The 72,089-nt window shown below is 40.4% G+C and overlaps 2 protein-coding genes and 1 long non-coding RNA gene across 4 annotated transcripts; 2 read left to right on the top strand and 1 right to left on the bottom strand.

The window, feature by feature from the left end:
- Positions 1-12,433: 12,433 nt before the first annotated feature.
- LOC139460901 (serine/threonine-protein phosphatase 6 regulatory ankyrin repeat subunit B-like) lies at positions 12,434-44,300 on the bottom strand. 2 transcript variants are annotated; one of them, XM_071242374.1, is made up of 9 exons: positions 44,200-44,300; positions 26,635-26,696; positions 24,449-24,724; positions 22,478-22,628; positions 21,849-21,899; positions 21,575-21,588; positions 20,246-20,284; positions 19,741-19,800; positions 12,434-18,776 (listed from the first exon to the last, which is right to left on the bottom strand). In XM_071242374.1, exons 2-9 carry the CDS (start codon positions 26,684-26,686, stop codon positions 14,281-14,283), a joined length of 5,139 nt encoding a protein of 1,712 aa, XP_071098475.1. In that variant the 5' UTR covers positions 26,687-26,696; positions 44,200-44,300; the 3' UTR covers positions 12,434-14,280. The 2 variants fall into 2 exon arrangements, with proteins under 2 accessions (XP_071098475.1, XP_071098476.1); XM_071242375.1 differs by having other exon boundaries at positions 22,478-22,625.
- On the top strand, positions 36,346-41,905 carry LOC139460968 (uncharacterized). The gene is made up of 3 exons (XR_011652854.1): positions 36,346-36,587; positions 36,842-36,923; positions 41,486-41,905. It is a non-coding gene; the product is annotated as an uncharacterized lncRNA (long non-coding RNA).
- A 9,764-nt stretch (positions 44,301-54,064) lies between the features above and the next one.
- LOC139460932 (scavenger receptor class F member 1-like) lies at positions 54,065-70,074 on the top strand. Its single transcript, XM_071242408.1, has 5 exons — positions 54,065-54,126; positions 55,733-56,053; positions 66,797-67,141; positions 68,557-68,665; positions 69,819-70,074. The coding sequence occupies exons 1-5, from the start codon at positions 54,075-54,077 to the stop codon at positions 70,072-70,074; spliced, it is 1,083 nt and encodes a 360-aa protein (XP_071098509.1). The 5' UTR covers positions 54,065-54,074.
- The last annotated feature ends 2,015 nt before the right edge of the window (positions 70,075-72,089 follow it).

Below are 72,089 nucleotides of genomic sequence, written 5' to 3'. Positions count from 1 at the left end.
TGCTACTGCTTCTACTAATTTATTACTACTACTTCTACAACTGCTACTGCTACTACTACTATTACTTCTACTAATACTTCTACTGCTACTGCTGCTAATACAAATTTTATTACTACTACTACTACTGCTACTACTACTACTACTACTACTACGACTATTGATACTACTTCTACTACACCTTCTACTACTACTACTACTACTACTACGACTACTGATACTACTTCTACTACACCTTCTGCTACTACTACTGCTACTACTACTACTTATATTACTATGTCTACTTCTTCTACTGCCACTGCTGCTACTGTGTCTACCTCTATATTACTACTACTACTACTACAACTGCTACTGCTACTACTACTATCACTTCTACTAATACTTCTGCTAATACAGATTATATTACTACTACTACTGCTACTACTACTACTACTACTACTACTTATATTACTACGTCTACTTCTTCTACCGCCACTGCTGCTACTGCTTCTACTACTATATTACTACTACTACTACAACTGCTACTGCTACTACTACTATCACTTCTACTAGTACTTCTACTGCTACTGCTGCTAATACAAATTATATTACTACTACTACTACTACTACTACTACTACTACTACTACTTTTAGTACTACTGCTCTGGCTACTGATACTGCTACTGTCACTGGTTCTACTACTACTACCTCTTCTATTACTACTACTACTACTACTACTACTACTACTTTATTTTTTTACTTCTACTACTAGTATTCCTGAAATATTGTTTGTTTCAGAAACAATATGCTCTACTTAATTGCTGAAATTGAAGGGTCATCTTTGAGTTTTATCTGCGTCAGTCCGCGAGAGAGGGTAGAAAAGAAAATGATGGTAGTGGGCATTGCCCCATTGGCTTTGAATTATCATTAAAGCCAGAGACATTACTGCATCAACGAGTGACCATGCAAACTTGGAATATATGAAAAATACAATTTTATTAACTTTGCATTGATTGGTCTTCATATTAACTTCAATTAAACTTGGTGTCAGTGTATACTAAGTAGGACAATAGAATATCTTTAGTATTTTGGTTTGTTGGTAATCGGAGTCAGTTTAATGTGGTCAAGCCACTTTGCTTTACATTTTTCTACAACTGGTTATTTATATTTTAGTTCGGGATAAAGATACCTGAAAAGATCACGGGTAAATGCAGGTCGACGTTGTGTCTCGACTATGTTGCTTTTGACCACTGGATAACTATTAAGACGATCGGGTCAGTAGAGACTATATAGTGACGGTGAACCGCGAGTTGGCGAAGGCGGCGTCAATGAACAAATTAGATTCTGGCCCAATAATAGTTGCGGGCGTTGCCCCATTGCTTTGAAAGGTGTTTTTGTAGCACTGACTGGACAAGCATTTTGTCATTAACTCACCTGGTTAGTTATGAATAACCTACACCTGTGTCAGCGCCTTGATAGTGAGTGAACGTTCTTGAACATGGCCTTAGTGGGCGGTATCAAGTACACAGAAAATGATTGATCAGTACAATTGCATTAGTTCTGTCTGTCCTGGTGTATTGCAAATGACTTACCTTGAATAAGTAGTGTTTCCAAAATTCACGTCAATTGATATGCTGATCGTTCAACAATCTATCTACCACAGTCTCTTTAAGCACTGTATGCTTCGTGGTTGTGTTCTATTAATGACTTTACCAACAACGCGGGTAATGGGGTGGTATGGTAGCGGGTATGGAGCACATATACAAGCACATTGCAGCACACATCCACATTGTTTTAAGACAGTCAATGTCAGCTAAAACTACGCTTCACAGTCACAAGTCATACAGAAGTGCACCAGAAAAAGGAAATGATTTATATGACCATGAAAGCGGTCAATTTCGCTCGTAGGCCGCTCACAGAGGAGATAAACCTGCACGTAGCTCACTGAGATATCAATCGGAACACATGAGTGAGTGAGTGAGTTAATATTTAACGTCACATCGGCAGTATTTCAGCCATATCGTGACGAGAACTGACATGAAATACAAATATATGAATTGAAGAAATATCTGTCATCGAAGGACAGTAAAAAGAACTAGAGTATCACAGTTTTGATTTTAAAACTAGTTTAGAACATTAAAAAGAATACATTTTCAATCAACAATAAAATATAAAAATGGGCTAAAGATCACCAGCAACCAAAGTTAGGCCACCTTACTGGGGACCGTGGGGACTTACAATACTTTTGCTACCTGCACGACTCCCCAGCAGGATTTACACCATCCCTTCAGCCACTGGTGATTATATGCAATTTAGCCAACACTTAAAATAAACAAATATTCTACGTCTAAAACTGTGGCAAGAATAAATGTACTTTAAATGATGTGGTCTTACATATCCTCTCAGGGGGACAATAATTTTACGTTACTTCAACCCCCTTCAAGGATACAGCCACTAACAATCTCAGTCATCAAATTTATTTTACCAATTATAAAAACTATATTATATACAAAACATATCAATCAAAATTTATGTAACAATTCAATTTCTTTTCAAAAGGCAATAATTAAACGAGCATTGATACTAAAAAGATCCTTTAAGGATGAAACTTTGAAATATGCATCCCTTGTGATGGAAAAATCAACATGATCAAGCAGGACATGCTTGACGGTGATTCTCTCATCACAAGGGATGCAAAATGGAGGATCGTCACCATTTAAAATATATTCGTGGGTATACCTACTATGGCCAATACGTCATCGTCGCATAATGACCTCCTCAAATCTGGACTGACAACCCAAGTAGGTGTAACCGATGTTTGGTGTAATTTCATGTAATTTATTGATACCTACTTGGGTGTCCCACTTCTTTTGCATTAGATCTCGGATGTACGATCTAATCAAGGGTTTAAGATCACTGTAGGGGGTTAGAAGTGGTGTCACAGATTTGTTGAGTGCTGCTTTTGCAGCAGCATCAGCCATTGTGTTACCAACGATTCCAACATGGCTGGGTAACCAACAGAAAGCGATGTCGTATTGGCCAGTAGCGAGAACATTATACAATTCGACAATTTCGGGTAAAAGTGGATGTGCACTGGACATGTTGTGAATAGCCTGAAGACACGAAAGAGAGTCTGAAAATATTATGAACTGCTTAAGCTTAGGTTGATTTTGAATGTATTTAAGAGCTGTTAAGATGGCGTGTGATTCTGCCGTGAAAACTGAACTGTCATGTGGCAACCTGAACGATATTATTCTGGATCCAATGATAGTAGCGCTAGCAACTGCGTCACCATCCTTGGATCCATCTGTAAAAATAGATTTGTATGTATCATATTTAGTTCTCAGTTGATGGTATTCTTGTTGATAAATTAGTGGATTAGTTTGAGATTTCTTTAGTTGTGTGAGTGTCAGGTCTACGTCTGGCTTTATCAGTTGCCAAGGAGGTGAAGACAGAAGGCGGTAAGGAGAAATATTTTCAAGGTGTAAATTCGCATCAGAAATTGCAGTTTTCAACCTTATTCCAAGAGGGGGAATAAGAGAAGATTCCATTTGGTAGAGGTCCTCATATAGGGGGCGAAAAACGCAATCATATGCAGGGTTTGACTGATGTGAAGATAATTTGGTAATATACTGTAAAGATAATTTTAGACGTCTGAGTTTTAGTGATGGTTCATCAGCCTCTACATATAAACTGTTAATGGGAGAAGTTCTGAAGGATCCAAGGCAGAGCCGTAGTCCTTGGTGATGTATAGAATCCAGAATTTTTAGATTGCTTTTGCATGCACCCCCATAAACGATGGAGCCATAATCCAGTTTTGAACGTATGAGAGATCTATATAGTTGGAGGAGGGTCTTCTGATCACCTCCCCACTTTGAATTGGAAACGACTTTTAACAAATTGAGTGCCTTCAGGCATTTAGCTTTAAGGTATTTGATATGGGGTTTAAATGTCAAATGGCTATCAAAAATAAGTCCTAGGAATTTGGCTTCCTTTACAATTTTGATAGGTGTGCCATCCAAATACAGTACAGGGTCATGATGTGGTTTATATTTGCGACAAAAATGTATACAATTTGTCTTAGCTTAAGAAAATTTAAAGCCATTTTCCAGTGACCATCTTTGAATTTTATTAAGACATAATTGCAATTGCCTCTCAATTGAATGCATATTTTTACCAGGACAAGATATGTTAAAATCATCAACGAAAAGCGACCCATTTATGGAATCATTTAAAACCTTAGACAGGCTATTTATCTTAATACTAAATAGTGTAACAGACAAGATACTGCCTTGTGGGACACCCTGATCCTGATTATAATGATCAGACAGGGTTGAGCCCACACAGACTTGAAATTGTCTGTCAGTTAAAAATTTGGATATAAATTGAGGCAAACGGCCTCTCAATCCAAAATCGTGTAAGTCCTTTAAAATACCATGTTTCCATGTAGTGTCGTAAGCTTTTTCTAGATCGAAAAAGATAGACACTGCATGTTGATTGTTTATAATTGCATTTTTAACAAATGACTCTAATCTAACTAAATGGTCAACAGTACTCCGGTTCTTACGAAAACCACATTGAATATTTGTGATTAAATTATTTGATTCCAAGTACCATGTTAATCTATTGTTGACCATGCGTTCCATGGTTTTGCAAACGCAACTGGTCAATGAAATTGGTCTATAATTTGAGGGATCACTGTGATCCCGTCCAGGTTTCGGTATGGGTATTACTATGGCATCACGCCAGGAAGAAGGAAACTTACCTGATGTCCATATATCATCAAAAATCAACAAAAGGGTTTCTAAACACGGTTCTGGTAAGTGCTTCAGGAGTTGATAGTGTACATTATCAGCTCCTGTAGCAGTATCATGAGCTTGACCAAGAGCTGTATGAAGTTCATGGATCGAAAAAAATTCATTATAATCTTCCCCATTATCTGATTTAAAATTTAAAGGTTTCTTTTCCTGCTGGTTTTTGAAATTTTTGGAATTGAGGGACATAATTTGAGGAAGAAGAATGTTTAGCTAACGTTTCACCTAGTTTATTTGCAATATCCGATTTATTAGTTAATAGTTCATCCCCATTCTTAAGATGGTGGACGCTACATTTAGAACCCTTACCTTTAATTTTTTGTATCATGTTCCATACCTTGGACATGGGCGTTCGTGAGTTTATCTTGGAAACATAATGTTGCCAAGATTGCCGTTTATTTAGTTTAAACGTACGCCTGGCTTTAGCATTTAAGATTTTATACTTATTCAAATTATGGACCATGGGATGGCGACGGAAATAGTGTTCAGCCGTTTTCCGTGCCTTCCTAGCTTGTTTGCAGTCAGTATTGAACCATGGTTTACGGATATGTGGATTTGTAGAGGACTTAGGAATACATTCATCAGCTATTTTGTTTAATTTATCTGAAAATAATTGTACAGGATCAGTCGCATCAATAAATAGATTAGGTTTTAATTTATTGGAGTTGGCCTTAGTGAAGTTCCATCTTGTTGAAGGAGGAACATCTGAAGGTAAGACTTTTAAAATAGTTGGGAAATGATCACTGCCACAGAGGTCTTCGTGGACGGACCATTCAAATTCGTGTAATAAATCAGAGTGAGTGAGTGATAAATCCAGAGCAGAGTAGGTACCTGTACCAGGATGTAGATATGTGTTTGAGCCATAGTTATAGATACATAAGTCATTGTTAGCAATAAAATCTTCCAAAAGTTTCCCCTTATTATTTGTCCGAACACTTCCCCAAATCGGATTGTGCCCATTTAGATCACCCATAATGATACAGGGTTTTGGGAGTTGATCATAGAGAGCTTGAAGTTCAGACTGTCGGAGAGAATAAGATGGTGGGATATATAGCGAGCACAATGTAAAAACAATGTGCAAAGTCACACGGATTGCAACAGCCTGAAGGGGAGTAGTAAGTTGAACGGGGCTATGGATGACGCCGTGTTTCATTAGAATTGAAGAACCTCCAGTGGCTTTAGCACCTGGAGGTGAAAAGACATTGTAGGAGGTATAACCTCTAATATCAAAATTGTCAGTATCCTTAGAATATGTTTCCTGTAAACATATGGCAGATGGCTTAAAATCCTGAATTAAGAGTAGTAACTCATTATAATTATTCCTAAGTCCTCTACAGTTCCATTGAATTAAATGTTGATGTTGAAATAACCTGCTTTAATTGAGTTTGGAACCGATGGCCGAGCAAAAGTGAACAAATATGTGTTCGTGAGGACAGTATTTGATTTGTCATCCTTTCGGGTGAAACGTTTGACGGCTTGTACTCCTTGATGTTTGAGTTCAGAAACAATTTCATCTTCCGTCATATCAGAAAGGGAACGTGTCCTGTCACGAACAATGCCACGACAAGAGTTCAACGTCCTATGCTTAGAAACAGTAACCTCAATATTAGCAAAGTGTTTGATAGATAATAAATTGAGAGACTGCTGTTTCCTCGAACATTCAACCAGAAGAGATCCACTACGCAATGGTGTGACATTTTTTACTTCACCACAATATCCATGAATGGCTTTGGATATAGCATAGGGATTCAGCTTTAGGGGTTCATGATCTGTGGCTTCGATCACAAGGAATCGAGCCCAGGAATCAGGAGGAAGAGTATCAGCTTCTTCAGAAGAATTTGAGTCTAAATGACGTCTTTTTGAACCAGAGTGTGAGTTAGCCATGATTATGTTGAAGTGATTCAGCAACCCTGCTCCCCACCCACCATGGAGTATCATAATAGACAGTGTTGTAATGCACCGGATCTCCAAGATGCAACACCAGGGCTACAGGGTTGTTATACTCCAGAAAATATGACACAAACAGCAATATCTGTATACCAAAATAAGTGCCAGGCTGGTTCTGCCCATGACAATAAATTGGATACATATTGAGTTTGGAGGTCAACATTACCAGATTGGCCCATGAGCCACCGCCTTCTGGCATTGGACTCTAGGCAAATTTGTACATATAAGTTTTAATGAGAACATTCATTTACAGCATTTAAAAAAACAGAACATACTCAACATGAATGTTTACCATACACAGGGCATGGCATGACCAGCCGATTGATAGAACCGGGCCCATTCTACCACCCGTCTAGGTGAAGTAAGGGTCGAAGTAGTGTATTGGGCAAAGGAACACTGTTCCTGGATCCAGTGCCCTCAACCACCAGAATCCCGTCCTCCACCGACACAGGGGCGCAACCCACGGCAAACAGGTTGCCCAATTTTGTCGCCTCATACGACAAGCAATGGGGTGCTGTGGAAATATTCTACCCTGGTTCCACACGGGGGAAGAGCTATTAGCGTTACCCAGCACTCACCACGAGGAGGTTGCTCTTCACGAGTGCCTCGGAACACATGAGGTAACTTGGTTACCTCACAAAATATGGTTGAGTTTCTGAAATGAGCCGGTGTTTATCCAAGTGTATTGCGTAACGAGTGGAAAATCTTTATGCTGTTTTCTAATCAATACATGTGCTGCGAGTTTTGCTGAATCAGGACAGATATGAATGAATGTCGTTGAGAAACAAATAATCGTCAGCCAATCACTCTGGGCATATGGCATGTGAGCTCATGCATATAGAATCGGCTCCATGATACACACATATCCCTTGAGATTAGTTACAAACGTAAAACATTTTAGAAAGAAGCCACTCTCAAACTGATTACATCAGATAAAGGAGGCGCTGTCAGTTCGGCATGTTAAGCTACGAAACGCATCGAGTATCATAACAAAGAAACCATACAAAACTTCATGTAGTTTAGTGGGCATAATGCTGCATAGATATTCTGCCTGATCTGGTAAATGGTTACCTATACCTAGACACCAGGGCCGAAGGTGTGATTGAGTGGGTTTGGTTTAACGCTGGTTTGAACAAGTCTCACACACTTACCAGTTTGAAATCCAAAAGCACCGGTATGGAGCTGACAAACCCTGAAACGTAATCGGGGCGAACAGGGATTCGAACCTACAACCATTGGTTTCTGGCGTGTCCACGGGATGCAACACTGCACAGGTAATTCCGGCGCCTTGGTTGACCACCCTGGCCCACCCTGACACAAAACACAGTGTGGACCCCGTCTTCAAGACGGCAGTTGTTGTTTTAATCGTTACAGGGACTTAAGTTTAGTTGGCTCATACTCACGCTATTTCACTGATGAAGTTGATTTATTGCATGACTTGATTGTATTTGTACTGACAGAGCATCTCAGTTGTCTAGCGGACAGAGTGTCCATGTCAAACTTCATGATGGAGAATCGATACAACATATATATATATATCAATCACACTTTCACACACACCATATGTATTACCTTGCGTTTTGGTTGCTCTGCTGTGAGTTCGCACGAAAAAATACTTAGACCAAATATGTATAAATCACACAGTGATCGGGGTCAGGTCTCAATCTTTCCGATTATCGGATAAATAGCTTTGCGCTGTACACTCTACTGTAGCCGATCCCACAGCACAGTCTCTGTGTTCACGTCTCACTTTACCCAACGCTGTGACGCGGAACAATGGTGCAGTGGAGGTGCTCTCAAAGAAACTGTCGAACAGGAACGGTGACCTTTGTACATCCGGATGGGAATGGGAATTGGAGTTTTATTTTGAGCAATTCTCCTTGATCAATCTAGAATCGACAAACGTGTGTAGATCGGTAACAATGACACAACGAATATCTGATTAGCGGACAGCTTCGACATTGAAAATTTCCGCGTAACCTTCTGAGTCATTCTTTGCTTCTCTTTTCCTTTTCTTGTTTAGACTAAGTTCCTAACCATCTATTCTTTGTAACTAAATAAACGGCTATTTGGTATATCTTGCTTGCAACTAAGATTGTCCAAAACCCATATAATGGTCTGTAATCTCAGCAAGGGATATTCTTTTTTTCTATGTGACCAGATGATGACGTCCTTAATGACAATGCAAAGATAAAGTATGTGACTTGATGTTGTATTATGGTGCCAATAGTACAGTCATATCCGACAACCAGGCAGATCGAACGGCGTTAAAACATGGTAGCCATCAGCAAGTATATGATACGGCGATCTTCTCTGTCCTTGAATGCCCACATACAGAAAACAATCTTATAAGATTATCTCTTCTGTCCTTGAATCCCTTCAGACATTACGTCCAGTGATAAGGGAATATCTGCTGTCCTTGAATCCCTTCAGACATTACGTCCAGTGATAAGGGTATATCTGCTGTCCTTGAATCCCTTCAGACATTACGTCCAGTGATAAGGGTATATCTGCTGTCCTTGAATCCCTTCAGACATAACGTCCAGTGATAAGGGAATATCTGCTGTCCTTGAATCCCTGAAAACAGAAACTCATGTGATAAGAGGATCTCTTCTGTCCTTGGATCCCTACAGACAGAAAATCATGTTATGAGGGAATCTCTTCTCTCCCTGAATTTCTACAGACAGAAAATAATGTGATAAGGGGATATCTGCGGTCCTTGAATCCCAACAAACAGAACATCATGTGTTAACAGGATCTCTTCTGTCCTTGAATCCTCACAGACAGAAAATCGTGTGATACGGGGATATCTGCTGTCATTGAATCCCTACAGACAGAAAACCATGTGAGATGAGGATCTCGTCTGTCCTTGAATCTCTGCAGTCAGACAGGCATGTGATACGGAGATCACTTCTGTCCTTGAATCCCTATAGACAGAAAACCATGTGATCAGGGAATCCCTTCTGTCATGGAATCCCTACAGACAGAAAATCATGTGATACGGCAATCTCTTCTGTCCTTGAATCCCTACAGACAGAAAATCATGTCATATGGCGATCTCGTCTGTCCTTGAATCCCTACAATCCCCTGCGACTGTGGTCACCAGTACAATGGAGAAACCCCAGACCCAAAGAACATCGGACCTGGGTTAACAAACTCGACCTGGCATCCGCTATTTCCGAACGCATCCTGAAGAACCCAAACCATACTTATGGTCACGATGTCTGGATTGTCGGGTCCAGACTAGATGAATAACAGACCGACGTCACATAGATGGATTATTGCTCTGTGTGTCGATAAAAAACAATCAAACAAACAAACCAGCCTATGAGATATTTTTGGAAAACTGCCCTACCAACAACACTGTGCACAGGGTCACGTGGCCGCCCCACAGACGTGAATATTAGTCAAGTATACTGATCCACTGAAACGTTGTGACAATATATACAGTTACATATCTATCTTCAGAGGCCCAGGTCAGTTTGTCAAAAATGAAAGCAAATGCCATCCAACGTTTACTGAGAAAACAACAAGTCGAATGCTGAACTTCCCAATTGTTAACATAAATGTATAAGTGAGGGGTACAACATCCCGATGTGCACCTTCTTGTGGACCTTCTAAAGCGATTGCTACTTGTCGTTTTGAACGTGGTTTGTTTGTCCTTTTGTTTACCATGTTTAACCTGTCATTTTAGAAAACAAAGAATATATTGTAGCTCTGAATCCCCTTTCGGCTTATACAAGTTGGTCAGTAATTCGTTATGTGTCGATTCTCAAATTGAAACAATATGTTAATCTAGAAATCTGTAGGGAAAATAACTTGGTGTGCAAGCAACAAACAACCAACAGGTGGCACACAATCAACAAATGTATTACATAATTCATTAAATTCACAAATCAATACATTTGATGTACAGCAATTACAATGGCAGTAAACAATAGAGTGGTGGTTTTGCATTCAATTGCAATATATAATATGATGGCAGTGGTCAGTGTCAAATACAAAAATAAAGTGGTGAAAGCAAAAGTTTCAGAGATGGGCTAGGCAGGGAATCAGGGATGATGAGCGATCCTCACATGAAAACTGGTCTAAAATGATGAACAAGCGCGAAACCAAATGTGTGAGAGACCAAATGGGTATCAGACACGCAAACACGCAACTGTCTTCATACATAGAGTCCAACTCACTTCCAGGAGACCACAGACAAGTCCATACCAGTCCACGGTATGCCGTAAGTTTACACACCACACAAGTATCTACATGTAAATATAGTAACTTCCTGACGACAGCTAAGGTTAAATAGTACCACATTCCTGACGACCAATCACTGTCCCAAACCATACAACGAGCGTTCCCTGAATGTCAGCAGAAACAACAAAACACATCTATAATCATTACTAAACAATAAAGTATACAGTGCCATATAACAATATGAAATGGAATTTCTGATCGGAATTACAATTCCCTCCCACTGGTTTATACACCTGAACGAGAAATAAGTGAGACCGCCTCATCTGTTTCATATTCAGACCTATGCATACAGATTCAGAGTGAACGACAAACAACACTCTCCACAAGACTGTATGACAAGAGGGATGTTTTCAACTTTCCAATAGTCAACCTTCCCTTTATGTCGAGAAATAGTCCAGCAGTACCATTCTTTGGTATCCACATTTCACTTTTTTTCAGTTTTTTTCTACCAAAGAACGTCATACCTCTCTTGCTCAATAGTTGCTGCACCATGTAAAGCTGCTAAAAGATGTTAGGCCGGACATGTGGAGGACATGGTGAATAATTGACTTGCCTTTGCATGTGTTCTGTGACGGGTCATGGTGAAATAATACGTGGATAATACTGCATGCTCACGACAGCCACAAGAAGATGGCCGTACGCGTACAACGGAAATTAAGTATGTAATGATGAGTTAACACTTTCTTTCTATTTTGTCACTATTCTCAGGTTCTTCTTCATAGAAATACGACATTTGCAGAATCAGGGCTTAAAAACACGCCATGCTTCCTGTGCAACTATGTGTTTATCTTTTTATATAGAAACACATAATGTAAACTTGCATATGTTGTCCGGCTTCTATATGTCATATTGTGTATGAATATTACAATTCTCTAATGCTACATGGAAATATGCATATGCAAAAGCACAATAGTTATTTTATTTGATGATACAGCAATCAAGTCAAAGCTAATGATATATTGGAGGAGGGGTGATCACGTGTGGATATTGTAGAATATTTGTCAGCTTGCATACGTATATTGTCTATTGAACAACATTGTTTCATCTTTTCCTCCTTCTGTTTTCATGTGTGTTACACTAACCGTCGAAAGGTCACTTTTAGAAAGCAGCAAATGTTTGTTAGATATCACTAAAATTTACATGTTTTTGGGAAATGTCTTTTAAAGTACGTGAGGTTCTTGTAGCCACAACAATGATCTACTGCATAAAATAATCATTGATAAATATTCAGCAATAAACTACATTTAATCAGTGATTGTTTATCTTGAAGAAGCACATCCTTGTCAATGTTGATTTAAAAGTAATTTCTGTCTTGTGTCGGTTGTATAACACTACTGGAAGTCTACAAACTTTGTCATTGTGGCTTTCCAGAGGAGCTGCTGTTTACAGAAACATCGGTTCTGCAGAAACAAATAACCGCCTAAAGCAGAAGTGAGCTACGATTTTATTACGAAATAGAACAACATTACTGCCAAATTGTTTTAACAACAGGTAAGGGTTTAGGTAAATAGCATGATTCTACATTTTTGTAACCATGTAGGGTCTCTCCACAATCTCTTGTAGTAGTAATATATGTGTTCAAAGTTGGTAAAATTGCCACAAGAATATCACATCTTTCTACATGTAGCACAGGTTGTGAGCAGTACCCTTGATCTTACTGGTGCTGTATCTTGGTAGTAAAAGCACGGTTTGTTAAAGATTATTACCATTGGCTGGTGCCAAGATCAGCAAGACCCGCCTACTAGCTTGAGAAATATCAAACTTACGACAGTGTTCAAGAGTAATAATGTAAATAAACACCAAAAACCAATATAAATGTTTATAACTTAATTAAAAGATTACAATTTAACTGTCAAACATTAAAACAACTGGACACAGAACGCATTTTGCTAAGTTCGGAAAATTAATAACTGACCTTTCTAATGTGCCTTTGAAAATTCCAAAGTTTACACTTGATTTAACAATGAGATTAAAAGTTAAACGTTTAAAGTTAACAGTCATATTATACTTAACTAAATTTTACACAAGCTCGCGCTATTTTGGAATGACCGTCGCAACCCGTGCTACAAGTCACTTACAACACACCCACCTACTCGTTGTTTAGGCAGTAAGAGCACGGTTTGGCTTGGCATTTGATTGACTTACTGCCCAAACAACTCGCCTTGGTGTGTTGTAACTATGACATAAATAGAAATGACGCAGCATCATCCACATGAAATCTCCTCTTGCATGTATGTGTTTTTAGATGGTAATACTAAAGACAATAGTAGACCAAAATACTGTTTGTCAATCACACATATTTCCAATCTGATTATTACATCATTTGGCTGCTAAATCTAAAAACAATTGAAGTTGTGAAGAACTAAATATCTGTAGGGAGATATAAAATAACTATTGGCTGCAATAGCCCAGGCAAGTCCTTCCACATTGTAACCGTGAAGATCATGCTTAGAATAGGTCTTCATCAACCCATGCTTGCTGTAAATGGCGACTATGCGTAAAAGGCGAGTAACGGAATCGGATCGTCAAGCTCGCTGACTTGGTTGATGCATGTCATCAATCCCAATTGCGTGGATTGATGCTCATAATGTCAATCACTGGATTGTCTGGTCCATACTCGATTATTTACCGACCGCCGCCATATAGCTGAAATATTGCTAAGTGCGGCGTTAAGCAACAAACCAACCAATCCACCTTCCATTTTGCTTATGGACGGTAACCTGTTGAATGTTGATGTATAGATAAGTTTGTCAGTCAATACTAATACAGCATTTATAGTTTTCAGTGTAAAGTGTGTCCTTTTATACACACAATGCGACTTTTTTTCATTCTTACGAAGGGCGTCAAAAGTTCATTCCATGTAGTCAGTGTCTTTTCTTGTTTGCTTTCTAGTTGCTTTTTGATTTGTCTGCTTCCGAACTTAACCACGTGAGAAAAGGAATCGTCTCCCGCGTTGTCAACTTAAGTCAGATATGTGCCTTTATTGTATTTGAGTACTGCAGCTTGCTGGTGTAGTGCTGCCGTCATTGCAGGAGTCACACCAACATTGTCCTTTGAGTTGATATCAAAATAATCAATAACAATATCATCATTACAAGTTGTCTTGATGACGAGCAAGATGTAGACGATTATGTCAGTATTTGTCGACCAGAGTACGGTCAGCACTGAAGGACACCAAGTTCTGCACACGGCAATGTGACCTCAACGGACTGCTCTCGTCAGAGGTGTCTCGCCATTCCTTCCTCTCGCGTTGATGTCAAAGTTGTCAATAACATACTCTACAATGGTATCACTAGAGCGTAAGGGAAACTTGCCGGTCTTTATTCAGATGATACACATCTGATCTCATTCCTGATATCACAAGGGCATTCCATGGTGTGACGTTCCTCTCTGACTCTCTACCTGATGACAGTTTTTCTATGATTTGTTTGCAGTCTACTTTAAGGGCAAGATATAAGGCGTCATCCCCTGTGTTGTCAACTAGTGACAAATCTGCACCTCTACTTTGCAGGTACTCGAATACTGCAACTTTACCATACAGTACTGATGTCATGATGCATGTTAAACCAGCCTTGTTTTTAGTGTTTATATCAAACCTGTCTGAGATGTGCTTCACAACATTGAGGTGACCATATTTGCAAGCCAGATGTAGAAGGGTGAGCCCATCATTGTCCACCAGAGTATGGTCAGCTGAACGAGACATCAGGAACTTCAGCACACTAATGTGGCCTCCAATAACAGCCCTCATCAGAGGTGTGGAACCATTCCTTCCCCTGGTGTTGATGTCAAAGATGTCAATGACCTTACTTACTATGGCCTTGTTACCACCTTGACAAGCTGCATGAAGAACATTATCATTTTGTGGAGTAGTCAGGGATGGAATGCCCCCGTTTGATGCAAGCATATCATAAGCATCCATCTTTCCACTGAGAGCTGCCATCATGATTGGCGTCCACCCGTCTTCTCCAGGACCATTAACGTCAAACAGTGGCAAGAGATACTTTATGATGAAATGGTTTCCCCCCTGACAGGCAAGATGCAGTAAATTGTTCCTGGTGCGATCAAGCAGATTCAACTCAGCTTGTTGTGATACAAGCAGATTGAACACATTCTTCTGACCAGCCCTAGCTGCATGCATTACTGGTGTCAAGCCATTCTGTCCCTTCTCATTAATGTCCAATATCTCCCGAAGATATTCTACAATGGCTGTGTTTCCTCCTTGACATGCAAAATGTAGAACATTATCATTGTAGTCATCAATCAGATTCAGGTCAGCTTCCTTCGACACAAGAAGGTCAAATACATTTCTTTTGTCTGCCAAAGCTGCTTCCATTAGTGCAGATCTCTTGTTGAATCCCAGATAATTGATATCACTCTGTTGCAGGAGATATTCTACAATAGAATTATTTCCACCAAGACAAGCTAAATGAAATACAGAGTTGTTGTAATCATCTTTCAGTGACATATCAGCCTTATTTGAGACAAGCAGGTCAAACACACTCCTCAGTCCACTGACAGCTGCATACATCACAGCCGTCCTGCCATCCTGTCCGCGACTATTGATGTCAAACAGTGGAAGCAGATGCTCTATGATGAACCTGTTGCCTCCCTGACATGCAAGGTGAAGCAAGTTGTTACCGTGGTCGTCAGTCATAGTGAGATCCACTTCCTTTGAAACAAGCAAGTTAAAAAGATGTCTGTTTCCAAACCGAGCTGCAATCATAACTGGTGTGCAACCATTCCTTCCCCGGGTATTGATGTCAAGCCTTTGAATAATGCACTGAATAATAGCCTTGTCCCCGCCCTTACATGCGAAATGTAGCACATTGTCTCTATAGTTATCTATCACTTTCAGATCGGAGTTCTTTGAGACCAGAAAATTAAAAACACCCTTGTTTCGAGCATAAACTGCCTTCATGATTGCTGTTCTCCCATTGTCACCCACGCTGTTGATGTCAACATTTGGAAATAGTTCTTCCACAATTGAACTATTTCCACCCAGACAAGCTAAATGAAATACAGAGTTGTTGTTGTCATCCTTTAGTGAAACATCAGCCTTATTTGAGACAAGCAGGTCAAATACACTTCTCAGTCCATTGACAGCTGCATACATCACAGCCGTCCTTCCATCCTGTCCCCGACTGTTAATGTCAAACTGTGGAAGCAGATGCTCTATGATCAACCTGTTTCCACCCTGACATGCAAGGTGAAGAATGTTGTTACCTTGGTCGTCAGTCAATCTGAGATCTACCTGTTTTGAAACAAGCAAGTTGAAAGGATCTAATTTTCCAAAGCGAGCTGCGACCATGACCGGGGTCCAGCCATTCCTTCCTCGAGTATTGAGGTCAGCTCTTGTCAGGAGATGTTCCACAATGGCTGCGTCCCCTCCCTCGCAGGCAAAATGAAGCACCGTGTCATTGTTGTCGTCAGTCAGTTTAAGATCAACGTCCTGTGACACAAGAAATTTGAAAATATGACTTTGGCCTGACCAGGCAGCATTCATTATTGCAGTTCTCCCGTGCTCACCCCGACTGTTGATTTCATACTTTGGAAGTAAATATGCCACGATGGACATATTTCCACCTGCACATGCTAAATGACATACTGAATTGTTGTAGTCATCCTTCAGGGTTAAATCAGCCCCATTTGACACAAGCAGGTCAAACACGTTCTTCTCTCCATTGGCAGCAGCGTACATTTCTGGCGTCCATCCATTATTTCCAGGAGCATTGATTCCATACATTGATAGTAGATATTTCACAATTGAGTCATGTCCACCATGGCATGCGAGATGAAGGATATTGTTGCTGTTGTCATCTTTCGGGTAAAGATCAGCTTTTGCTTCCACAAGCAGGTCAAATGCATGCGCTGCTCCATTGACAGCTGCCTTCATTACAGGTGTCCAACCATGACTTCCTGGAACATCAATGTCAAAGTCTGTAAGTAGAATTTGGGGTATATCATCAAGGAGGCAGGCCAAGTGAAGGAGGATGTTGTTGTCATCATCAGTCAAAGAGATGTCTGCATTGTGTGACATGAGAAGGTTGAATATGTCCATCCTCCCAGACAATAGTGCACACATTAAAGGTGTCATGCCATTTTCCCCTTGACAATCTCTATATGTTAATGGCAGCAACGAATTGACAATGGACTCATTTGCACACATACATGCCAGATGAAGAACTGTGTTGTTGTTCCTATCTCGTAATGTTAAATCAGTTGTCTTCTTCTTTACAAGATAGTCCAGAAGATCATTCCTTCCAGAGATAACTGCACACATAATTGGTGTCATGTCCTGCATCCCTCGGCAATTGATATGCCAAGCACTACCTTTTGTCATCACTCTTTCCACATACTCCAACATTGATATATCCCCATATTGACAAGCCAAATGGAATAGGTTGTTGTTTGAGGAATCACATAATGCGATATCAGCTTGATGCTTTACGAGAAGTTTCAAGGTGTTCTTCTGTCCACCAATAACAGCGAACATAGCTGGCGTCCAGCCATTCACAGCACGTCTATTGATGTCACAGTGAGGGAGAAATCTTTCAATGATGTCATTGTTCCCAGAGAAACAGGCATAATGGAGAACGCTGTGCTTAGAATCAGGAGACATAGTGCCTACATCTTTAAGCATTTGGTACACTTTATCTTCTATGTCTTTCCTTTTCCACATGGGATGCATGGTGTACTTACTGAACGTGCCAGCAACAACAGCTTCAGCCAGCCTGGCAGCAATGGTGTCACTGTAGGCATCTGAGAAATGAATGGCATTCTGTTCTACATGAGCAGTGTTGTGTTGCTGGTTAGGTGCATGCTCACAGATAAACTTTATACTGCAGTTATGAAGGGCAAGCTCTGGCTTAGTATTCAATAACGCAGACATGCATGTATCATGTATAAGAGGATGGAATAATGAGACAAGAGTCAAAACACGTTTCAGGTGTGCATCAGATTCAGTCTCCAGTTGCCTGATTTTCACTTCACCATCACGCATTGACTTCAGCAGCAATTCCAGGGACTGTTCATCAAGTTGACTTGTGTCCTTATGCAGATCACGTTGAAGATAAAACAGAGACCTTTCAAAAAACGTTTCCTTGAGCTCTTGAAAAGGTACGTGTGTTGAGAAAAGTTTGCATGCCAGAGGGAAACCAACAGTTTCCTCGTATGAAATAATTGTAGTCACATCAACGTCAGTTTCACATTTGTAGTGACTTTTGTGTTTCAACCATATGGCCTTCTTCTCTTCCATTTTCTTTGATTTGGTCAAGTCTACCACTGAAGAGTTTTGGAAAAAGATATGGCCTTCAAGTTTTGACATTGCACATTCAAGGTTGTTGCTATCTGTGGTGAATATAACGTACAGGTTTGGTTGGTCGGTCCTCCTCTGTTCCGCTCCTCGTGTTTGCTGGAGACTGTGGTACCTTGTTTCCAGCTTGGTTTTCCACTGTTCAAGATGTCCATGGAGCTCATAGAGAACTTGTCTCAGGCGATGTACATCCATAGATCCACCCTTCTGAAATATGTCATCGAATATGACACACACGTCCTTGCCCTGACCTAGGCAATTGGACAACTGAACAGTACCAACATCCTCAACCAGTACCAGCTCATACCCCTGCCTCCTGTATTCAGCTCCCAGCATCAGGGCCATGGATGTTTTACCTTCTCCTGGAGCACCGCTTATTGTCACATGGCCAAACCTATTCAGCTTCTCTTTCACCTCTTTGAAACTCTCAGTTTCAATGAATAGGTCTTTGATATCCTCTATCTGGCATGGCCGATCTGTTTAGGTAAAACAAACAAATAGTGAAATTATATATTCTTGTTGAATGGTGAATCTTGAGAGAAACATATTTCCTAAAGGACATTGTCTGTGCTTGTCTAATAGTATAATGGTGAATGTACGACGAGTATGTACACATGTGTCTATGCTACAGTAAATGTCTTCCATCCAGCAATTTGTTCATTGACTTCAAAATGACAGGTAATACGTATATCAGCTGATTCAAACAAAATGAGACTGGATTTAAGACAGATTGACTGAATTAGACTCCTTAATTTATTTTTCTCAATTTAATTTGGATATATTTTCAGCTGTTGAAGATCAAAGTAACTTTAATATACATAATGCCTGATTCTGCATACTGACTGTATCATATACACCTACTGCTACATTGACTGTATCATATACACATACTACTACATTGACTGTATCATATACACATACTACTACATTGACTGTATCATATACACATACTGCTACATTGACTGTATCATATACACATACTGCTACATTGACTGTATCATATACACATACTGCTACATTGACTGTATCATATACACATATTGCTACATTGACTGTAGCATATACACATAGTGCTACATTGACTGTAACATATACACATTCTGCTACATTGACTGTGTCATATACACATGGTGCTACATTGACTGTATCATATACACATACTGCTACATTGACTGTATCACATACACATAGTGCTACATTGACTGTATCATATACACGTACTACTACATTGACTGTATGATATACACATACTGCTACATTGACTGTATCATATACACATACTGCTACATTGACTGTATCTTATACACATACTGCTACATTGACTGTATCATATACACACACTGCTACATTGACTGTATCATATACCCATACTGCTACATTGACTGTATCATATACACATACTGCTACAACAAGCCTTATATGGAGGAACCCAGTTCATACCTCTTGGTAGCTTCTCTCCGTCTGAATGGCTGCAGAGAGTATTCTCATCTCTTGGCGATGCTGTCAGAACAATAAATTCAATGGATTCACTGTGCATATCTGAAGCTTGTGGGTTGCAGCATTACTCATTTGTTCAGAAGTCAAGAATATGACATCTGTTTTGAAGATTACCTTCTTTATGTTCCATAAAGCTAAGAATTTGAATAGACTGAAACAATTGCGTCTATTGTATAAAAACGTATACAATTGAGTGAGTGAGTATGGTTTTACGCCACCTTAGCAATATTCCAGCAATATCACGGCGGGGAACACCTGAAATTGGCTTCACACATTGTACCCATGTCGGTAATCGAACCTGGGTCTTCGGCGTTCGTTCGAACACTCTTACCACTAGGCTACCCGCCCACCCCACACAACGTATACAAGAGAGCAACAATGTAACTTTAAATTACTCCACATTCATTAATTTACCGCTACAATAATGAAACGATCAGAGTGTACTCACTGCACTGACCTGCTTCAGGCTGCTGCTCCAACAAGCGCACTGGAACATAGTTTACGTTTTATATTTTGTTACTATCAAATGAAACATTTTAAACAAATAAGCCAAAGGTTTTGACAACATGATGATTATTTGGTAATGGAACAGGAGCAGTTTTCTGGTGCACATTTACATCCTGATATCATATAAGTTTTATTTTTGCTCTTTCCACTTGATTTGACTTTAATTTCAGACACTATAGAAGATGAATTGTAGTTTTTTGTCAGAAAGGTGGACGGCTGTATAATAGGGTAATTTGTTTGTGAATCGACAACTTATGGAAGTCACAAACGGGTATAAATATTTAGGTTTGTTTTGTTTAGCAGCTGGGTGTCATGGACACAAGCTTTATGCAATATCGCTGTTCAAGCTAGAGTGGTATTAATCAATAAAAAAAACATCATTCTCAAAATATTATTTCCAGATTATTTGACGCTAGGATATCACCTTTGGTATAAAAAGGGCATTCCATAAAATGAAAGAATTTGAGAAAGTTTATTTATATGTGTGCAAGTGGTTATAGAACGCTTTAACCACTAGGCTACCCGACCGCCCCCCGTCCCAGCGAATGACACCCCCATTTCCTCCCGGTACAAAGAGTGGGTAGGGAGCTTGTATACATATGTCGTTACACCCGGAAGTGACTACTCGGAGCGAATCGTTTCTGGAAGGTCAGGTGTACCTGTATAAGGACAATTCGAGGGCGATTCAATGTCTCCTCCTACTTCACTTGCGATGTATATCAGAAACAATGACTTTATTCTGCCTGCTTCCAACTCTGTTTACTGTTTACATACCCATTGTATTGCCTTTTCACGACTGTAAACCTAACCCTGTGTGGTTAAATTTAAATTGTTGATTGTTCATTGATCTTGTGTGGTTATTTACTGATTTCACACAAAAATAAATGTTTGGTATGTACCGTTTTCTGTGTTAACCTTCACGTTTCAATCATTTAGGATTCAATACCTACCTATTTTCAGATAACCCGGACTGATTAGTCTCTAAAGCTGGCGTTCCATATTATGTCCAATGGTCGCTACATACGTTTACGTAAAACATGTTTTCGATAAATATACTTTTTATATTCATCTGTGTATTGTTTCTTTGGAATATGATTCAAGACTGATTGTGATCTGGTGTTGATGTTAATGATCTTCAGTACCTTAGGGAAATAAATGATACAGGAATAGTGTTCACTACAGATAGCAGTGAGGGCCTGATATATTCTTGGTGGACATGTGGATACCCGGCCAGCTATATCTTCATTACTTTTGAATGAGGTATACTTACCATCTTCAGCAGGACTGCAAAGGAAAGAATACATTTGTCTTACAAAGTATATCATAGTCGGTACACATCATTCGAGACAGATATACTTACAGCATCGATCATAACATCACTTAGCTACGAGATTGTGATTTATTAATTCTGTACCTTTCATTTCTTCAAGGGAGAAACGGGTACAACAATGTATTTATTCGTGATTCATTTACTGTTCACTGCTGGTTTGTCTTTTATGGCCAGTGGAATATGTTTCAGCGGATAATCAAAACTTTATATTTACCTGTTATCTGGACGCCCCCCTTTCCGTTTTCTTCTCGACTCGTTCCTCCTTCTGCAAAACATCAGAAGCAAAAACCAAGTATTGAAAGTAATAGTTTGTATTATTTCACATTACATTTTGCACTTGTAATAGTGACATGGTCTGACCCTTCATGAAGTAAGTCCGTTATGAGGGAAATATGACATTTTGACATCTTATTCTTTCAAAACTACAGGTTTTTAGGATCATCTAAATACAATTTACAAGTCAAGCAACAATTGTTGTTATAATTTAGATATAGTGACTGATTATTCGAATTCTGAAATATTTTGAAATAATGTTTTTATTACATCACTAACGAACAAGAGCAAAATAACATATGTCTGTAGTCATGAGACTTGGCGTACGGAAGTAAGTTGACGTGAAACGTCTTTCTTCATGACGTCACAGCACAATTATATCCTTCCTTACCTTTTCTCCTGGCGGGTCACATGTATATTCAAAATTATTTCCCAATGAATGCAACATGCACGACGCCTTTCACCCTACTATTGATACTGCGGAAAATGTCAGGAAGGATGAGTATTGTTTCATTTCATTCAACAGTAACATTCTGAATCTTACCCGTTTTGAGTAAAACATACACTTACCGTCTGAGCAACACCACAGCAAGGATGATAGCGACGATGATGACGATAAACACAGGGACAAGAGTCGCAGCAAGATTCGTGGGTTGTGTTGTGGTGGTGTTGATAGAACCGTTCGTGGTTGAGTCAATAGGACCTTTCGCAGATGCGTCTACTAACATATGTTTTCAAAAACAAGAATAATAATAATACAAATCTACAATGTAACGAACAATAGTTTAGATTTATATCAAAGTGTGTTTTCAAAATCACAACGTTTCTTTGCAAAGACACGTGAAGATCCAGGTAGTGTGCAGGTCTTCAGCAACCCATGCTTGTCGTACCAGGCGACTATGCTTGTCGTGAGCGGCGACTTACAGGATTGACTGGTCAGGCTCGCTGACTTGGTTGCTGCATGTCATCGTATCCCAATTGGGTGGATTGATGCTCATGATGTCAATAACCATATTGTCTGGTCCAGACTAGATTATTTAATAACCGGAGTTAAACAACAAACAACAAACAAACTTTGTAAAGGCAACCATGACTATTTTAAGGGCAAATACATATGCAACATGCTCTATACCTAAACGTTCATATATATATATATTCATACATACATACATACATACATACATACATACATACATACATACATACATACATACATACATACATACATACATACATACATACATACATACATACATACATACATACATACGTTAGTGTGTTTTCAAAATCACAACGTTTCTTTGCAAAGACACGTGAAGATCCAGGTAGTGTGCAGGTCTTCAGCAACCCATGCTGTCGTACCAGGCGACTGTGCTTGTCGTATCAGGCGACTTACGTGATTGGGTGGACAGGATCGCTGACTTGGTTGCTGCATGTCATCGTATCCCAATTGGGTGGATTGATGCTCATGATGTCCATAACCATATTGTCTGGTCCAGACTAGATTATTACATACAAACATACATACATACATACAGATTTGTATATACTTTCCTTATATCATTTTGCAACTCTGAGTTTCACGCACCCATGGTATTGCGTACGATCATCAGGCATGGGTGCGTGAAACTCAGAGTTGCAAAACGATATATATATGTGTGTGTGTGTGTGTGTGTGTGTGTGTGTACATAAGTATGATCCAATTGCAGAAGTGAGTGCTCAATACAAAGTAGAGCATAAATACAGATTTAAATACACTTTCCTTATATATATATATACACACACACACACACACACACACACACACACACACACACACACACACACACACACAAACACACACACACAAACACACACAGACATGAATGAAAGATCACATTTCCACTTTCCATTAGTTTAAAACTACAGTATCTTCACGTTAAAAAAATCACAAGCTTCAATTCATATTTATGACAGAGAAACATGACATCCAACAATTTAACTCAGTTTCCGATTTATAACTGTTTATGAAATAAGTGCAGTTTTAAGACATACTGTCTGGTGAATTGAAAGTAGATATGTATGCTGACATGTTTTGAAATATTGTTTTCTATTACATTACAAACTATGGAGAGAAAAGTGAGATATTTTGGTACAGTCCAATCTCACTCAAGAACGTAAACATCAAACGTCTTTATGACGTCAAAGCACAGTTGTACCAAAGCTCCTATAACGTCTCTTCTCCTGGCTGATTGCATATCATGCATATATCAGAAAACATACTGAGGCAAAAACGAAAGGCAATAAACAACTCCAGAATTTATAGTTGAAACACGCCATGTGCCAGCAACTAGGCATCCTTTTATCTTTATGTCCAGTATAATTTGATCTGGATCAGAATTTCAGGCCACTGTGCAGGGTAAATACGATTGATTAAATACACTACTTCAACATGCTGAATGAAGTATTTTGCTTATTTGATAAGAACAATATTACGACGCAAATAAAGTCAATCAAGATCATCATCAATCATAACGGAACTGAATCATTTGAAAATCAAACCTTGTCCAATGTTACAATAGTCGCCTCTATAGTCTCCACTACAGCCAAACGAGCAGATTCCATTTTGCCGATTACAGATGTTTCTCAAGCAGTTCTTGCTGCAGGCGTGATCACAGAGATCCTCAAACCACCCCGGCACACATCCCTCCGAGCACTTCCCTGTCTCCTTGTGGCAGTGCCTGATGTTTCTCCCTGGATTGGCGATACAGTTGGAAGGGCAGTCTTTGCTGCAGTTGTCTCCATATTTTCCCCAAGTGCAGCTGTCTTGTCCGTATGCTGTAAGTAGTGAAAAGATGAAAAATATAAATAAAAGGGTCAGACGACCACATTGACAATCACGTTATAGTTATGTAGTGTATACAATAGAACAGTGGTGTCAGTGGTCAACATTGGGAAAAGGTCTACCGGAGGTATATCACGATGTATTTGTGATCAACGGAAAGCTTGGAATATCTAATCAGGCACTAACATGTCTTTAGGAGGTCTGTCCATTATTTAGAGTGAGTGAGTTGGGTTTAATGCCACTTTTAACAGTATTCCAGTAATACTGCAGCTTGTCAGCTTAAAGTGGAAGGAAAGACCGAAGTGATGTAGGTCACAGACGTTAACCACTTCGGTGAAACCCATGAGCACGGGTATGGTCCTGACAAATCTTGAAGCATACTTGGGGCGAACCCATCATAGGTTTCTGGCGTGCTCAAAGGACGCAACTCGCGGTGCCTTAGACGACTGCCCACCCCCCATCCACCCTAACTTATTTAGAAGGAGCACAACTACATATACATGGATAATTCTTTACCATGAATATGTATTTTGTTTAAAACGTAAATGTTTGTGATGCTTCTAGTACTGGTCTTTCAATCAAATAAGTATAAATTGCCAAAGAAGGGTTATGGGCAGGTCAAAACGTATTGAAAGCATAACATTAGTTTGCCTTCATTTAGTTATATGTTTATTGTTATGTAAACGTTATGATTTGCTATTGGAGAAAATAGTGCACAATTGAAAGCAATGACTGCTCCCTTTCCACAATGGCTGACAATAGCAGACGACAGAAGTTCATCTGGCAGACTGTCCCAAGGTAAGTATCGGTCTCACATGACAGCCAACTGATAGAAATAATAGTTAAGGTATGTTTTGTATTCACTTTTTGTCAAGAAAATGATATATTATTTTTCAAAAGCATGTAATTCACCACCATCAGTAAAGGACTCTTCGACGGACCCGTTATTATTTGGTGGTCTTCATAGACAGGGGTGTGTTGTATTTTTATGGACAGAGCTGTAAGATTGTGGTACATGTTGTAACTCTGCCTGGTGCTTAGCATTAAGATGATACCACAAGGTCTGCTGTGTTGTATTTATATGGACAGAGGTGTTAGTCTGTGGTTCATGTTGTTACTCTGCCTGGGGCTTAGCATTAATATGATAAAACAAGGTCTGCTGTGTTGTATTTATATGGACAGAGGTGTAAGTCTGTGGTTCATGTTGTTACTCTGCATAGGGCTTAGGATTAAGATGATAAAACAAGGTCTGGTCGACTCAGTGTCTGATTGATGTGTCCATGTTAAATTGTTATATGGCATCTATGACACCGGCATTAGTTCCGACTAGTGCAATGATCGATACACATATACACGCACATACGTGTGTACGTGTGTGTGTGTGTGTGTGTGTGTGTGCGTGCGTGCGTGCGTGCGCGTGCTTGCGTGTGTGTGTGTGTGTGTGTGTGTGTGTGTGTGTGTGTGTGTGTGTGTGTGTGTGTGTGTGTGTGTGTGTGTGTGTGTGTGTGTGTGTGTGTGTGTGTGTGTGTGTTTGTACTGGTCCGGACTAATTTAATGCCGATTTACATTGCTAGCTCACTGAGATTCCATGCCGCAATTTAACATTAATACCGTTCTCCGAGCCGACCAGTCCTTGTTTTAGCACCTTTATGCCGAGCGCCAGACAGGGTAACAACAAGTACCATATTTTAACGTATTTTGGTATGACGCGGCCGGGGATCGGACCCCGGAAGTTCTGCTCTCCGGGCGGACGCTCTACCTCAAGACCACGGAGGCGGTCAGGTGGCGACGAAGTACGTGGCATGGTGGTGTCAACATATAAGAGCGCTAGGTTATGAAGAAGGTCACCACATCGTATAGAACCCTAAATGCTCAAACAGACTTGTTTCATTTCAGTACTCACTGACTATCAGCAGAGTTTGGTAGAGGACAAGCACGGCTCGAGGGGCAACCATGTTGTAGCGCCTGCAAATAAAAATATATAGTTATCATATTTAGCTGGGATTATTTTGCATAATTTATTCCTCCCAAGTCGAACCAAAATGTATGATTCAACATGTCAAAGAATAATTTATTATGTTCACACTTGTTAATGACATAGATTTACGTGTAATATTAATCTAACATTTTTCATCAGCTTGCTTACGACCAATTTGAATATGTATGTTAAAATTGTTTTTCTTTTGGCGATTATTCCCTTATAGCTTAATAATGCAATCAGCTGTATATATGGTCTGTGTAAACAGTATTAGCTCCTACAAGGGAGGTAACTCTATGTGCCTGCAGCAAACACTCAATTGTTGCAAGGAGGAAATGTTGAATGGCTTCGATAGCATTGAGAGAAGAATGGAATCTGACAGAGCATGCCGTTTGGTGTTCCTTGCTATTCCAGGCACCTGTCTGTGAGAGAGATCCAGACCGACGGGGGCAAACTGGTTGCAAAAACAAATTTAGCATTCACTCATTCATTGCATGCTTCATCATCACATTCGAGATTTAACGCCTTCCGGCCTTTAGCGTATGTTGCACACGGGGCTGCGCTTATACTATTGGGGAAAAAGGGTAAAGAATAATAAAGAAGTGCAACCCCCACAAATATAAAAGTGTTCGGCCTAATCTAATAAAAAGCTAGGGGGGAGGGGTTTGGCTGGGTAGGGGTGGGGGATTAAAAGAATATACCATAATATGGAAAAGTAGGGCTTGGGTTGGAGGGGTGGGTGTCAAGCGGTTGAAGGCACGGCGTCGTCTGGCGAGCGTGTGTGGCATTCTTTGTAAAATAAAACCCATGACTCATTACCATTGTACAACAATTACGAAGCACCATACAATTTGACCAGGTTACATGTTGAGGCAATATATTTGTCAGGCTGGATGCGCAGAAACTGACATACTCTGTTCATGGATTTGCAAGCGTGAAACGCTTGGGTGTGTTTTATTCTGTGGGCCTCAGTGATTTTATTCACAACACATGCCGGATGTACTTTTCTACGTTTGTAAGGAAATACTTGGTTCACAAGTCTCGAGAGTCCTGAAATTTATTTCCCGTTTTGAAATGAAGATAGAAAAGGTCAATATTCGCAGCCACACACATCGTATAACGACATGTTTGTATAGAAAAAAGTTAAACTGATATAAATAAGGATGTAATTTATAAAATAAAACAAAAATGTATGTGTTTTTGCTTTTGGAATGGTTTACAGATATATGTAACTGTGAAAACAATGTGTTGACATCTGATTGATCGCGTCGATAGATCTACCTCCCTGATGTTAAGACTCTTTTGACTAACCACGGGCTCATATTTATATGCACGATCGCTGTCTGGTCACTGAGCGAAACTTAACATTTTCACCGATGTCTGGAGAACACAACAGAGAAGCAGTCTGCAAGGGAGCTCTCCATTCTGACGTTAGGTCACGTGATGACAACTCTCGTGGTCGCTGTTCGTGACCAACTGGTGTTATTCCGGGACAAGCCGAATAGCGACTCGCCCGTGGCTATTTGTGCGACCTGGTTCCCTATAAGAGCAAACGGGCTAAAGAATTGTCAACTCGCTGCGTGATGAGTCACGTACATTTCCAAATATATTATATATATTTTAGATGCAATTTAAAACACACCAGGACATGCAGTATTACACAGTATGATTGAACACATTTAACAGTATCTTGGGTATAGGTTTCGAAGCAAGACATGCGTAAAATTTAATATTATTCCTTTACGGAAAGGGGCGAGTGGTGATGAACCATCGCAATTGGTATAATACAATTATTTTGAGATATTTAAGCCACTCATTTTGATATATAAAAAATAGCCTTACTACAGACTATGGTGTAGTGTATTACAGCGTGTTGGGAAATGATCGAACTGATTGGTATAATATATTTTGTTTTATTTACACCATAGTTACTCCACAGACACGTCACACTACACATTGTTATATAAAGAAACATCCTTGTGTATATCTAAAATAATTTAGACGGAAAGCGAACGTTGTTCTGGAAAAGGGACAACTGCAGAATGTTCATATTGCTTTGTGTATATATAAAGCACAGTAAAGTTCCAACTCTCAGGCACAAAAGAGAAATAATTAAATAAGTGGACATGAAGTAGTACCATATAGCTACGTGAGTCACGTAACTATATCTTAATACTTTATGTCCTCTATTCAGTTATTGCCTGATGAGACTCGTACGTGGTCCGCGCTAGCCAATTAAAACTGTGTTCAGTCTTACTCCACTTATTTCATTATTACTATATCTAATTTGATATAAATAAAAGGTATTTGGAAATCCTCATCGTCACCCAACAGTTGGTGTAACAATTTATTTTTTGTATTTGTATTTTATTTAATCTACAGGCATGACACTCTTATGCATTATTATGAAAAAAAAGAACCTTGCGCATTTTTCATATAATTTTACACAGGGAGCGAACATTGATCTGGGAAAGGGACAACTGCTGACAGTTCTCATTTCCTTGTATATATACGGTGTTCGTAAATCATTGCCGCTACCCCTATATTTAGAATAATATCATTATTATTTTTAGTATGAACATCCTTGGGTATTTTCAATATCAATTTAACGGGAGGCGAACGATTGCATTGGACAACTCCAAACCGTTCAGATTGCCTTTTATCGGGTGTGGGAAAATCATCGCCCCTAACCCTACTATTGGAATTATAAAATAATCATTTTGAAATTATTCGCCTCTAACTGGCCACCCTGCACATTATCAAGTGACGGAAACATCCTTTTGTACAAACTACTTATAATGCCTTGTATATAGCGTGTTGAAAAATCACCCCCCACAATAAGTTTAATACAATGAGGTTAAACTGTTTATGCTTTTGACAAGTCACTCTTAGACATTATCAATTTAATAAATGGAAAACTATAAAATGAAGCCAACAATGCTCAATGTCACAGTCGAAGTAAAAACAATATTTTCATTAAAGCTTATTTCACATTACTGTAAGTTTTCTTCTATAGTTGGTGAAACATGCATATTCACAGATACCGTCTTCCATGTTTGTTTGATGCTACTAACATAACTACATACGACAGTGTTTATATGTAAGGGAAATAGGGTGGGAAAAACAAAGCAAGGCACAAAGTGAGCAGGACTCACTAATACCCCCGACCTCCACTCCAACATCTGCTGGGGAATATTCTACATATTGGAGATATATTGATGCCTTAACGTGGCAGCTGATTTTTCTTACAAAGCACAATGATATAACATAGCAATGGCATGATTCAAAGATGCAGTGGTGCATCAGCGGCAAGCTTTGCCGGATACAGTACACTTGACATGGGTTTGTCACCGGATTTCCTTTCAGGTCGGAAGTATACAAATAAGTTCAAAACATGAAAAGGCAATTAATCGAAATCAGTACAAATATTCCAAATAAGGATTAAAAATTGTTGTATTTTTTCAGAAACCCAAATATTGAAAAGAAACTTTGCAATGTACCTCTCCTTTTGATAAAGAAAGAGTTGGCCAAGTGTGAGAGTGAGTGAGTATGGTTTTACGCCGCTTTTAGCAATATTCCAGCAATATCACGGCGGGGGACACCATAAATGGGCTTCAAACATTGTACCCAAGTCGGGAATCGAATTTGTGTCTTCGGCGTGACGAGCGAACGCTTCAACCACTAGGTTACCCGACCGCACCGCCAAGTGTGAGAAGAATCTATGCAGTAGTTCGGAAATTATAGATTCCACAAGAAAATGTTGTCGGAAGGGCGGACTGAATTCTCATGGTATGGGTCTTAGAACACAGGGCCTTTCAACACGTTTTTGTCTGAAATTGTGCATGATACACAAGAAATAAAAACGGGTTGTTTAATATAATTTAACAGGGTTTGAGCATGATATGGTGCGTTATTTGGAGCCACATCAGACTGTATACGCAACAATTGTCGACCCTTTATTCATGCAAGGTTCCAAGGGTTATGGAAAGTGTAGGGAAAGTGTTGGTGGTAACCTACCCTAACTCTGACACAACTAAACCCGTGAAGATCTGGTTAAGTGATGCAGGTCTCAGACGTTAACCACTTCGGTTTAACCCACGAGGACGGGTATGGTCCTGACAAAACAAGAAACATAATCGGGGCGAAACGGGTTTTGAACCCACAATCCTAAGTTCCTGGCGTCCCCAAGGGACGCAACTCTTCACAGTGGTTAGAATGGGTCTTCTGCAAGCCATGAATGTTGTAATAGGCGACTAACGGGATGAGGTGGTCAGGCTCGTTGACTTGATTGATACATGCCATCGTATTCCATTTGCGTAGATCGATGCTCTTATCCAGACCGCTGGAATACCGATGAGTGCTTTGTTAAAAAACAAACGAATCTGACAAAACTAACCCCAAGGATCGAAAAGGCACGCGTAAATATAATAATATGCATTTTCCGATACTATAAAAGAAATGCCTTGAGTCAAATCGATTTTCATTATACTACTGGGTGGTGAACATATTCTGCATTCGCACGGCTGACACTACCACAATAAAAGTGACCATAACCCACCTGAGTGACTTCCTGACAGTAAATGCGTAAACAGATCCACCATGAGGGTCCACTACACTAAATCAGAACCCGTTGTGACAGTGCGGTTTTAGCCTTCAGTGTAGATCGAGAGATATCTGTAGGCTGTGAATGGATGATATTGTGTAAGATTTGATGTTTCTTAAATGTACATCCATCCAGTTATTGAAACTGGCCATGTTTATTCTATATTTAGTTCTGTCTTTTTCAACATGATGACTTACACAGCAAAAAAAGTGTAGGTTTCCGTCTGCCGGAAACCTTCCGGAAACCTTCCGGATACCTTCCCATTTTGGATCCGGCCCGGATACCTTCCGGAAACCTTCCGGAAACCTTCCAAAAAAAATGTCAAAATTTGGGGGGTGCATTTTGTTCACTTAAGTGTGAAACACATAAAAAAATTAACTTGAAAATACCAAGCAATTTGAAGGTTGTTGAAGGCATCTGGAAGGTTTCCGGAAGGTTTCCGGAAGGTATCCGGATGCAAATTTTCTTCATGACTTGCTTCTGGTAAATAATGTTAGCCTGTGCATTACAGATACCTGTTGTAATATTCTGTGTTATTTTAATGGTAAATATCCTCCTAAAACATTTTTGGAGAAGAAAATTGTTCAATTTCATATTTTGTCCTTTTTGGATGTTAATGGTATTTAATGAACAAACATCAGTTCTTGTATAATGATATCCTTAAATTTCATGTCCAGACTTCCAGTTTGTACTGAGAAAAAGAAAAAGTCATTGACAATGTGCTCACTTGGGCCTTTGGTCCTAGTGAGATGATAATAAGACTATTTGTAACGGTACATGTACTTGTTATATCCAAAATACTAACTTCATTGACATCTGCCTCACCCTAGTTTTATGGTACTACAGTAAGCTCTTCCTCAGTTACTGTGAATTATTTTATTAAAAGGGATTGACAGTTAATTTGACACTGGAGTTGTAACCACTGCACATATATGTGTATTCAAATAATATAACAACGATGTGCTTAATACTTCACAAATATCTCCAGAAATAGGCATTTTAGTTATAATTGCAGAAATACTTTATGAATGACCCCTTCACTGTTGCCTTGATCTTACACTTCAACTGAGTTATCACTTTTGAGTGTGAATTTGACCTTCAATATCAGTGATAAATATTTCAAAAACATTTCAAAGAGCTATCCGGCACATAAACCAAATATGCAGTCCTTTGGTAGAATTCAACATATCATTGACCAAAATATGGAAGTAATGTAACCAGTATATGTATAAGAGTTACTAAGACTTCTGTAGAAAAGGCAATTTAAGGGAAAATGTAGTATATATAGATCACACACGACCTTTTTCCAACTTCGACCCCTGCCCAAAGGAAGAGTTAGACCACAAACAATCTTTTTGTCTGGTTGTGACTTTAACCTTTGACATAACAGATCAATATGTCATCAGACGTTTTCAGAGCAAAGGAAACATGTGTTATTTATCTTGAGATGCCCAAGCAATGCATGGTTTCATAAGATAAGTGTGGCTATTAAACTGAGGCAAAATCATGAAACATCCCCAATTACACAGCTGGTAAATGAAACATAAGCAACAATCAAATTATCAATTTCTTTTATTCATATGCCTATAGTATATCGCACATTGAACAGTGTTCACATGATGGTTCCTGATGCAGTATGCAATTTCATCCTATTCTTCAATACTCATAACAGAGTGTGATAACTGTTCGCTTGACAGTACCTACGGATTATGTTCACCAGTTCAGTTAACTTACTTTCCCTCAATCCTCCTTTTCTTTCTATATTGCCATGGATGAACAGGAACCAGGATGAGGGGATAACAGTTAGACCCTATCTCTGCTGCATTGTGTTAGTAGAATTGTGAACTTTCCATTTGGTGTTTGGGTCCACATTTAAAGACAATAAGTCCCATTTATCATTCCTTTCAAGTGTTTACAAGAATTTCCTGAATGTCCTGGAAGAATTACACTCCAGCTTGGCATTGGTTGGTCTTCTCACATTAGCCAGACCAGCCTTTGTGTGTCCCAGTACCATTTGGCATACAATTTCTCAGTCGGCCTCCATTGAAATAACAGGACCCTCATCATCGCTGTCTGCAAATCACCTCTGATATCTGAAGGGGTGCAGCCTCTGTTTAGGACTCCCTTGTCTGGTCCTTCCAGACTGTCCACCTGGAGTACTCATCCAGGGATCTCAAGCAGGACTTCAGTTTCTGCAGCATTATGTAAAAAGATTTTAGCAATCAAAAAGAATTGTTGCCACATGTACTTACAGACAGAAGGCAGCAAAATCACTTAAGTTGTCATATGTGAGTCTTGTTATATGCTAAACATTTAAGATAATCACATCTCAAATCTCAACCAGACAAACCAGTGACTAATGTTATGAACTCGGTCCAGACAAACCGATGATAACTATTATGGACAATATCCCACATCACTGTGGTATGATTACATGTGATCAATGAGCCTACTCAATCACAACCTTATCTATTAATGAGGCTTGGAATGCTTGGAATCTTTTAAAGAGATGTCATTTAGTGATTGTTTCAACTCATCAACATGGAAAAATATATATTCACAATCCTTGTCATATAGCCAAACTATTGCTGGATGCAGTGTTAAATAAATGATTTGGCTTTAACACTGCTTTGAACAGTATTCCAGATATATCACCGCATGTGAGTTTGATGTGGGAAGAAAGTCCTAAGTGATGCAGGTCTTTGATGAATCCCACGAGTATGTGTATAATGCTGACAAACCTAGCAACATAATCGGGGAGAACCAGGATTTGAACCCATGACTATAGGTTTCTGCTAAGCCCAAGAGATGCAACTCTGCACAGAAAATTGTAGTGCCTTAGATAATAGGACATCCGTGCCTACAGCGATAAGGAACAAACTGAAGACATATTTGCAAAATAACCATATGAACCAAACAGAATAATTTCAAATATTTACCACTCACTGTTGCTCTTCTATGGTCTTTCTTTGCATTGATGCTGCACGGATGACTGTCTCTTTTATTCATCCGGACATTCTACAAACATAAGTAGCATTCACATCACAGAAATGTCCAAACTGTACATGTTGTACATTTGATTCAAATGAAAAAACCCCGGTTGTGATTCCGACTTAGAACTACCCTAATCATAATAATTCATGTCAAACATTCAGAGATGACATTTATCCCCATATTTAACAAATGTTAAAACAATATTTTGACAACAAAGTCAGGGTCATTCAAAACATACATTGCATAGGAAATAACTTGTTCGACAATGCAGAGAGATCCTCACCGAGGTGAATATCATTCCATGAATTATTGCCACATTTTCTTGAAATGCAGATTAATGCAATGCAGTATTTACTTTTATTTCTCGGCTATTTGTTTGGCTTTTCCATGGCACTGTTTTGACAGAGATCTAACCTTGATATGACACTTTGTTCAGAAATGATATAAATAAGAGAATACTTTATTATTCCAGAGAAAATTTGGGTTACATAGTAAAAGCACAGAGAAACAAGTATAAGATTCATGATTTAAGTTAAATACACTCGACCCGTGAAGATTCCGGGGTAGACTAGGTCTTCAGCAACCAATGCTTGCCGTAAAAGGCCATTATGCTTGTCGTAAAAGGCGACTAACGGGATCGGGTGATCAGACTCTCTGACTTGGTTGATGCATGTCATTGATCTAAATTCCGTGGCTCGATGCCCATGATATGAATAACTGGGTTGTCTGGTCCAGACTCGATTATTTACAGACCGCCGTCATATAGCTGAGTGCGGCGTTAAACAACAAACCAACCTAAATACACTCATACATACACACACAAACACAACATCCAAACACCAGGGTTAGAAATTGGCACTAGTCATTTTGACATTTTAAAGGTCTTGCTATATGCTATCATTTTAGGACTAGTGGACTGAAAGTGCAAACACTAATCAACTAGTGAATTGAGTGGTCAGACTAGGTTGTCATCATACTCTGAGGGCATGGATCTTTGCTGAAAATAACAATCACTAGATTGCCTGGTCCATGTTCAATTATTTACAGGCTGCCATCACAGAGCTGGACTATTGTGAGTGTGATGTTTCACATTACATTGAAATATACCATGATGAATACATGTAGTTTGTATTTATCACAAACAAAAATACTCACTCAATACTTGGTATCCTCCCTGAGGATGTCTGTGAACCTCCCCACAAACCCTGAACATGCTGAAACAGAAAACAACTAACTTGTCTTTATCCTTTCAATGTTTCAGTGTGAATTTGTTAAAGATTGATAAGCTGTCATTATTCATTGTAATCCATATCTCACTTTCAGGTGGTTCAGGTGGCAACACATGATTGGAATTGAATGCCACGTTTTGTTTTACATGCACTTTGCCAGATTTATACCCTTGGTAACTAACCCTCATCATCAAATCCCAGCGTTATGTTGAGAATAAGGACACGACCCTTAAAAGTCCTGCACCTGTAGCTCTTATGCAATCCCAAATAGAAATATCATGTCACAACAAACACTTGATCATATTAATAACAAAGGATTTCCGAAAACAACAAAACTAAAAGGGCCCTTGACGTTTACAGTAGTAACATTGAGATCAGGAAAATATCTAAATCAATCCATTCCATAAGATCTCTGTATAGAAATCATGGAACATTATGTCTCGAAGCCCTGCTACGTACCTGGCATCTGCAAGCTGCTCTTCCTTCCTTCGGCTGTCAATCGAGTTTTCGAAATACTTGACGTCCTCGTTGTGGATGGCTCAGGTGGATTTCGACCGGGATTTCCGAGTTAGAGGTGATTGAGAACAATGTATCGATACACGAGGTAAGCATATCGCAATCAAGCATCACGGTGTACATCGATTACACGAGGTTTGAGTGTTTGTTTACATTTGTGTTCCAAAATGGCGCCCTCGGCCATACAGGGAATTATGGGTAGACTTGCTTGTCCCGGAATAACACGAGTTGGTCACGAATGACGAGCGGTCATTTCTGCAGCAGTTACGGAAAGAGACGAGGTTGGCCGATTACAGTTCATACAGGCCATATTGGGAGCCGCGGGGATTTCGACAGTGTGTATTAGGAAGTATACCTATGTGGTGTATGGAATATGCGTTTGCCTACCATGCCAGGCAGTGTGACAAGGGATATCCCAGCGGATGTAATATTCCCACAGCAGAAATGTTTCACAACCTCGATTGCAGGGAGCTGAAGATGTGACATATTCAGACAGAGACCATAATACATAGACTGTTATATGGTCTCTGATTCAGGTAAGGAATATGTTAATAATATTGATCACGTATTAAAGTTATTTATCTTCTGTAAGCCACTTATTCTGTTTTATATATGTTAGTAAATGTGTGATTTAATTTTTGTAGGATAAGCAATCTACCTAACTTATGTTAATCCTTGCTAATGTATATTATGTAGAAATATGTTTGCTTATTTATATTCCTTTATCTAGATACTCTATAGTGACTCATTTTTTTAGTTCATACCGTACCGACTAAACTTACTTTTGCAGGTGTGAATAATCAAGAACAAATTAAATGACAGGAGTTTTGCAACAGTGAACATTGTGAAGTGGAAGATAAGACATTTGAAAGGTATGGATATTTTCACTTGAACTTGTTGAAGAATACCGTGATGACAACTTTATCATGTTGGGAATTTTGGCGGTGGGGTAGCCTAGTGGTTGAAATGCTGAAGACCAAGGTTCGATTCTTGTCATGGGTACAATGTGTGAAGTCTATGTCAGGTGTCCCTTGCTGTGGTATTGCTAAAAACAGCGTAAAACCATACCCACTCATTTGGGGATTCCGGGTTGGAATTGGTCCCCATCAACCTATGCTAGTTGTAAGAGAGGGTTATACTATAAAGGGAAATAGTACCTCGCCTACTATTGCCTGGTGAAAACAGCACCTTGTTATTTTTTTACCTTGGGTCTGAATATGCCCGAATACATGAAATTAAACTTGCATGGTCACTTGTAAACACAAATAACTGAGAAATGTTCAAAAAGGTTTACATTAAAAACTAGCATCTACTTGCCGACTCTGATTTGGAGATGCAACTAAACTTATTGTGAAAATATAATATAATAGAAATTAGCCTCTGCTCAAATTTACTCATGATTCTGATTGGGAGGTGCAACTAAACTTATCATTGAAAGATCACATGCTTTGAAGTTTTAAGTAGCTTTACTCAGATTAGCTCAATGTCAAGCTGAACCTGAGTCTGGCGAAAATGTCAAGAAACTGGACAACAGGTATACTATATATGTCATATTTATTTTAGTAAGTAGGAAATAAATAGTAATTTTATAGAAATTTCATTTATATATATTTCGGCCAGGAATCAACATGTCTCTCCAGATAACAGACAACAATTAGTAGCCTTTTTTGCCAAATCAAGGTGCTGTTTTCGTTGGAGAAATCGGTGACATTTTGATGAGGTGCCGTTTTAGCCTCACCCATAAGAGATAACCTAATAGATCAGGTTATCAGGCTCAGTGACCTGGTTCATGGCATCTGACAGTGACCATCTAACAGTGTGGATTGATGTTCACAAGATCAATCACTGGATTGTGTAGAATTTTGGGCCTACCTTAGAATACAGTACCTAACTTTTCAAACAGGTCACAGTATCCTGTGATGTAATTCGTAGTATTCTGTTGCCTGGCACACTGGCAAAACAATGCATTGTGATGTCAGGGGTCATTGGATGTGCATATATATGCTCTTTTCAGTGGTCTATCGTCTCCACACACTATGTTGTTGCATGAGTTTAAATTATTTGTTTACTAAATATTGTTTTAAACATTTATATGTGAACTGGATGGGTAAACAAGCAAAAACTTATTTGAATACCGCTCCAGAATTAGAATACAATATGATATGACAAAAGTACAGTCAAGGAATACAATTATATACATGTTCTTATTATAGAAACTACGTTGTCGGCGCTGTCAGGTCGCATTTTTAGTAGTAATAGTGTACTGCAATATACGGCAAGGAATAGTATTATAAATTTAAGATGCTATGTACAATCACAAAACCTATTGGATAGCCGAATGTAGTCTTCTACTGATTTAAGAATTTCTAAGTTTATTTTTGACGTCCTTTCAGGATTACCTAATAGAATTGAATTTAGATCATATCCCTTAACATAATAGTACATATTCTGTCTTAAATCATTGTAATTTGGACATATGAGAAAGAAGTGAAGTGCCTCTTCAGTGTGATGGCCACAGCTACATGCAGGATTATCTTATAAATATTGCCTGCGGATGCACATTTTATAACAAGTGCTTGTTTATTTTCTATATACTTTTATTTCATTTTTTACTTATTACAGTGGTTAAAATGATTATAAATATAAATTGAAACTAATAATGTGCAATAAGCGGGTTATAGCTGAAACGACACCTTAGCAAAACAGCACTGACTGGCGAAATACTCGCCGAAAGCGAAAACGGCGATTATTACTTGACGAAAATGACACCTTATTTTTTTTTTTAACCTTGGTAAAATAAATGAAATTAAACTAGGATTGATAACTTGCAAAGACCAATAATTGTGAAATGTTAAAACAAGTTTACAATAGAAATTAGCCTCTACTCCAACTTATCCTATACCCGACTCAGTTTATTGTGATAACATGCTTTGAAGTAAAATATATGGAATTAAACACACATCGTCTCACACAAACACAAATGCATGTAGTTGTTAAACGTTGAAACAAGTTTACCTTCGAAATTAGTCCCCTACTCCAATTTACTCACCGACTCTGATTGGCAGACACAGCTCACTTGTTGTGAATGTATTTTTCACTTTAAAGTTTAAAGTACTCAATGTCAAGCTGAAACTGTATTTAAGAATCCTAACATGGTGCAATTTTTCACAATGGCCTTTCGATGTGTCATTTGAACATGTTGAAAGGTTTTACAAGGGATATTTGTAACCCAATACTTTCCGTAACGGGCGACAATGCTCGTCTAAAGAGTTGACTAACGCCATCAGGTGGCAATCAGGCTCGGTGACTTGGTTGATGTATGTCATTGATCCCAATTGTGTGGGTCGATGCTCATGATGTCAATCACTGTACTGTCTGGTCCAGACTCGATTATTTACATATAGCCGGAATATTGCTTGAGTGCGGCATAAAACAGCAAACCAAATCATAAGTGTGGGATGAATGATTTGAAATTAGCAAGTTTAATGTGACCTTCAATCACTACAACCTGATCTGAGTCTTGAAAAGATATGACTTTGATTCAGTGAAAATTTGCATCATGATAGTTTCAACTGTAGATACAGTTAATCTGTTTTTTGTACAGTTTCTGTTTATTCAATATATATTTTGTTCAAATAAGCTTTGCCTCTTCACCAACCCTATTCCTCTTTTGGAATAAATAGTGTCTAATAATTCAAACACCATCACCATCATCCTAGTGAACACAACAAAGAAATGCACATCAAATACGTCATTATTATTATTTCTGATCTCTGATAAATTAGAAAAAAACTGTTATCCAGCAAGATAAATTTCCTTGGTCCCAAGAAGCATGTTACATAGTAAACTGACTCGATAATTGAATAGCAGTTGTAAAGGCACAACTGACTAAGCCGTCACTACTCAATTAAGTAATTAACAGACAATTGCAAGTACTAATTCCCACCCGACACTAATTGCCCTGTTAATCCCTAGTCCACAATGAGTTGACATTGAGTTCATTTTGCTAATTAGCTGTTTTTAGAGTAGCAAGGTAATAAACATCAAAGGTGGGGCAGGCTTTGATCATGTGTTCTGTAGAAGAGATGATGTCACTTGTTTTATGTTTATTTAGGATTAGCTACATCCCTTGATGCTACCAAGGCAGCCCTTGAGATTATCAGACAGTTTGGCTAGACACAAACTGATGTCTCCCTTGTAGCACACTATGTGTCAGACACAGACTTTGACCACTCTGTGCAGATGCATATCAATGCATAAAGAACATTGGGTAGATGATTCAACAATGCCACACAAGTCAAAGTTGGGTTTCACTGTATTTAGAAACAGACGATGGATCCAAAACTTTATAACAGTAATTATGATTAATTTAAACTTTGCCAGGCTAATTTTTTGGCAGATTTGCATGTTATTGTTAATCTTCATTTAGTTAATTTTCAAAATAGATAGGATGAATGATAAAATATGATAATGAGTCATGAATATTTGAATTCAGATCAGAACAAACAGGGAGGGTCACCCCAAAATGTGAGAGTCTCTAGGGGAGACTTTTGACAAAACGGACAATAAAATATAAAGTGCTTTGCATTTTCTTTCAGTGAGGGTTGTGTCAAAAATGAATGAGAACATACCGGTAATACATGACCGGCCCCTTTAATGTAATATACATAGTTTTTAGTTGATGGTTCAGGTTGTACTTTTCAGTTGAATTTCTTATCACTGTCTATGATGGACTACCAATTAACGGTAGATATTTAATATCCATAATAACTTAGATAAATGCTTCTACAGTCTCATCCTAATTTGTCAAAATTTGAATTTCAATATAGCTTCCATTAATGAATTAATGAATTTGGTGAGAATATCTATTGTCTGAATTCCTAATTTACTTTCTTTTGTATTTGGTGTGCAAGGGTAGCCTAGTGGGTGAAACAGTCTCTGAAACCCGGGTTCAGTTCACCACATGGGTACAGTGTGTGAAGCCCATAGCTGGAATATTGCTAACAAGCTGCATGAAACTATACCAACTCACTCGCTCATTATGTTGTATTTTGAGATCACTTACATGACATGTGTTTTGATAATTATGAATAGTTGCATTTATGTATTTATGTATAAGAACCTATGTAACTTAGTTTTGCATAGTCTTGTTTACCCTTCCTTACATTTTGATGTAATGCAAACACTCAAGCAAAATTCAGGTGAACCTTGTGGTATTGTTTTCGAAGACCGCATACATTTTTGTATTTTCTGAACACTTTTCTGTTTGCAATGGCTTATTTACATGTTCAAAGATTGGTTAAATATCAGTTGCAAGATAAATTGTCAATACCTCACTGTTTGAGAAAACAACTTTAAACATTTGTAAATTTATATGTGTGTGTTTCATAACTTTTGACTAACAAGTTTCTAAAGATGTTATGAAATGTTTCAGGTACCTGGATTTCACAATCTGACACCAGCTACATTTAAGAAGATCTTGCTCACACAATTCAGACAAGGGACTCGCCGGAAGATGAACAGTACTCCTGATAACAACCAACAGATTCACCTCAGAAAGTGATGATTCTGAATGAATAATGCCACTAATGTGACTGTAGGTGGTTTTATTATGACACTAATGAAGTCTGAATGAATTTATGCCAAAGCACTGTGACTATGTCCAGGTTGTGTACACCGATGCTGACCATACAAATCTGAATGACTTTTGTGGTTTACTGCAGAAACATAATTGACTTTAGATATTCTTCTTCAATAAAATTCTTCTGAGATTTGACTAATTTGTTTATTTAGAAAATGGCATTGAAGCGTCTGTTCTGTAAGGCCTTGCAAACACCACTGGTTACTTTATGCTAGTTCCTCTTCTTGCTTGATCAAATTTCAATTTGTGATATGTACCAATGAAATGCCATATAATCAATAAATAAGATTTTTTTCCAAAAACATGATTTGTTTTGCTTCATTAGCATAAAGATATATAATACTGATCAGCCATAACATAGGTGCTGAACAAATATGAAATGTACTAATGCCCTGAATGTTTTCTTACTATAAATACTTAACAAAAGTTGTAGTTCCACCATAGTAGACAAATGACATTGATATTTTTTCTGTACTTTATTTAGGTGTTTTCTATGGATGCCATTAGTCTTATGCACCAATTTGGGACAATTGTATTCTGTTTTATATTCCCATGAAACTACACTGTCCCGATATAACAAGTACTGATACCGTTCCAAACTAATCTGTTAATCTCACCAGGGCCAAATGCCAAATCACATAGCCAATGACTTTCCATTTTTTTCTGAGTGAGAATGCTGTTTTGCCACTTTTAGCAATATTGCAACAATATCATGGTGGCGGACACCAGCAATAAGCTTCACACATTGGACCCATGTCGCAAAACAACTTGTGAACAATGCATGCCCACATGTCTCAGTTTGAGGAGGATATTTACCATTAAAATAACACAGAATATTACAACAGGTACCTGTAACTTTTTCTTTTTCTCAGCACAAACTGGAAGTCTGGACATGAAATTTAAGGATATCATTATACAAGAACTGATGTTTGTTCATTAAATACCATTAACATCCAAAAAGGACAAAATATGAAATTGAACAATTTTCTTCTCCAAAAATGTTTTAGGAGGATATTTACCATTAAAATAACACAGAATATTACAACAGGTACCTGTAATGCACAGGCTAACATTATTTACCAGAAGCAAGTCATGAAGAAAATTTGCATCCGGATACCTTCCGGAAACCTTCCGGAAACCTTCCAGATGCCTTCAACAACCTTCAAATTGCTTGGTATTTTCAAGTTAATTTTTTTATGTGTTTCACACTTAAGTGAACAAAATGCACCCCCCAAATTTTGACATTTTTTTTGGAAGGTTTCCGGAAGGTTTCCGGAAGGTATCCGGGCCGGATCCAAAATGGGAAGGTATCCGGAAGGTTTCCGGAAGGTTTCCGGCAGACGGAAACCTACACTTTTTTTGCTGTGTTATTCTCAATGTGACCACAGGTATTTTCAAGTAGGTGACATTTGGTGCGGAACTGTGGGTGATGTGTTTAGCTAAGCATGTCATTTTCTTTATTGCTGCTCTGAGGCTAAACTGTGCACACTTGTATAGGTAATAGCAGTTGAATGCTTTATTATTATTTTTAAAACATAACGTTACTATAGAATTCAATGGGAAATAATTTGGTTGTGTGTTACCATGACAGTAGCACTGCACGCAAATAATCAATTGGAAAGAGTCGCGTCCATTGCCAAGCGGTATACCACTCGATAAAAATAGCCTATATCTGGGACAGAAACTGATGTGAACAACTCTCGTTAGGTTCCAGAATATGAATCGATTCTTAACACTGCTTTATTAATGATATGGCATTCAGAAATGTTTTTGTATATCAATATACTTGCTCTCACATGCTTATTAAATGCCTTATTCCAATATTTCGACGGTACACTTCCGTTGAGAAAAGTATTGCTGTACGATGCCTAGCTAAAAATAAATATATCCCCGGCGTTGGGGGAAGCCCCATACTTTAACCAGAGCAGCGTCTGACAAGTGGCAACATGTCACTGTGATCGGGTTTTTATTACTTTATTCTATTGGTTTCACTGGGGTATGAGGACAGCATCAGTGAACGGCATGGCGACTCTAGTAACCGTATGTGTAGCGTCAGCGTGTCTATGAACAATAGAAAAGGTATATGTGTATGCGCGGAGTGCGTCACTCGCCTTCACCACTGAGGTATGAGGACAGCATCAGTGAACGGCACGGCGACTCTAGTAACCGTATGTGTAGCGTCAGCGTGTCTATGAACAATGGAAAAAGGTATATGTGTATGCGCGGAGTGCGTCACTCGCCTTCACCACTGGGGTATGAGGACAGCATCAGTGAACGGCATGTCGACTCTAGTAAGCGTCAGCGTGACTATGAACAATTGAAAAGGTATATATGTATGTGCGGAGTGCGTCACTCGCCTTCACCACTGGGGTATGAGGCAGCATCAGTGAACAACATGGCGGCTGCCAGTGAGTACATACCAAGCAGCTGGCGCCTGCGCATGCACCGAGAACATCAATACAAATACTGAACATGAGGCAATCTGGTACATTACACTGGCCACTTACCGTACAACGCAGAAACTACTGCTACAGTCAAGAATACATTGTTAATCCAGATGTGAATTTTCGTCTCTCTCGGTTAATGATCCGATATCTGCACGTGTGTGTCACTGCTTTGTGTTGTTAATGCATTAGGTGCATAGCTATATAGGTCAACCGAGGCCTGCGCATGTCGTAGGAAGCGAAATCATAGACCGGGTAGTTAGGCTGGATAGGATCGAACATCATGACGTCAGCCTTTGGAATCTTTTTTATCTTAATGTTAGGTTCTAAGTGTGACGTTGTGCAACAAACAAGGAAATAGTGTTGTGTTGTCTGCTTCCTATTTAATCATGTGTTTTGCAACCTCATTGCGTGAACAGTGGGTGAGGTGAAATAGGGTTTTACGTCGCGTCCAAGATTATTGCACTTATATAGCGACGTGCATGTACGTGTGTGTTTGTGTGGCTGATTGTTCTTGACCGGACTGATGCCGATTTATAGTGCTAGCTCACTGAGATACCATGCTGCAGTTTAACATGAATACCCCACTCAGACACAGTATACTGACTCCAAGTCGACCAGTCTTTGTTTTAGCCCCTTAATGCCGAGCGCCAGACAGGGTAACAACAAGTTCCATATTTTAACGTATTTTGGTATGACGCGGCCGGGGTTCGAACCCCGGACCTTCCACTCTCCGGGAACGCTCTACCACTAGACCACGGAGGCGGTCCGTGAACACTGGGAGAAAGGGTTGGGGCATTGACACATGCACACAAATAGAAAACTATCATTACGACAACAGGAGCTGATGTAGCCAAAAATAAAGAGTAGGGCATCATGAAATATAAATGTCAAGATCGATCGTCAGAAGAAACATCAATCTTGAAAAAAATGAATGCAAAACTGTTTAGGAACCACAATATAACACCCAACACATGCGAGCCATTGCACTCGGATCACGCAGTTCATCCGTGCACGTGGGTAGGAGTCAGTCTTAATATTCAGATATATCGCTCTGATCCTGGAGTAGTGTTCATCCGCTTTGATCCAGGAGTAGTGTTGAATCGCTCTGATCCAGGAGTAGTGTTGAATCGCTCTGATCCAGGAGTAGTGTTGAATCACTCTGATCCAGGAGTTGTGTTGAATCGCTCTGATCCAGGAGTAGTGTTGAATAGTTCTGATCCAGGAGTAGTGTTGAGGCGCTCTGATCAAGCTACCACACACGCCCCAACTGCAACAATTGACTCACACAATCTACAACACACACCCCTCACTGCAACCATCGACTCACACAATCTACCACACACACCCCTAACTGCAACCATTGACTCCCACAATCCACCACACACGCCCCTCACTGCAACCATTGACTCACACAATCTACCACACACGCCCCTCACTGCAACCACTGACTCACACAACCTACCACACACGCCCCTCACTGCAACCACTGACTCACACAATCTACCACACACACCCCTAACTGCAACCATTGACTCACACAATCCACCACACACACCCCTCACTGCAACCATCGACTCACACAATCTACCACACACGCCCCTCACTGCAACCATTGACTCACTCAATCTATCCCACACGCCCCTCACTGCAACCACTGACTCACACAATCTTCCACACACGCCCCTCACTGCAACCATTGACTCACACAATCTACCACACACGCCCCTCACTGCAACCATTGACTCACACAATCTACCATACACGCCCCTACCTGCAACCATTGACTCACACAATCTCCACACACGCCCCTCACTGCAACCACTGACGCACACAATCCACCACACACGCCCCTAACTGCAACCATTGACTCACACAATCTCCAAAAACGCCCGTAACTGCAACCACTGACTCACACAATCTACCACACACTTCCCTAACTGCAACCATTGACTCACACAATCTCCACACACGCCCGTAAATGCAACCACTGACTCACACAATCTTCCACACACGCCCCTCACTGCAACCACTGACTCACAATCTACCACACACGCCCCTAACTGCAACCATTGACTCACACAATCTCCACACACGCCCGTAACTGCAACCATTGACTCACACAATCCACCACACACGCCCCTCACTGCAACCACTGACTCACACAATCTTCCACACACGCCCTTCACTGCAACCACTGACTCACACAATCTCCCACACACGCCCCTCACTGCAACCATTGACTCACACAATCTACCACACACGCCCCTAACTGCAACCATTGACTCACACAATCTACCACACACGCCCCTCTCCGCAACCATTGACTCACACAATCTACCACACACGCCCGTAACTGCAACCATCGACTCACACAATCTACCACAGACAAACCCTAACTTCAACCATCGACTCGCACAATCTACCACACACGCCCCTAACTGCAGTCACTGATTCGCAAGGTCCTCCCTTCACGTCCGCAAACTACTCAAATGACCACAAACCTACCCCTGCACTTCCCAATCTCTTACAGTCACTGTCAACACTCCTTCTCACACACCGCTCTACCCCATCACACACACACACACACTGTCAACACTCCTTCTCAGACACCACTCTACCCAAACACACACACACACACACTGTCAACACTCCTTCTCACACACAATCTCTACCCCAACACACACACACACACACACACACACACACACACACACACACACACACACACACACACACACACACACACACACACACACACACACACACACACATACACACACACACACTGTCACCATCTCTACCCAAACACACACACACATTTTCAACACTCCTTCTCACACACCACACTACCCCATCACACACACACACAGTCAACACTCCTTCTCACACACAATCTCTACCCCAACACACACACACACACACACACACACACACACACACACACACACACACACACACACACACACACACACACACACACACACACACACACTGTCACCATCTCTACCCAAACACACACACACATTTTCAACACTCCTTCTCACACACCACACTACCCCATCACACACACACACAGTCAACACTCCTTCTCAGACACCATCTCTATCCCAACACACACACACACACACTGTCAACACTCCTTCTCAGACACCGCTCTACCCAAACACACACACACACTGTCAACACTCCTTCTCACACACCGCTCTACCCCAACACACACACACACACACACACACACACACACACACACACACACACACACACACACACACACACACACACACACACACACACACACACACACACACACACACACACACACACACACACACACACACTGTCAACACTCCTTCCCACACACCACCCTACCCCATCACACACACACACACACTATTAACAGAATTACCGCAGCGCTACCCACAGCCTCCCAGTGTGAAACCCTCCATGAGGCAGGTTATACAATGCACATGTCTATTCCCAAACTTCCCATGCTCTACCCTGCACTGCTGAGTTTCAAGCCCACGAGTCTCCCCCTGTCGTCCGCCACTGTCTGGTTCTCTGCGCGTCACGTCTCTCAGCAGTCTTACTGAGCCCGGTACAATTCTCGAGAATTCAGTGTGGACGCTTCTGACATTCTGGTTTGCTTGTCAAAATAAATGTCACCTACCTTCAACCCCTGTTTCGAACCAGTTTTAAGGAAATAGCGATATCATGCATTGATCTGTGCGAGGCGTTCGGGTTAAACTGAACTTTGAATTGTTCACTTGACACAGAAAACAGTCAATAACACTCCTGAATACGCTTCACTTGTGCATATCCACATTTCGGTGGAAGTCAAAATGTCTCTCCCATATGTCCTTGTATATATATTTCAGTATACTATTTACGGTAAGACTTCCGGCTGTTTCCACCCTTATATATATATATATATATATATATATATATATGATTCTAAGGATTGAGCGGCAATGCATTCACATATAACTGTTGGAGGTGCGGATATGGGAGAAAGTATTTTCCTGTTCACTGTGAGCTCCCATGTTTTATCACCAGCTTGCTGTTGCATGTTGAAAGCAGGTGGCCTAGTCGTCTAAGGCGCCGCGATTCGATGGAAGTCAAAATGTCACTGCCGTATGTCCTTGTATATTTATTTCAGTAAACTATTTACGGTAAGACTTCCGACTGTATCCCCCCTTAAATATCTCTCTCTCTCTCTCTCTCTCTCTCTCTCTCTCTCTCTCTCTCTCTCTCTCTCTCTCTCTCTCTCTCTCTCTCTCTCTCTCCAGTTTGCTGTTGTATGTTGAGAGAAAGGGGTGCGGGGGACCCAGTCGTCTAAGGCGCCGCGATTCGCTGTGCAGAGTTGCGTCCCATCGTCACGCCACAAACCTATGATTGTGGGTTCGAATCCTGCTTCGCCCCGATTATGTTTCTAGGTTTGTCAGCACCATACCCATGCTCGTGGGTTTCGAACGAAGCGGTAAACGTCTGAGACCTGCATCACTTCGGGTTTTCCTCCCACATTAAGCTGACACGCATCGATATACCTGGAATACTGTTAAAAGCGGCGTCAGACCCAGCTCACTCACTTGTTCAAAGAAACAGATACATCGGAATACTGTTAAAAGCGGCGTTAAACCCAGCTCACTCACTTGTTCAAAGAAACAGATACATCGGAATACTGTTAAAAGCGGCGTCAGACCCAGCTCACTCACTTGTTGACAGAAACAGATATACCTGGAATACTGTTAAAAGCGGCGTCAGACCCAGCTCACTCACTTGTTGACAGAAACAGATACATCGGAATACTGTTAAAAGCGGCGTCAGTTCCAGCTCACTCACTTGTTGACAGAAACAGATATACCTGGAATACTGTTAAAAGCGGCGTCAGACCCAGCTCACTCACTTGTTGACAAAAACAGATATACCTGGAATACTGTTAAAAGCGGCGTCAGAACCCAGCTCACTCACTTGTTCAAAGAAACAGATACATCGGAATACTGTTAAAAGCGGCGTTAAACCCAGCTCACTCACTTGTTGACAGAAACAGATACATCAGAATACTGTTAAAAGCGGCGTCAGACCCAGCTCACTCACTTGTTGACAGAAACAGATATACCTGGAATACTGTTAAAAGCGGCGTCAGACCCAGCTCACTCACTTGTTGACAGAAACAGATACATCGGAATACTGTTAAAAGCGGCGTCAGTTCCAGCTCACTCACTTGTCGACAGAAACAGATATACCTGGAATACTGTTAAAAGCGGCGTCAGACCCAGCTCACTCACTTGTTGACAAAAACAGATATACCTGGAATACTGTTAAAAGCGGCGTCAGAACCCAGCTCACTCACTTGTTGACAGAAACAGATACATCGGAATACTGTTAAAAGCGGCGTCAGACCAAGCTCACTCACTTGTTCAAAGAAACAGATACATCGGAATACTGTTAAAAGCGGCGTCAGTTCCAGCTCACTCACTTGTTGACAGAAACAGATATACCTGGAATACTGTTAAAAGCGGCGTCAGACCCAGCTCACTCACTTGTTGACAGAAACAGATATACCTGGAATACTGTTAAAAGCGGCGTCAGGCCCAGCTCACTCACTTGTTGACAGAAACAGATATACCTGGAATACTGTTAAAAGCGGCGTCAGACCCAGCTCACTCACTTGTTGACAGAAACAGATATACCTGGAATACTGTTAAAAGCGGCGTCAGACCCAGCTCACTCACTTGTTGACAGAAACAGATATACCTGGAATACTGTTAAAAGCGGCGTCAGACCCAGCTCACTCACTTGTTGACAGAAACAGATATACCTGGAATACTGTTAAAAGCGGCGTCAGACCCAGCTCACTCACTTGTTGACAGAAGCAGATATACCTGGAATACTGTTAAAAGCGGCGTCAGACCCAGCTCACTCACTTGTTGACAGAAACAGATACATCGTATAGGGGGATGATGATCAGGCAATCTTGGTGGAGTATATATCACTGCACCTCAAACACAAGGACCACTGGAAATGAGGATCAATGAATTCCTAGATCGTGTATCGTCGTTTAGATGCTCACAATATCAACCTCTTGTTTAGCTGGTCCAGTCAATAATTTACGGACAGCCATGCTACAGTTGTAAGACTGCTAGTCACACACACTTTCATGTTCCTGGCTTTGTGTATTGATATGACACCTGCAGTTTCAGTGTCCGTGCAGTTATTTCACCTGCTACTGTCACGTTTATGAAACTATCTGACTAAATCACAGACCGCCTCCGTTGTCCAGTGGTAGCGCGAGCGGAAGGTCGGGAGTTCAGTTCATACCAAAACACGATAAGGAAAGTACTTGTTGTTACCCTGACTGACACTCGATATTTATGGGCTAAAACTTGGACAGATACAGCAACGATTAAATCTACCTGGAAACAACGACAATCCATTAAAACTAGATATATCAACAATCCAGTATACCTAGATACAGCGACAATCCAGTACACCAAGAAACACTGACAATCCAGTATACCTAGATACAGCGACAATCCACTTTACCAAGATACAGCTACAACCCAGTACACCTAGATACATCAACAATCCAGTATACCGATATACAGCAACAGTCAAGTCTACCTAGATAGAGTGACAATCCAGTATGCCTAGATACATCAACAATACAATATACCCACTTACAGCAACAGTCAAGTCTACCTAGACACAGTGACAATCCAGTATACCTAGCTACATCAACAATCCAATATACCGACATACAGAAACAGTCAAGGCTACCTAGATACAGCAATAATCCAGTATACCTATATACATCAACAATCCAGTATACCTATATACAGAGACAATCCAGTATACCTAGATACACCGACAATCCAGTATACCGAGATACACCGACAATCCAGTATACCTAGATACATCAACAATCCAGTTTACCAAGAAACAGTGACAATCCAGTATACCCAGATACACCGACAATCAAGTATACCAATAAACACCGACAATCCAGTATACCTAGATAAAGTGACAATCCAGTATACCAAGAAACACTGACAATCCAGTATACAGTCCCACATACCAAGACACAGCGATAATCCAGTATACCCAGATCCAGTGACAATCCAGTATACAATCCAGCATACCTAGACACAGTGACAATCCAGTATACCCAGATCCAGTGACAATCCAGTATACCCAGATCCAGTGACAATCCGGTATACCTAGATTCACCAACAAACCAGTATACCTATATACATTGACAATCCAGTATACCTAAATACAGCAATAATCCAGTACACCCAGATACACCAACAATCCAGTTCACCTATATAAGTTCACAATCCAGTATACCGATATACAGCAACAGTCCAGTCTACCTAGATAGAGTGACAATCCAGTATACCTAAATACAGCGAAAATCCAGTACACCCAGATACACCAACAATCCAGTATACCTAAAAACACCGACAATCCAGTATATCAAGATACACCGAGAATCCAGTATACCAATAAACACCGACAATCCTGTATACGCAGATACACCAACAATCCAGTATACCCAGATACACCGACAATCCAGTATACCCAGACACACAGACAATACAGTAAACCCAGATACACCGACAATCCAGTATACCCAGATACACCGACAATCCAGTAAACCCAGATACACCGACAATCCAGTATACCCAGACACACAGACAATACAGTATACCCAGACACACAGACAATCCAGTATACCGACATACAGCAACAGTCCAGTCTACCTAGATACATCAGCAATCCAGTATACCAAGATACATCGACAATCCAGTACACCCAGATACACTGACAATCCACTTTACCTAGATACACCGACAATCCAGTATACCCAGATACACTGACAATCCAGAACATATATACACCGACAATCCAGTATACCCAGATACACCGACAATCCAGTATACCCAGATACACTGACAATCCAGTCTACCGACATACAGCAACAGTCCAGTCTACCTAGATACATCAGCAATCCAGTATACCTAGATACATCAACAATCCAGTATACCTAGATACACCGACAATCTAGAACATAGATACAGTGACAAACCAGTGTACCTAGATACATCGACTATCCAGTATACCTAGATACAGCGGCAATCCAGTATACTTAGATACAGTGACAACCCAGTATACCCAGATATACCTATACATATACAGTATTGTCACAGTATACACAGTTACAGTGACAATCCAGTATACCTAGATACAGCGACAACCAAGGATACTTGGATACAGCGACAATCCTGTGTAACTCGATACAACAACTATCCTGAATGCCAAGATACCTTTTTCGTTTAATATATCTGTGATATGTGTTTGTAGCAGAGATTAATTATGAACATGCCAATGGTTTTGAATACACGACAGTTTTGTTATGGATAACAAGTTCTTTTTTGTACTCTTTCAGTGTGACAGAACAACTTAACACAAATTTGTTTTGAAACAGCTTATGAATATATTGCTCTACATATTCATTAGTAAATCTTCAACACATCTGTGTCTGATAATATTTCCTTCTCTCTTCGTGACAGTGTTCATTTTCATCGTCCGGGTAAATTGAGGTGTGTGTGTGTGTGGGGGTGGGGGGGTGGGGGGGGGGGGGGTGGGGTGGGGTGGGGTATACTACAATCACGGCTTAAGCTTCCGTGAGTTGGAAAGAAGAGTGGTAGCTGTATGACACAACGCGGGTCACCAACCCTCACTGACAAACGTGTGATACAGATGACTATTAATGTAAGTATCTACGGGTGTGTCTGTTTTGCATGAGTTCATTGAGGTATGAATCTACATTGATCGATTGAATGATTGATTGTTGTTTAACACCGCACTCAACAATATTCCCGCTATATGACGGTTTTCTGTAACTAATCGAGTCTGGTCTAGACAATCCAGTGTTTGACATCATGAGCATCGATCGACGCTATTGGGATTCGATGACATGCATCCACCAAATTGGAGCTTGCTTCCAATGTATATCATGTAAACGTCACATTTAAACATAACATTATATTACTGATTATTAATAAATCACTAGAATCGATACAATGGTGCATGCTCAGTATCCATCCTGATTCCCAGCTTCATAGTGTTACTTAATGCCACGTACCAGCCTGTGTATAGTTGAAGCTGTGATGGTGTAACCAGGTCACAGACTGACCATATGAGATCCAACATAAGACGTAAGTCTTATTGTATGTAGAGTCCTCATAGTGTCACTTAATACCACGTACCAGCCTGTGTATACTTATGGCTGTAATGGTGTAACCAGGTCACAGGCTGACCATATGAGATCCAACATAAGACATAAGTCTTATTGTATGTAGAGTCTTCATCACACGGACACTGGTAGGCGTCGTCCTAGAGTGTGACCGGGGGTCTGGAGACAGCGTGTCCCGAGTCCCGTGAGTCAACCGCCACTCCGGTCGCGTCTCTTCCTTATATAAGTACAAACATACATTTGTATACATTATGAGGAATACATTTACAGAAGTACGTACAACATTCTGATTGGACAATTCCATGGATATAATACAATTTCATTTGAAAGAACATGAATAAATTGAGTTTTCCTGATTGACATTTATGCTCATCTATCTCTAATGAAGCTGGGACTTACATGCATGACAGGTGGCATGTCGCTGTGGGCGTCAGTCAGCAACTTTACTACACATGACGGACAGCGTCTCAAAGGACGGACGGTTTGTAAACGTATACACGTAAAAGTAGCTGTATGACAATATAATGCAGTATAACTGGAAACTACAACGCTGACGTCCTTCCACTACTTTCCAACCTTGTTGTTATGCTATTCATCGTCTTGTTTCATTGAGTATGTCAACGGGAAATATTTTTTATCACTTATTTGTTGTTTCACATCAGTTTCAGTCAACATAATGGCTGCCTCGGTGATGATGTGGATAGCATGCTTGGTATTTGCTACTGAAGGTAAATAAAAGTGACGAAACCCTTTCTATATTCAATATTAATGTCTTCTCAAAGCAGAGTCGATTGTACGATTCTGACTATGCCATGACCATGTGCTTATGAATTACTATCAAACAGTGATGTTACCACGTGTTAGGAATAGGTGAGCGTATTCTGCCCCACCGGTAGCATTCGTCACAAACACATGCACGGGCAAGTAAATTGTTCACCTGAAGAAACATGGGAACATATGATACATAGTCAAAATAAGGAATTGTATCGGACATCATTTTTGTCACTGATGCATCAAATTTGGTAATATCCTCCACGTGTCTTCCTGAAATCTTTTTTGAAAGGTTCCATTAGGCATTGAATGTTGTAACTTTGATCAATCAACTTCTGAGCAAGAGTTGTAAGACGCTTATTAAATTCTTGGTAGAATAAATATGCTCGATTGTATCTCAATTGTTTTAAATGCAACCACCAGAGGCTTTAGCTGCTGGAGTATTGCTCGACACGAAGGGAAAGTCGTCTATTGGAAAGCTGAAGTATTACATTCTGTTGCTAATATTGCTGATCTGGTCTTAATATTTGGTAATATCCATACTTTAGCATTGTGGTATTAATGGCGACAGGATTGTTGTATGAGGTGACGTAAAATGCGGAGTATGTTCAAGATTGTTTTCACTTATATAGCGATGTGCATGCATATGTTTGTCTGTGGCTCTGTGTACTAGGTAAAAACGTTCAAAGTCGGTAATTACCCTCTGGGTGTCAAATGCTTTAATTTTTCACTGTGACGTATCACTAGCCTGAAAAAAGTACGAGTAGAGAAACGTCAAGTTGAAATGATATTACTAATCTTGAACTATGTAAGTCATTCCTGGGGAGATCCGAGGAGAATAGGTTGTCAGCAACCCATGTTTGCCATAAAAGGCGACTATGCTTGTCGTAAGAGGCGACGAATGGGATCGGGTGGTCAGGCTCGTTGACTTGGTTGATGCATGTCATCGTATCCCAATAGCGTGGATCGATGCTCATGATATCAATCACTGGATTGTCTGGCCCATACTCGATTATTTACAGACCGCCGTCATATAACTGGAGTTTTGCGTTAAAGAACAAACAAACAAACAAACATTCCTGTCATTATCGTCATCGTATTTGTAGCTTGGTTACCAATAATGCCGATCAGTATGTAGTTGTTCATGTACAGAGTATAGGTATATACTCAGCCCTGCCATTTTCATCAACCATCTTAAATAGCATGCATTAAATGCTCACTGAGCTGTTAATATTAGAATGTATTTGTTAAGGTATAACCAGTCCTCTTTATCGTTCTGTTCACGAAACAGTAATGTCCAAGTGGGAATTGCAGGGCGCCTGGGCCACCCGTGCCACCCGTGCAACAAGGATCATTTGTAGCAGGAGCACGAGGGTTATATGGGGTCTTGCTCGTGGCGGGGTAAAAAGGATTTATTGAGAAATTTATTTCCCTCCATTGCTGGTTACGAAGTATTTTATCAAGTTTATGTTGACTAATCAGATCTCATCATTCTGACATGGAGGTATGATAGAAAACCTTATTTCCAATACTACATATAGTTACCTGCATCTTGACTTTCAGCTGGCCCATGCAAGAAAGGAATGCCTGGGGATTGCCTCACTGAGTGTGACACGGGGTATTACGGACGTAAATGCAACTCTACCTGCAGCAAGAACTGTAGGAATAACACATGTGTGACCTCAAGCCATGGTAGTGCTAACTGCACTGAGGGCTGTGTGCCAGGATACCAAGGCACTGGCTGCAACATACCATGTGACATTCCAGGAGGTACCTGTACGACATGTCCAGGTGGTTGTGATGGAGGATATTGTCAGCTGGGCTCCTCCTGTGTGTCTGGATGTGTAGACTCCTACTACGGGACTGGCTGTGATGGTAGGGATAGTTTTACAAAAGGTTTTAATAGAATTACTATTCATATGATCGATATTCATGTGGCGATAAGAAATTGTAGATTATCCTCTCGGTAAAGTTGCTTAATATGTCGGTATTGCTGAAACCGGCTGAGTGAGACGGTCGTCTGTTTTCAAGTTATCACACATACATCAATATATTATCAACACCATTGATCATCTCCGGTCAAGAACGTGTATTCATGTTAATGAATGATTCCAATCATTGAGGTATCATATATAGTATCTTGATACAAGCTGGATCTGAGAGAAAGTCATGATCCCCGTATGATGCCCAAAAAAGTGTCACTGCCCTGTTGAAACGTTGAGATATACAAACTCTCTCTCTCTCTCTCTCTCTCTCTCTATCGTTTCTCTCTCTCCTCTCTCTCTCCTCTCCCCTCTCTCTCGCGCGCTCTCTCTCTCTCTGTCTGTCCCTCTCTCTCTCCAAAATACAGTAGTCTCGATATCTGGATGTGTACACTCCTACTACGGGTATGGTCGTAAATCTGGATGTATTGGTGCCTGCTTTTATTGATAATTTACTTTCCTCAAGGCTATACTGTAAACTCCCTAGAGAGTTGAATGTGACATTCGTGAACACATCGATCCTCTGCCATGAGTAAACAACGGTAGGATACACTATTCCTATTGTGTCACGGGGGGCACGGGTGTCCTAGTCGTCTAAGGCGCCGCGATTTGCTGTGCAGAGTTGGGCACCACAGAAACCTATGATTGTGGGTTCGAATCTGGGTTCACCCTGATTATGTTTCTATGTCTGTCAGCACCATACCCGTGCTCATTGGTTTCATCACTTCGGGCTTTGCGCCCACATTAAGCTGACACGCCGCGATATAACTGGAATACTGTTAGAGCGGCGTTAAACCAAATTCACTCACTATTGTGTCACACGCTTCGTATTGATATAGTATAATTAGTATTATACATGTTCAAAATTCAGTGTGATGACTTGCTTCTGTTTTGACGTTCTCCATGTGCACGAGTTAAGGACATAAATTGAGTTTCATACTGACATTGTTCTGTCATGTGCTACAGTGGGAGTGTACGGGGCAGCTATCAGCTTCCTGGTGATGGGGTTCCTGGTTGTGTCCGGGGCATCTATCAGTTTCCTGGTGATGGTGTTCCTGGTTGTGTTCATTCTGAAGCTTCGCCGGGTTTATTCTAGCCACATGTTGTAACACTTTCTCGAAGTTGAAGGGGGCCGTTGCCACAACTCCTGAAGTAGCCCTGGCGGCTTGATTGACTGTAATACAAGGCAGAAACGTCTGTGGAATATACTCATATGTTGACACAAAACTGTAAACACATGGTCACATAAGTAATGTCTGACTTCTTAGAGTACAAGTTTTGTATTTGACTCAACTTGTTATATCCTCCAAAGTCCCCTGTCACAGCTCAGTCTCTTGCACAAAGCGATACTGACAACAAAGCTAGTTACTTCCTTTTACAACTTAAATGAAGCAAGCTAAATATAAAAATGGCCAAAACATTTAACCCAAATCCAACATGGGGATCAATGTGACTATTACGTGGGGTATTGTGTCTCCCGATACCTGGCGGCGTGAGATGTTGATAATAAAATCAGCCACCCCATTGTGCATTTTTCACATTTCATTACAATAAACTTATAATGTCGCGCCCCTACGATATTTGAGTAAAGATATGTTTCACCATCGTTGAGGGAAAAATTTACAGATACAAAGTCAGGCACCATCAACGCATTATCTCCATTCTTGTGTGCTAAGTGCTCTGTGCCCACCACTGAAGCTAGTAGCAATAACCCAAATCATGACTTGAAATCAACACTCACGTGAACTCATCTGAAGGAGCGAGACTGACAAGCTTTGTTTTTTATTTAACATTATTAATTAAACCATGCTATTTATTTCATTAAGTGTTGATGTTTAGTGTCATGCATTATTGGCGGCACGGGTGGCCCAGTCGTCTAAGGCGCCGCGATTCGTTGTAGAGAGTTGTGTCCTTTGGGCACGCCAGAAACCTATGATTGTGGGTTCGAATCCCGGTTTGCCTGATTATGTTTCTAGGTTTGTCAGCACCATACCCATGCTCGTTGGTTTCACACCCACCCACCCACCCATCCAAACACCAACCCACCCATCCAAACACCAACCCACCCACCAACCCACCCACCCGCTCACTCACTCACTCACTCACTCACTCACTCACTCACTCACTCACTCACTCACTCACTCACTCACTCATGCATAAGTTGTTGCATCACTCCCACTACCCAATCCGTAAGTCTCAGAAACCATTATTCGGCTATTCTCGTGCTCATGTTGAAAAGGATGTCCACAGTTAATGACATAGTTTTGCATTCTTCTTACTCCACAGTGTCACCCAGACAGAGGACGTCGTGTGCGACTCTGTTGACGACATGGGTGGTGAACCCGTTGTGGAGCTGGAATGGTATTCTGGGACACCACTGAAAGACATGGCCACGCCTTGTGGGTCACCTGATGGAAACTGTGGAAGAGGAAGTGCAGCTGGTGGTGGAGCGGATGATGTTTATGACGTTGCAGATGTAGGCAGGCGGGAACTTGCTGCTGTCTTTGGTAACATATACTCCACAATATCACGTGCTTAGAGTGAGTGAGTTGGGTTTAACGCCTTTTTAAACAGTATTCCAGTTATATCACGGCGTGTCATCTCAAGCCCAAATTGACCAGGTCGTTGACGTTTGCCACTTTGTAGGACACCCTACCCTAATTCCAGCTATATGACGGCGGTCTGTAAATAATCGAGTCTGGACCAGACAATTCAGTGACTGACATCATGAACATCGACCCATGCAATTGGGATCAATGACATGCATCAACCAAGTCAGCAAGTCTGACCACCCAATCCCGTTAGTCGACTTTTACGACAAGCCTAGTCGCCTTTTACGGTACGCATGGGTTGCTGAAAACCAATTCTACCCCGGATCTTCACAGGTCGGAATATTGCTGACTGCAGCGTTAGACGTTCACGTGTCAACTGGTTGTACAGTGATTCTCAATCATTCATTCTCTGGAAATAGTGTATACATGTGTGTATGTTGCGACTCATTTGCCGAGTTTGCTAACGTGGTGCCGGGTGTGGCTTTTCTACATAAACTTATCTAGCATTTTGTAAGTTTATTCTCCTCTTATGGACATTTTAGCAGATGAAATGATTTTGCCGTGCAACATTCGTAACACGGAAATATTTGTGAAAAACTTAATAATTGGCCATCAATTTCCGTGTATCTGCAATTCAAGATTGTACAGCGCATATTCATATTTTTTTACCCGCCAGCTTGGCCTTGTTTCTGGACAGAGATAATGAATCAAGTAAGATGACGTGGTATTTGTTGAAAAGAGTTGTACGAAACCAAAACCTTAGAAGTCAATAAGTTGGATGCTTAGGCTATCGGTTGTTTGCTTGTTATTTAACGCCACTCTCAGCAATATTCGAGCTATATAACGGCGGTCTGTAAATAATCGAGTCTGGACAAGACAATCCAGTGATTGATATCATGAGCATCGATGTATACAATTGGGTTATGATGCGATTCTTCTACCAAGTCAGCGAGCCTGACCGCCCCGATCTTGTTCGTCACCTCTTACGTCGTCTTTACGGCAAGCATGGGTTTTTGAAGACCTATTCTACCCCGGATCGTCACGGGTCGCCTTCTGATACATGTATCAAAGATATGTTATCTGTTCGGTTATGGATGGATACATAGATCCATAGTTATGGTGACTCAATTGATTTTGTGTTTTTATTACTAATAAAAACATTTAGCTGTACTTGTGAAGTATCACAATTATATGCTATGATATTTATTTTTCGCAAATGTACCACAAAATCCCTGTCTCAAGAACAAACCATAATCTATAATACAACCAAGAATGACTTTCTTTATATTCACAGAAAGTATTTGAAACAATTGGATGTAAAAGCATATGCAGTCTCAAAGCCTCAAGGGATTCGCTTGACTTTATGCAATGTCAGAAAAGAAATAAAATGTTGTTTTGTCAGTACATTTGATTTTTTCAACTTTGTACACCACAATCCCACATGACAAACCTGAGGCTAGGAAAAACGAAGAGACCACAGATACAGTTACGTATCTTCAGAGGTTCAGGACAATTTGTTATAAATTGAAGCAAATGTCATCTGCAGTTTATGAGAAAACAATTTGTGAAATGCTGGACGTCCCCGTTCATAACATTTATGTAACATGTGGTGGTAAGACACTAAGGCAAGACGTAGGCATCCTCATGGACACCAACTGTGTTTTCCTTCTTGCAAATCTGTTTTGTTATGCATATGAATTGGAATTTATGTTTGGATTGGTAAAACAAGGTAATTTGGCCAATAAGTTTGAATTAAGCTTCAGGCCTATCGATGATCTGATATCTTTCAGTAACAATCAAATAACCAATTCCATTTCACTGATTCACCCACCTGAACATATTGATGAGACCGTTTCATATGTTTCATATGTACCAGCTCTTGCCCTCACCGCCTCAGCCAAATCCAATCTCAACATAGCTCTGTCCCAAACCTTCCCTGTCGTGTACCATACCGACTTAACTCTAACTGACATCTCCCTCACCTCCATAACTCTCTCTCACACCCACTCTGTTCTACCCTACACCACCTAAACTTTATCTGCCGTGTACTACACCGACTGAACTCTAACTGACATCTCCCTCACCTCCATAACTCTCTCTCACACCCACTCTGTTGTACCCTAAACCACTTAAACCTTCTCTGTCGTGTACCACACCGACTTAACTCTAACTCACATCTCCCTCACCTCCATAACTCTCTCCCACACACACCCTGTTCTACCCTACACAACCCATACCTTCTCTGTCGTGTACCACACCGACTTAACTCTAACGGACATCACCCTCACCTCCATAACTCTCTACCACACACACCCTGTTCTATCCCACACCACCCAAGCTCTGAGCCACGCCAACAACCAGAGTGACCAATGTGTTGTTAGTCACTCATGTAAACATCATTGAGGAAGTTGTAACATTACTCCACGCCAGATTTAGGTTAATCATACAGTTGATACTTACCGTATTCGACGTAATAAGCGCCCAGGGCGCTCTCAAAATAAGAAATAGGGGTCTCTTTTTGGAATAATATTTTGAAAAAGTTGAAAGTTCGTAAATTTCGTGATTTATGATGACAACCTGAAATGTTTATATACGACATATATATTTTTCCAGGATTTAACGGTGCATATAACACACAAGTGCGTATTATACACGATTAAATAAGTCTTGTGTACATTGATAAGAAGGTGTGCTAATTGAGATTGTTCACTAGCCAATATATTAGCAAATATCGCCGTGGGCGCTTATTAGAGCGGGGCGCTTATTACGTCGAAAACGGTAAAAGTTTCCTCCTCGTTGTGTACAGAATGCGTCCTGCTCAACCTGTCTAAATGTATCGTTACACAGGCATACCCACGTCTTGATGCTGTGCACAGACGCGTCCTGCTCAATCTGTCTACACGTATCGCTACACAGGCATACCTGATCAAATGTTGAATATTTGAACACTGTTGTGACCTAGGTGAACTGTTGCTGAGTGAGGTGTTAAACAACAAACAAATACGTACAAGGTGGCTAGTGGAATGAGCCTCATATCCGGAATGTATGCATTGCATCTTTTGGGCATCAAAGCGAAAAACATGATGAATGCATGTGATCCCTTTGCTGAGGGCGGCATGGGTGGCCCAGTCGTCTAAGGCGCCGCGAAACGCTGTGCAGAGTTGTGTCCCGTGGACACGCCAGAAATCTATGATTGTGGGTTCGAATCCCGGTTCGGCCCGATTATGGTTCTAGGTTTGTCAGCACCATACCTGTGCTCTTTGGTTTCACCGAAGTGGTAAACGTCTGAGACCCGAATCACTTCGGGCTTTCCCCGCACATTAAGCTGACACGCCGCGATATAACTGGAATACTGTTAAAAGCGGCGTTAAACACAACTCACTCACTCATTCACCTTTGCTGAGATTGATGGTGTGTATCATTCTGATGACTCACGCGTTAACCACACATCATACGAGGGTAAATCAACTTTGTTAAAAGTGAAGTAATGTTTGACAACATCAGGATGCAATTTCTACTTCAAACCGGACAATATCTCTACTCAAAAGTTTCCCCACTCTCACTTCCCCTTTCCATAATCGTCACAGATCTAGTGGCTGAGCCCTGACTAATTCTCGGGAAAACAATGTGGGCGCAACTATTACCTGAAGGGGTAACGTTAGTTCAAACATGGACAAGTTAGTTTATTTATCAGAGAGACCCTTACCCACAGCCTGAACTAACTTAGACATCATAAATAGTAATCAGAACAACATGTATATAATATGCAATGATTGATTTTCTGTTTTGTTTCAAAATGTCAGCTACCTTCAACCCCTCATGGCTTACCCTACCCACATCAAGGGCATGACGATAACAGCCTTGACATGTGCGAGGCGTTTGGCTTGAACTGTGCGTTAGGCTTCCATATGTGCAGTGTCAGGATGCATACTGCATGCACTGAGGGACGTGTGTCTGTTGTTCACTTGGCCTAGATAACACTGAAGCTATGGCAGTTATATCACGGCGTGTCAGCTTGATCTTGGACTAAAGCGATGCAGGTCTCAGACGGTTACCACTTTGGTGAAACCCACTAGCATCGTGCTGACAAAACTAGAAACATCCTCGGGGTGAACCCGGATTCGAACCCACAACAAGGGACGCAACTCTTCACAGCGAACTGTGGAGCCTCAGGCGACTGGGCCATCCACGCCCCCTTGAGGATCAGTGAGGCTTGGTGAAGAATAGTCACCGCGACTCGAGGACATTGCTAATTCAAGGATTTTAAAGTGATGAACGGTGTCTTGTTGGATTGCGTGTCGCCGTATATTTGCTCTTAATATCAACCTCTGGTCCAGTCTCCACAATTGACATACACGCGTGATACACCCTGAATCCTGCTCATTGCGAAATTATGAAGGACTGGGTCAAAGCAACAATCAAACACACTTTCATGTTCTTGGGTTTGCATATTTATGCGACGATGCATTCACTCAAGAAAGGATTTGTGTATATGTGTCTAACTAACGGCAACCTTACATCTCTAGTTTCAGTTTCCATGTAATTATTTCAAATCGAAAATTATGAACGGACGCGAGCCACTGACACCTACATTATTGTTTATGAAACCGCCCGACTAAATCACAAACCTGAAACGGGAAAATAACGAAATAAGTGCTTGTGTTGTTTAATCATTCCAACTCGATGGATCTCTGACATCAACGGGAATCATATGTATTCCTATTTCTCTAAATGAGCATTATTTCTTTGTGTAATGCTATATCTTAATAGTTAACATGTGTTGAATTGAAGGTTCACAAAACGTACCTCAGTGATGATAATGTTTCTACGTCCGCGTACATTTTCTACGCAGCAGCTCTGCCTTACGCTTTGTGAGGGGGGACAACCCATCATCCCAGAATCACGGAAACTACAATCAGATGTGCCTTTATACAATAACATTCATGGTTTTCGTTTTAGATCTGCAGTTAAATTCAGTAACCTATGGTTATAACAAATTCAAAGGGACCCCTAGTTCGTTATAAACGTAGTTCGTTATAAGCATACATACAACATCTATACAGCAAATGGCTGGGACCAACAAATACGTTCGTATTATCCGTCAGTTCATTATAAGCGTGTTAGAGGTCTACTGAAGATGAGATCATCAATACGGATGTCACGGCTAGCCAAGTCTACTAAGGCATCACAAGTAGTTGTACACAGTTGGATCCCTCGTGAATGCCATGTTCAATGTTCAAGGTTCCTCCCTAATTAGTTACTAGTAAACATCTAAGACAGGCATCACCTTGCATTTTCCTGTCTTATTAGTTACTAATAAACATCTAAGACCACCATCACCTTGGACTTTAAGTCGTTAAAGTCTAATGGTCACATAAGTGTCAGAATATACGGACCAAGTACAGGGGCATGTGGACGACAAACCCTGTATGTTTCCAAGTCAAACGCTGTAGCAGGTCATACCATCTTGTAACTACATCGCCCCGGTGGCGTTAAGACATCACATGTTCACATATAGACACTGACACCCCAAAGCTAGATACACCAGTGAGTGGATGGGTTTGATGGAACAATTGACTTGTTTTTGCATGTGTTTATGACAGGTGGGGCAGTTTACGATGACATTTTCGCGAACACCTGGTATCATCACTGTTTGATTGTGATTTATAAGCTCGAGCTCATGATATAGTCGGAATCGTACAATCGAATCTGCTTTTAGTAGATATTTCCAATGATTATAGAAAGGGTTGAGTCGCTTTAATTCAACAGCAAGTTATATCATGGCGTATGCAGGACATGTTATTCTTTTCGCGAGTACATGGTGTCATCACTGATTTTCAGTGATTCACTCATACTTTTCACCGCTCGTTTGCCTTTTACACCCAGTGGAATCTGTTAAGACAGACAATAATAGCTGATTATTCCACAGCGTTGACTTTTTGTACAGTGACATTGAAAGCTATGAAAGCATGACATGTCTTGGACCTCAACTACCAAGGTGAAACATGATCCGGTAGAATATAAAAAATCCGGTTCCAGGCATGCCCAACGCTGTAGCGACCCTCACGCACCTGTGATCCTCTGTGACACATATTGACATGATCATAAATATGGTTAAAAGTCAAATATGTTCTTTATTTGTGAAACTGTCAAATATATTCAGCAATCACCTTCATATTTAAAATACAGTTCAATTCAGGAAATATTATATGTTGAATTGTTTAAACTTCAACTTCAATATCTTCACAGAAATATTTGCATTAAAATATTACAAGGAAAACAAATATTAACTGACAGAAAGGTTACACACAACTTATTAATACAATGCTCAACGGTTTTTTATCATTATTTCAAACACCTGTGCATAATAATATTTCCTTCTGTTCACGAGAGAGTGGTCACGTCCACCATCCTGGTGAAGATATGTTACTATCAACAGGAAACATAAGTTTAAGGGATTGTGAAAGAAGGGTGATTGATGTAAGATAACACTTCTCCCACCATCCCTCCAGTGTGATACAAACGACTCTTGGGTCACATTTGGCGGGTCTGCATTTGTACCAACAGGATCCGTACATTAGTCTGATCAAAATGTAAGTATATGCTGGTGCTACATGCTTGATAGTTTAAGACATAAGGAAGAAAATGTATTGGTGTCAACTTCTTTAGTGTGAGGAATACGACGGTTCGGAGTATATAACCGCTGAATGCCATCCATAAATTCTCTTCCTTATGTGTATCACTTCTTAATGCCTTTTAAAGACTTAATCTTAGAAATGACATTCAGTTTGTATGCGTTCATTAGAACCTGACCTTTTATAGAATGAGGACTAAACTGTATTAACGTCTCAGCTTCCTTCCAGTGTGAAAGCTGCACTTCCGGTAAACTGCACCTTCACGCACAATTATTTTAATGCTCATTGATAAATACTAGATTCCATAAATGTTTCATCCTCAGCGTCCATCCTGATTTTATTCTCAACTTCCTGGGGAACATAATACCACAGCTGGCCTAATTTTAAAATTGTTTTCTGAATATTTATTCTTTGTTTATGATCTTAGTTTGTGCAGTCAACACTTATTCTGTTTTTAATCTACTTATTGCATTATGCATGTTAGGGAAACCGGTTCTTTGATATCAATTTCAGTCAACAGAATGACCGTACCCGTGATGATGTGGATAGCATGCTTGCTAGCTGCGACTGAAGGTAAACACTGCATTGCTAAAATTGCTATCTGGTCTGGTAATATCCATACTTTAACATATCTAAGTGGTAGTTGGACATTGTAACATAAATGAAGGCAGGGTTGTCTTAAAAGCCAGGGTGAAACGGGGATCAAGGTCAAGATTATGTCCCTTATGTAGCTACGTGCATGCACAATGTCATGCTGGTATGTGGCTGTTTGTACTAGTCCAGTCGTATTCCTGCTAAGAATTCAGAACCCTATTTTAACTTGTACTATACGTTCTCGTGTTTTTCAGGGAATAATTGACTTGACAGGATATGCTTACTTTTTCGCGACCACCTGGTGTCATTTTGATTTTATATGCATTCATGAATACATGCTCTTGGTACAGTCGGAATCGTACAATCGACTCTGCGTTATATAATATAATTATCATAAAGGTATCCCTACAAAGTGCTGCAATTTTACATTGATACCCCACACGTACACCTACTCCGTGCCTGCATGTCCCACAGTGGCAAGCGTCAGGCATTGTTATTACATCTTTTGGTGTGAGGGAAGGACATGGGACCGAACCACTGATCATGACCTTCCGCTCTATTCACTACAACAGGGAGTCTGTGATTGCTGTGTGAATGTCGCATGCTTTTATGATTCAAATGCGGAATGTCATTTGCCTGATAAGTGAAAAGTCAAACTGATATGATAATAATTGTGAACTGTATACACCATTCCTGTCTTAATCACGATCGTACGTGTAGCTTGTTTAAAGCCACGACAATAACTTTATGATGTTGAAATGTATAATGTATACTCAGAATTACTCTTATTAAACATCATACTCATTATCCATGAAATCATATTCACGAAAAACTATGAATACATAACTGCATCTTTCCTTGCAGCTGGTCCATGTATTGATAATCAACACTGTTCAGACTGTGACAACACAACGGGACATTGCCTCACTGAGTGTGACACTGGGTATTACGATCAAAAGTGCAGCTCAAATTGTAGTGAGAGCTGTAAGAATAAGACATGTATACTTTCAACCAATGGTTCTGATAACTGCACTGAGGGTTGTGTCCCAGGATATCAAGGCAGCAGCTGCAACATGCCATGTGACAGTCCAGGAGGTGACTGTACAGCATGTCCAGGTGGTTGTGATGGAGGATATTGTCAGTTGAACTCGTCATGTGTGTCTGGATGTGTAGACTCCTACTACGGGACTGGCTGTGATGGAAAATCGGGTAGGTATTCTTTTGATAACTAGGTTAAATAGTTTTACTATCCTATAGGCTACAATAGATATCCACGTGTCGATCAGATAAGTACTCTCGGTAAAGTTGCTTACTATGAGTGTATGCTTTAAACATAATGAGGAAAACCCATTTGCATGATATCGCTTCTGATTTTGTTTTGTTTGTTTGTTGTTTAACGCCGCCCTGAACAATACTCTACCTATATGACGGCAGTCTGTAAATAATCGAGCCATATGAGCAGTTGTGATACGATGACATACATCATTGACATATGAGCATCGATCCACGCTATTTGGATACGATGACATGCATCGACCATGCATCGTCAGGTCAGCGAGCCTGACAACCCGGTCCCGTTAGTCGCCTTTTACGACAAGGATAGTCGCCTCTTATGGCAAGCATGGGTTGCTGAATACCTATTCTGCCCCGGATCTAAACGGGACAATTATAAATGAAGATATTATGAACAACAATCCTGAGCTTCAGTCAAGAACGTGTATTTCTGTGAATTTATAATTCTAATGAGCATCAGTAAATGCCCATTCATATTATCTTGATATGTATGGGAGCAATTGTGTTTCAGTAGTGAGTGAGTGTAACAGCTGAATTTGTCAGGAAAGACTGCAGTGATGGTCGCAGTGTGATACTCCAAATGTATCTTGCTGAAACGTTGAGTGCTGCAGGCTGGTTGTACGTATTCTCACCACACTATGTAGTCTGGAGGATGTCTGACTGTGACTCCTAGTACGGAGTGCTGCAGGCTGGTTGTACGTATTCTCTCCACACTATGTAGTCTGGAGGATGTCTGACTGTGACTCCTAGTACGGAGTGCTGAAGGCTGGATGTACGTATTCTCGCCACACTATGTAGTCTGGAGGATGTCTGACTGTGACTCCAAGTACGGAGTGCTGCAGACTGGTTGTACGTATTCTCTCCACACTATGTAGTCTGGATAATGTCTGACTGTGACTCCTAGTACGGAGTGCTGCAGGCTGGATGTACGTATTCTCTCCACACTATGTGGTCTGGAGGATGTCTGACTGTGACTCCTAGTAGAGAGTGCTGCAGGCTGGCTGTAGGTATTCTCTCCACACTATGTAGTCTGGATAATGTCTGACTGTGACTCCTAGTACGGGCCTGATTGTGAATCTGGTTACTATTGCAAATTGGCTAAGTTGATATATTATCTGTTCCCATGGCTAAACTTCTCAGGGAGTTCAACATAACATTCGAGAGCAAACTGGTCCATTGACGGGGGTATTACTGGTGGGAACCGGAATTCATTTACTATAATTGATACTATAAAGAATTCAGTATGGACAGTTATCCCTGGTTGTCTGTTCTTCACGTACTAAAGAAAATGATTCAGGTTTTTCCTACAAATTAACATTGTTCTTTTTCAGGTGGTAACGTGGGACTTTCTGTTGGGCTGTCCACATCAGCTGTCGGTGTCATGTTAATGATCTGTCTGGTTGTGTGCTGCAAGTACCGTCAACGTTTGAGAAAGAGAAGGTGAGTTAGACACACACAGAGAGAGAGAGAGCGAAAGAGAAGGTAAGTGAGAGCGAGAGAGAGAGAGAGAGAGAGAGAGAGAGAGAGAGCGAGAGAGAGAGAGAGAGAGAGAGAGAGAGAGAGAGAGAGAGAGAGAGAGAGAGAGAGAGCTACATTCATTCAGCTGTTTCCCGGATGTCAGGTCACAAATGGTCCCCGTGCAAGTCTCATCGTAGCGACTAACATGGGGATGAGTGTGGTAGTCAGTCACTCATCATACCTCGGCGACCTGAGATATTGATCATTATATCGGCCACCTGTTTACAAGTAACACATTCAAATATATTCAGGTCGCTCGGATGTAGCTGAAATATCCCTGACTGCTGCATCAAACAACACCACAACAATTTACACCTTGGTGGCTTCCATTGTCATACTTTGTATATACTAGACTAATCTGACTACAATACCAGATTAAAGACATGTTTCATGACTAGTCACTTTGATATTTAAATGATATTATGTCATATACATTACATAAAGGGGACAGACGTTGAAAGTAGTTGAATAAAGTATATTATGAGGCATCCTCTATGCATTATCTTCATCCTGTCAGGTTAAGTACCCTGTACCAATCTGCCGCTACAGCTACGTAGCAATAAACTTTCTCTCCCTCATGAACAGAAATCAACATTATCTGAACTCGTCTCAACGAATGACTTAGGCATAACTCTGTATTCACATCTGTCTAATTGATGTGTTGGGGGGCTGAGTGTTTTATCGAAAAGAGTGCTTCAAAAAATAGTAATATTCTTCAGACTGTTGGACAAATTAGAATTGTCTGCCACAAAAAAAACAAATGTGTGGTTGCAAGGTGGTTTATATTTTGTTTTATTTAGGCTTTAAGCTTTTTGAGTTTTTAAAATGTCTGGTTTTGCAGCAGTGGCTGAAAAAACATAATCAGGTCTCAAAATAAATCCCTGGGTCACCGGAACATCAAACAGTCGGTCCGTTAGTATCATGTAACTCGAACTGATAAGTCGTGTGATAGCTAATTACTTCTACTACCAAATCTGTGATACTCAGACACGATTACTTGACTATTTTTATATTTGTTTTTAAATGTGAATCCACGGTTTATATGACATCAGTCTACCTTGTTCTCACTTCACAGTATCACCCAGACAGAGGATGTTGTCTCAAACAATGTTACCGAAATGGACGATGCCCCTGTCAGTGAGCTAGAACGGTATTCTGACATGCCACAGACAGACATGGCTGTGCAGTCTGAGTCGCCTGATGGGAACTGCGGGGGTCCCGTTGAAGCTGGTGATGTGGATGATGATGTTTATGACGTTGCAGATGGAGGGAAACGGGAATTTGATGCTGTTGATTGCGATGTATACTCCAAATTAGCACATGCATGGTAATCAGTTATTTTGAAATGGTCCTTCGTTGACTAATGTCACTGTCTATTGATAATGCAATTCTTAGTTTGATCTGTCGCCCCTGTGGTCTCCTGGACAGCGTCTGCCAGGAGAGCAGAAGGTCAGTGGTTCGATCCCGTTGCTGTGTCAGACCCCGAACCGTTAACATAGTGTCTGTGGTGTTATCCTTCCTGGCACTCGGCATTAAGGGATAAAACAAGGACTGGTCAGTTCGAGTGATTATAGAGTGTCTGTGTGGAGTTTGGCATTCATGCAAAACTGCGACATGCCATGATAGAGCGCTTGCGCGAACCTTGACACATGCATGCTCATCACTTTATAATCGAACCAATCTTACACGCGACGTTGAACCCCATTTCAAGTCACCTGACCGTCATCAGACATGGCATACAGTAAACATAATCTATGTAAAGATTGCACACAAAACTAGCATAATGCAGGCATTTCCAAATATGTCATTGACGCAAATAAACTTTTGCGAATTAAAAATATATTTCAATTAAAAAGTAATATGCAATATGCCGTTCTGAAATCAGAACAGGTCACAATAACGTATTGGGGGTCGGATGGCTGCTTGTGATTTCAGTAAATGGTATGACTGCTCAACACCAACGTAAACATAGCTGGAACATTGCTGACTTCAGCTGTATACTTTCACCGTCTGTACAATGGTTCTTTCACGTAGTACTAACATAAAGGTGGTGGAAGTTTATAGTCGATTTATGCACTTTCACTGTTTAGCGATGTGCATGCGTGAGTGCGTGCTCGTGCTCGTGCTCGTGCTCGTGTGTGTGTGTGTGTGTGTGTGTGTGTGTGTGTGTGTGTGTGTGTGTGTGTGTGTGTGTGTGTGTGTGTGTGTGTGTGTGTGTGTGTGTGGCTACTTCACTAGTCCGCACTGATGCCGATTTATAGTGCTTGCTCACTGAGATACCATGCCACAGTTTAACATAGATATCCCATTCAGATCGGTTGACTGACTTCCAGTCGACCAGTCCTTGTTTTAGCCCTTCAATGCCGAGTGCCAGACAGCGTAACAAAAAGTACCATCGTTTAACGTCTTGTGGTATGACGCGGCCCTTGACCTTCCGCTCTCCGGGTGGACCCTACCACTAGACCACAGAGGCGGTCCTGACATGAAGGGAAAATACAACATTGATGTGTTCCCAGAATTGGCCTTGTACGGAACACTGGCAAAAAATCAAGACACAACATTGTAAAAATGTTAGGGAAAGAGCAAAGTGCTCCTCTTCTTATAACGAACTAACGGATATAACGAACTATGATAAGGAGTCCCCTTGAGTTCGTTATAACCGTACTCAGTTGGACATCAATTTCCGTGTATCTGTAATTCAGGACTGCACAGCGTATGTTGTTCCACCCATCACCGTGACCTTGTTTCCCGACAAAGCATATCCCTGTACACAGATACTGAATCACCCCAGACAGGTGTTGAAAGGAAGACGTTAGCGAAACAGAAACCCGTACAATATGGTGGATAATAAACGTATCTCTACATTTGTCAAATCCACTTATCTGCTCTGTTAGACACGTGGATATGACAACATTATCAAAGTCGATGTTAATGTTCGACCATGTGTTTCTGTTTGGAATATGAATTAACTGCTATCCTTGCTAAGTATCACAATTATATTTAATGACATTTGATTCCTTATTGTCGATATAATTTTTTTACCAATAAAGTCTGTATGTTATGCTGGCTAAGTGTCTTTTTTATATTATCCCCCAACAGTATATTGAGTAGATGGAAATTTCAACGAGAAAACCATTTCCATAATAATAAGTCTGTGGTAATAAGTCCACTGAACAATTCTGACTGTATCATAAACATGTGTTTATTAACATGTGTTTATTAATCACTATCAAATATAGTGATGATACTGGGCGTTCGCAAAAAGGTATGGCGAGCGTGTCCTGTTCCGCCGGTTGCAAGTGTTCTGGCAAGTCAAGTGTTCACCTGAAAGAACACGGTAACGTAT

This window comes from Haliotis cracherodii, unplaced genomic scaffold, assembly GCF_022045235.1.
Source record: "Haliotis cracherodii isolate W230 unplaced genomic scaffold, xgHalCrac1.p SCAF_14, whole genome shotgun sequence".
Lineage (NCBI taxonomy): Eukaryota > Metazoa > Mollusca > Gastropoda > Lepetellida > Haliotidae > Haliotis > Haliotis cracherodii.
The sequence above is the reverse complement of the archived record's forward strand: the minus strand, read 5'-3'. Positions and strand labels throughout refer to the sequence as shown.

Coding starts and splice junctions, on each gene's coding strand:
- LOC139460901 (XM_071242374.1), bottom strand. CDS start 26,686: ATGGTTGCCCCTCGAGCCGTGCTTGTCCTCTACCAAACTCTGCTGATA. Junction 24,725..26,634: donor CCAAACTCTGCTGATAGTCA/GTGAGTACTGAA, acceptor CACTACTTACAG/CATACGGACAAGACAGCTGC. Junction 19,801..20,245: donor GCCTGAAGCAGGTCAGTGCA/GTGAGTACACTC, acceptor TTGTTCTGACAG/CATCGCCAAGAGATGAGAAT.
- LOC139460932 (XM_071242408.1), top strand. CDS start 54,075: ATGGCTGCCTCGGTGATGATGTGGATAGCATGCTTGGTATTTGCTACT. Junction 56,054..66,796: donor TGGCTGTGATGGTAGGGATA/GTTTTACAAAAG, acceptor CTTTCCTTGCAG/CTGGTCCATGTATTGATAAT. Junction 67,142..68,556: donor TGGCTGTGATGGAAAATCGG/GTAGGTATTCTT, acceptor GTTCTTTTTCAG/GTGGTAACGTGGGACTTTCT.